At 34.6% G+C, this 62,668-nt stretch overlaps 9 protein-coding genes across 10 annotated transcripts; 3 read left to right on the top strand and 6 right to left on the bottom strand.

Moving 5' to 3' along the window:
- Positions 1–5,134: 5,134 nt before the first annotated feature.
- Positions 5,135–9,130, top strand: LOC110606586 (alcohol dehydrogenase-like 7). Of its 2 annotated transcripts, XM_043953657.1 has the most exons (10): positions 5,139–5,395; positions 5,477–5,613; positions 5,703–5,749; positions 6,350–6,675; positions 7,188–7,270; positions 7,374–7,449; positions 7,579–7,643; positions 8,217–8,312; positions 8,443–8,607; positions 8,834–9,130. In XM_043953657.1, the coding sequence occupies exons 1-10, from the start codon at positions 5,347–5,349 to the stop codon at positions 8,948–8,950; spliced, it is 1,161 nt and encodes a 386-aa protein (XP_043809592.1). In that variant the 5' UTR covers positions 5,139–5,346; the 3' UTR covers positions 8,951–9,130. The 2 variants fall into 2 exon arrangements, with proteins under 2 accessions (XP_043809593.1, XP_043809592.1); XM_043953658.1 differs by lacking the exons at positions 8,217–8,312; positions 8,443–8,607; positions 8,834–9,130 and adding an exon at positions 7,781–8,210 and having other exon boundaries at positions 5,135–5,395.
- A 1,643-nt stretch (positions 9,131–10,773) lies between these two features.
- On the top strand, positions 10,774–13,279 carry LOC110606587. Its single transcript, XM_043953660.1, has 2 exons — positions 10,774–11,271; positions 12,637–13,279. The coding sequence occupies exons 1-2, from the start codon at positions 11,159–11,161 to the stop codon at positions 12,842–12,844; spliced, it is 321 nt and encodes a 106-aa protein (XP_043809595.1). The 5' UTR covers positions 10,774–11,158; the 3' UTR covers positions 12,845–13,279.
- A 163-nt stretch (positions 13,280–13,442) lies between these two features.
- Positions 13,443–16,411, bottom strand: LOC110606585 (lysine histidine transporter-like 8). The gene is made up of 5 exons (XM_043953659.1): positions 15,794–16,411; positions 15,545–15,678; positions 14,577–15,004; positions 14,352–14,483; positions 13,443–14,217 (listed from the first exon to the last, which is right to left on the bottom strand). The coding sequence occupies exons 1-5, from the start codon at positions 16,159–16,161 to the stop codon at positions 13,729–13,731; spliced, it is 1,551 nt and encodes a 516-aa protein (XP_043809594.1). The 5' UTR covers positions 16,162–16,411; the 3' UTR covers positions 13,443–13,728.
- Positions 16,412–19,378: 2,967 nt separating this feature from the next.
- LOC110606786 (auxin-responsive protein SAUR66) lies at positions 19,379–20,397 on the bottom strand. Its single transcript, XM_021745775.1, has 2 exons — positions 20,335–20,397; positions 19,379–19,738 (listed from the first exon to the last, which is right to left on the bottom strand). The coding sequence occupies exons 1-2, from the start codon at positions 20,395–20,397 to the stop codon at positions 19,379–19,381; spliced, it is 423 nt and encodes a 140-aa protein (XP_021601467.1).
- Positions 20,398–21,425: 1,028 nt separating this feature from the next.
- On the bottom strand, positions 21,426–22,646 carry LOC110605788 (auxin-responsive protein SAUR62). The gene has a single exon (XM_021744424.2). The coding sequence runs from the start codon at positions 21,931–21,933 to the stop codon at positions 21,553–21,555; it is 381 nt and encodes a 126-aa protein (XP_021600116.1). The 5' UTR covers positions 21,934–22,646; the 3' UTR covers positions 21,426–21,552.
- A 3,270-nt stretch (positions 22,647–25,916) lies between these two features.
- On the bottom strand, positions 25,917–29,563 carry LOC110606568 (probable CoA ligase CCL5). Its single transcript, XM_021745433.2, has 5 exons — positions 28,218–29,563; positions 26,911–27,056; positions 26,640–26,707; positions 26,399–26,501; positions 25,917–26,303 (listed from the first exon to the last, which is right to left on the bottom strand). The coding sequence occupies exons 1-5, from the start codon at positions 29,437–29,439 to the stop codon at positions 26,190–26,192; spliced, it is 1,653 nt and encodes a 550-aa protein (XP_021601125.2). The 5' UTR covers positions 29,440–29,563; the 3' UTR covers positions 25,917–26,189.
- Positions 29,564–36,762: 7,199 nt separating this feature from the next.
- Positions 36,763–37,512, bottom strand: LOC110606785. The gene has a single exon (XM_021745774.1). It carries the CDS (start codon positions 37,510–37,512, stop codon positions 36,763–36,765), a length of 750 nt encoding a protein of 249 aa, XP_021601466.1.
- A 2,203-nt stretch (positions 37,513–39,715) lies between these two features.
- LOC110605774 lies at positions 39,716–40,986 on the bottom strand. Its single transcript, XM_021744406.2, has one exon. The coding sequence runs from the start codon at positions 40,666–40,668 to the stop codon at positions 39,826–39,828; it is 843 nt and encodes a 280-aa protein (XP_021600098.1). The 5' UTR covers positions 40,669–40,986; the 3' UTR covers positions 39,716–39,825.
- A 10,414-nt stretch (positions 40,987–51,400) lies between these two features.
- On the top strand, positions 51,401–54,763 carry LOC110606523 (ATP-dependent zinc metalloprotease FTSH, chloroplastic). The gene is made up of 5 exons (XM_021745372.2): positions 51,401–52,883; positions 53,388–53,634; positions 53,729–53,912; positions 54,073–54,244; positions 54,374–54,763. Exons 1-5 carry the CDS (start codon positions 51,561–51,563, stop codon positions 54,593–54,595), a joined length of 2,148 nt encoding a protein of 715 aa, XP_021601064.1. The 5' UTR covers positions 51,401–51,560; the 3' UTR covers positions 54,596–54,763.
- The last annotated feature ends 7,905 nt before the right edge of the window (positions 54,764–62,668 follow it).

The raw sequence follows: 62,668 nt of genomic DNA, 5'->3' as shown, positions 1-62,668 counted from the left end.
CCATTTCTATAGTAATTTCGTGAATCTGGAGCTTCTGAACAAATTCAACATAAATATTTAATTTAAAATTTATTAAATTAATCTTTAAATAAATTCAACTTATGCTAATTAAATATTTAAAGGAAAAAAAAAAAAAAGAACAGTTGGAAAAAAGAGAAATGGAGTGTCGGTGGTGGGGGTCCGCATAATATATAAGCTTAAAACTAGAACTGTGTTTTATGTGCGTGTGTGATTGTCTCCCACATGGGACAGTGGTTTTGTTTTGACGCATCGCTATAAGGTGTGGATGTGATGGGGATTAACGTGCAGGACCCTTCGTCCTCTCTTATTTATATTATAGCCTCACAATTATTTTCCATTGTCATTTGGATCCATTGCTTTTTAAGTAGTTTCTAACATCGGGTCTTAAATAGGCTGATTTGAGGTAGTGCTGCGCAATTTTCTTTTCTTTTTCTTTGGGCCTAAATGATATTTCTTTTTGCAAATATAAGAGATTGAAGCTATTCCAATTTAACAAGTACTACAAATTTAGCAGTTAAAATATACACGACTTTATTTTTTTCCTGGCCAGAGCAGTCTTCATGTAATTAATGTAGCATAAATTTGATTTTAAATATATTAGTGAAATGCACATTAATAGTTTTCTTTGGCTTCTGGGTTATGACGCTGACACATATCGTAATCCAATACGAAAAAAAGCAAAGTCTACACGTTTATTATATTCAATGTCACAATTTCAACCTACTTGAAAGCAAGTGGATGAAGGTGTCGCCTGTGGGAACTCATTCTTTTTTCATAATTAAAACAAAAATAAATTTATAAACCATATAAAAATTTTATATATAAACTCACAAATTTAAATTTAACTTAGTACTAAGTATATCTTAATAAATCTGTAAGGTTTTAAATTTTACTTCTCAATTTTTATTTTAAAAATATTTTTTGAAATATTTTATATATGATAATATATTATTATTACTAACTTTAGTTAGTAACATTTAATCCACCTGTGAAACTCAATTTGAATCTATACTCTCAATTTTACGCTTACTAATGAAGGATTTCACCCGATATAAAATCATTCACACAAATTATTTATCTTTCTCTTTAAGTAAAAAAATATTGTATATTAACTCAATTTTCACCATATTGGGTTTGAGGAACTTCAATAAGCCAGTGATTGAGTCAATTTTAATTTCATATTAACCTTAATCTAGTGTGTGCTGGAGTGATATTTTTTTAAATGGGTTGAGATTTTATTTTTTTAATAAATATATTATATATATTTACTATAATATAATTAAATTTATTAAAATAATATAATTAAATTTAAAATTATTTTAATAAATATATACATAAAAATATTATGTAAAGATTCACATTTAATATTAAGATAGAATTTCTTTAAAAATGAATGAACTAATTGAAACATACAAGGAATGAATATAACAACTTGATATATCATAATAGAAAAGTTGAAAATCCTTTTAAGAGTTCATATCAACAATCATGTTATTAATAAAAATTATAAACTTTTTAAATATTTTGTACAGAGCACAACAAGATCTTTTCATATATCGATATTTTCATTTATAAATCAGCGTGTAATTTTTTTAAATTAAGGGGAGAAAATATGACTTGAAGAGAATGGCAGAGTAAAAACAAACATTCACAAGACAAAGTTGTTTTTATTTTATTTCTAAAAATCCTACTTTTAAAGTTCTGACTATGAGAGACCCTACTTTTAGAGACCCTACTTTTAGAGTTCCTACTTTAGAGGTGTGGCTATAGGAGATTTTACATTGATGGTTCTTACTTTGGAAAGTCTGTCATTGGTGAACTTCCTTTTAAAACATCTAATTTGGTGGTCTTCCTTTTAGAAGGTATGACTTTGGTGATCTACCCTTCCGGTTTTGCCATTTCAATCTGACCTTAATGGTCTGCCCTTCCAGATCTTGCCATTTTGGCCTTATCCTTCCGACCTGTCCTTAGTAGCTTGCTCTTCCGAATCTTGTCCTTCCGAACTGACCTTAAAAATCTGTCATTCCAAGTCTTGCCTTTTCGACCTTACCCTTCCGACATGACTTCAGTTGTCTAATCTTTCGGGTCTTCCCTTTTCGACCCTTCCAGCTCTTACCTTAGCGAGACCTTCCTTTTTGAAGTCTTCCTTTTGTGAAGTCTTCCTTTTTGAAGGTCTAATATTTGTTTTCTTCTTTTAGAATATCTAACTTTAGTGTTCTTATTTTGAAATATCTGATATTGGTGGTTTGCTCTTTTTGAAGGTCGAATTTTAGTGGCTTCTTTTAAAAGGGTCTAATCTTGATGATATATTTTTTTTGAAATGTCTAACATTGATGGTCTACCCTTCTGATATTGCCTTTGCACCTTAGTGGTCTGTCATTCCAGACTTATCTTAGTCTTTTTTTTTTTAGAGAGATATTTCATTTTAGGATTTTTCTTCTTGAAGGAGGAACCAACGGCAGGCAATACGGTACCATAACATCTCATAAGGAGACGACGTCGTTTTGTGAGGATAGAAATGCGCTGACAAGTACAATGCATAGAAAACTAATAATTGTAAGTATTAAAAATACTAAAAAACTATGCAAGCGAGACAGTAGAATGAAATCATATAGAAAAATATAGACGCAATTTTATAAATTGCACAAAAAAATAATAAATACATAAAAAAGTCAGTGGGAAAATATATATTTAAGAAAAGGAGAAGACAAAAATAAACGTTTGCAATTCGTATGCTTGTATAAATTGTAATTGAGTTTTTTTTTTTTTTTTTCACAGAACCAATAGTTCCAACGCTCGGACTTTAACTAATCTATTAGCAACTTGAAGAATATGGAGCTGTTTTGAAAAAAGAGATAAAATGGGATCCACTGGTACGGTGGTGCCCACCCCAGGCCCATTCCCTTAGCAATTTCGGCTGCAATGAACTGGAAGCAACCCATAACACGTCATAATCCCCTTACAAATGAATTGATACTATCATTATCCGTTAACCCTACGCCAAACGGCAAAACGACATCATTGGCTCAGTCTTTTCATAAAAGAAAAATCATTTCAACCCTCACATTACAATCCAATATGAATTATATATATAAATAAAACTATTTCCACCGTTAAGTTGATTTTAAAATCAAAACCAACTAAATTCAAACACATTACGATAAAGAGATTGAGGTTAAGAGTAATTGACACCTTATTTAAAAAAAAAGGAAAAATTTTTGACACCTTAATTTAATTTAGATACCGAAGTTATTATAAATTAGAACCGCAAACATTTAGCTAAACCTACCAACGACCAAATGCTTTGGAAGTTTGGCTAAAAGCTATATTCACATGCTTCAACAACACAAAGATGAGAAGCTAGAAAAAAAAATCCACATTAACAAATAATTAATACAAACCAAAATATCACATTCACATGCCATGATCTCCATCCACATTACATGATTAATTTGCTCCTAATCTTAATTTACCAAACGCAGAAGTCAACATATAGCAACTCCACTAGTTCCCACACTTACAAAGTATTATTTTTCTTTACGCGTTTTAGCATCATACTTAAAAATGCAGCTAAGAAATTTAACTCCAGATATCTTGCTTTGGAACAAATTTAACTACAATAGCAGACAAGTTATGCCGAAACTATGGACAAAGGATAAGTGCAGCAGTCATTAAAGGCCAGTTACCAGCAATTGAATAAGCGACACTTGTCAGTTAACAGTAACGTCAAGGAAAACCTAACCCTTTTTTTTTTTTCTAATTTTTAGTGGTTCCGTTTTAATTTTGGTTAGTATTTTTACTTTCTATTTTAATGTTGCGAGAGTGTAGATTTGTGAAACCTACATGTGTTGATCAGATATTTTTGTAGATTAATTGAATTCTTAGTTTTATATTATACGAGTAAGTTGCATATTTGGGTTATTTGAATTCTTTGTGTAAGTTGCAAATTTGGATATTGAATTCTTAGTTTTGAATTTTTTTTATATGGATTAATTATGAATTTAGGCCAAATTCTTTTGGATTTAGAGGTAATTTTTGGCTCCATAATAATGAATTGAAGTATATATCTCAAAACTGATTGAATCGAACTACAAAAATATACATTCCGGTTGTGCGGTTTCCGTGCCGATTACCCGCTCCTAAGGATGTTATTATTCTACAGGCCTTTGGCCATGTTGATGATATACGATTACTCATCTTCTTCAGAATTTCACGAATACAGTCACCATTATAATTTAATTATTAAAATCAAATAATGATATATGACTCGTTTTTTCCACGCAATGATAAAAGACAATTATCATTATAAATTTATAATAATTGCATCTAAATAATATGATTTTGACATTTTAATCTAATAATTATTAAAAGCATTATGATATAAAGTCAAATATGTATTAAATACATCAAATATTTAACTTTATTAAAACAATATAAAAAAGAGTAATTAAAAAAAATACAGTTATTCAACAAATAAAAAAAGAATACACAATATTATTGTGTGATAAATTATTAGATATATTTAGTTTTTAGATAATACAGTCAATACAAATCAATAATTTTATTTAAAAAATAAAAATCTAACATTATCTTAAATTGTGTAAGCCGTGGCTTGAATTGATTTTAAGTTGTATGATTTGTTATGATAGTAGTGTTTGAGCGTAACACCTCAACAATGAATGTGTCTAATAATTTCGGCTGTTCCATTTAATTTCTCATTTAATTAATATTGTATATAAATATTTTATTTATAATATTCACGATTTTAATTTGATAATAAATAAAATTACTCTCTAATTTTTATCTCCATTAAACAAAAAAAACTTATAAAATCTTCCATCTCCGTTCTCAGAAAAAAAATAAAAAACTTTATTTATAAGGTACATGCGTATGAAGTACAGAAACATTTTGTTGTCAACCCGTTGCCTACCCCAGTAATCGTGCATGTTTAAAGATATATCGACAAGCAACCTGTGGTTGAATAAATTTAAATGATTCTTAAATGATTTTTTTTATAAAATAATATAAATAAAATATTTAATTATTTATCCACATATTACTCACAAATTTAACCTCCTAATAAATATATTTACGTAGTTCTCATATTCTAATATCCGATTACATCTCACAAAAAAAATTATTTATCCACAAGTTGCATTTTGCCGCACAGAAAAATTAGACAGTCGTTGGGCACTCCGCACTCCTGCATTTCGAGGAAGCAAAGAATTTGGAAAGAGGGGTAGTGTGATAATCCCACCCTACCAACCTCGCCAAAGGGTCAACGGAGATACTATCCAGCGAACAGCTTCCATCTCCTTCGCATCAATGGCCAGCCAGAAACTACCTACTGCCGGAAATCCGATTCGATGCAAAGGTACACATCAATTCAAGTTGTAGATGGATCTGGTTCCAAGAACATGTATATAAATACACGTTTATCCTTATAAAATTACAGCGGCGGTTTCTCGTAAGCCGGGAGAGCCACTGGTCTTGGAGGAGATATTGGTTGCTCCGCCATGTTGTCATGAAGTTCGAATTCGGATTATTTGCACGTCTCTCTGTCAAAGCGATGTTACATTCTGGAAACTGAAGGTTTCTCATCTCCTTTATTTATTTATATTCTGATAAATATATTATAACGCTTCTCTCTCTCTCTCTCTCTTTTCCCGTTGTCGTTGAAGGATTTTCCTGGTGTTTTCCCGAGAATTCTGGGCCACGAGGCTATAGGGTAAGCGATAATACTTCGTATCTCAATAATCTTTCTGCATGGTACCAAGTCAACGCTTTGTATTTGATACTGAAAAGGACATACGACTCATGCTACAACGTCGTATGACTCATTTACTCTTCTTCCTCTTCTGTACTATCGTAATTCGTAAGGCTGATATGTGCAGAATCTAAAAAAGAGTCATGTGATTCTTTTGAGTGCAGACCCTATCCATTATATGTTGCGCCTAAAGTGTTTTGATGACCAGCGTTAAATTTCTAATTTCTAATTCTAAGCTCAAAGCACGTAGATTGGGATAATAATGGATCTTGTAATTTTTGGGAATGATATACCCTTTTCTCAGTCGATCACAATTACTCAAGGATATTCTTTCTTCTATCCCCTCTGTTTTTTTATTCTGTTCTGATATGAAATGTTTAAACAAAAAAGTTGCTTTTAACAGCGAGCATTGGTTGAGTATCTGAGCGTAATCCAGATATAAGTGGTAGGGATAGGGTCTGATTGGTGAATTGCTGGTGCTCTGTCAACTCCACCAGATGTGGATGCTAAATTTATTACTTTGATGGTCATGCCCTTATGCATTTTGTCGTCATGTTATAGGGTTGTGGAGAGTGTAGGAGAGGATGTAGATGAGGTCAAGGAGGGCGATATGGTCATTCCCATATTCATGTCAGATTGTGGAGATTGTGCAGATTGCAGATCAAAGAAGAGCAACCTTTGTTCAAAACTGCCCTTCAAGGTTTCTCCTTGGATGCCAAGACATGAGACTAGTAGATTCACAGACCTAAATGGAGAGGTTATATACCATTTCCTCTCTGTGTCTAGCTTTAGTCAGTATACTGTGGTAGACATTGCTCATCTTACAAAGATCGATCCTTCAATCCCACCAAACAGAGCATGCCTCCTGAGCTGCGGAGTATCAACTGGTAATAGCCATTGATTTCTCAGATTTGAACATTCCATATTGATAGTTTATAGTTGACATTTTACTCAATAGCTTCCCTTGGCTGGCTGCCATACTCAACCAATTCACATTACAGTATTATAACTTTTTCCCCTTAAATTGCTGGTAGGCTTTCTGAATTTGAACTTGCTCTAGTCCTTCGACTATGGTGAATTGAGTTGAATTTTTTGTACCTTCCTATTTTTCTTGTTAACTTTTATAAAATGGATGCATGGAGAAACAAATTTAAATATTAAGCTACGCATGGTGAGTCGCTCTGGAAAATGATTTATTGCAACCATGCTATGTAACGGTTTCACATGCTCTTGCATGTTTGTGCCTTGCATTTTATATATCTCCAAGGTATATTAGTTGGTATGTCATCTGTGTGAGTGATTCTTGCAAATTTTACAAACTTGATTGAAATATTGCATTGGAATTATTTATATGTTTGTTTGTTGGAGTGTGAGAATTGACATGATTTTGATATTTTAGGTGTTGGTGCTGCATGGAGAACTGCTAATGTGGAGGCAGGATCAACTGTTGCCATATTTGGGCTGGGATCAATTGGTTTAGCCGTATGAGCTTAAAGAGCTTTATACATTTTCTTTCCACTTCTTTTTCCCATCATTATATGTGAAGGCAGAAGAAATACATTCATGGCTACTGGTTGTTCTGTAGGTTGCAGAGGGTGCAAGATTATGCGGTGCTACTAGAATTATAGGTGTTGATATGAACCCCAACAAGTTTGAAATTGGTAAGCATAAGCATCACAAGGGACCATTTGTATCTTCCTAGAACTTGGTATCTCTGGTATCATACTGTATTGTGTTCTAAGCCATGCTTAGTACTCTCTATCTGGGTGTGCTTTGTCTGTTCCACACAGGGAAAACATTTGGAGTCACAGACTTCGTCAGAGCTGGAGATCCTGGCAGCAAATCTGTGAGCCAGGTCTTTCTATTATACTCTTTCATAACCTTCACCTTTGAACTTTTTTAAAATGCCATAATTTGGCAAAAACCTCCCTTTAATACAGCTAGAATTTTTTGTGTTTTTGGTGGCTCTCTGTACCTTCATTGAATTTACAGAAACAGATGATAATTCAAGGTTATTGTTTAAGGAAAACTAAGAAGTGGGTATTTGGTGCGTAACATGATGCGTGTATCATGTTCTAGAATTAAGATTTATGAATATGATGAGCATATTTGCAAAAGCTATGATTGACCAGGGCCTTTCTTTTGAAGAATGGGAACAATATATAATAGAAAGCTTCAAGATGGGACACTTCTGAACCATGAAATGTATTTTGTCATGTTTGTTTCACCAGTTCAGTTGGTGAGGCGGCCCAATTGCTATACAGTACTTTGGAGTTTGGAATAACAGAGAGATCCTCTATATTCTTTTATTTTAAGTGGGTTTTCAGGGTGTAGTCAACAAGTTTCCGGAGAAATGTTTTTCTAAGGTTTTCCTTCATTTATTGGGTGGTTGTTCATGCTTCCCCTCCCCTGATCTCCTCCTAAACAGGTGATAAATGAGATGACTGGTGGAGGGGCGGACTACTGCTTCGAATGTGTTGGCTTGGCATCCTTGGTTCGGGAGGCATATTCTTGCTGCCGAAAGGTCACTTTCTGCTAAAACCTCATGTGCTGTAGTAATAGAATATGTTCTGGTTATATTGTTTTCTATGTGGTGGGTATCTTACTATACGTAAAACTCATCTCTGTCATTATTATTATTATTTACGATTCAGGGTTGGGGAAAGACAATCGTCCTAGGGGTGGACAAGCCAGGGGCAGAGTTGAGTCTCAGCTCTTTTGACGTCCTTCATAGCGGGAAAATCCTCACAGGGTGCTTGTTTGGAGGTCTCAAAGCTAAATCTGATATTCCAGTTCTACTAAAACGCTATATGGACAAGGTGAAGTTAGCAGTATAGTTTGTTTTCCTCCACTTTGGTTTTTCTTGCCAGCATTGCTTGATTATAAATGTGATCCATATAATAACCCATTACCAAATTCACATTTACCTTTTTCATGATTAGGTTGATATGCATTTAAACAGCAATTGATTAGCTGGTTTAATGTTTTTGAATATTGAATCATGAGTAGCTCTGAAGGATTTTACATGCATGTGCTTTTCTTCAGGAATTGCAGTTGGATGAGTTTGTCACACATGAGATAAAGTTCGAAGACATCAACAAAGCTTTTGATTTGCTCGCTGAAGGAAAGTGTCTCCGATGCGTGATTTGGATGGACAAATGAAATGAGTATATCTTGTATCTTTACTGCAAAAAATTTCATTTGAGGATCTGCAATATTGCTTCATAATTCATACTGGACCTGCTGTTCAAATAAATGAAGGCAGCCTCTTTTCTTGCATGTATGAAACCGCAAAGAATTATATCATTCTTAAATTGGATGCTGATTGCTTCTCACTTTTAAGACACTGTAAACACAACTAGATGCTCCATCCTCGGTTTTCTTAAATGAGCCTACTTGCATTAGCCGATAAACCTCCGTTTTTGTCAGAGCTAGCTTCCATTGTACCTCTGGTTCAATTGCTACGCTTTCAAGAATATGTCATTAAATTTCCACTTGAAATACAAGCTGAAATCAACTGGAACCCATTGTCCTCCCTGAAGCATCTCTACCGCCGCAAATGTGACATCTTGTTGCACATCACCAAGGCTGATGCCCTTGGGATGTGAGTCTATTCAAGAGGCAAGTAAGAGTCTGAGTTGAGAGGAAAGATCAGGTGGTGACAAGTGTCTGTTTCAGACGGTGTTCTCCCACTGCTAATGCTTGCGCTTGTTCAGACGGTGTCTGGCAACATAACGAGGACCATGGAGAGTTGGAGCTCCCAGCAAGTTTCATTGTATTAGGTAGATTACATAGCTTCATGATGATTTATTCCCTAAAGTTTAGTGAAATATAATCTTTCGTCTTTCTGTTTTAAAAAATCGTCAATTTAGTCACTTACTCTGATTTTTAAAAACAATATTATTGGTCATTCCCGTTATATTTTCAGTTAAGCCACCATTAATTTTAGTTAAAAGGCTAAAATATCCATATCAACTTATTCTCTAATAAGTTCGATGACTTTATATATTTTCTTTCTTTTTTCCTTTCTTTCTCTCTCTTTCTGGTCCTGAACCCCAATTCCTCCATAATACTTCTTCCCACAACCCTGCCCTGCAAATTAAACGAGTATCGTACTCATACTTCATTGAAAAACTCCAAAAATCCACATGCTATCTCAAATAAAAAAAAATCGAAGAATCAAAAGAATGAAGAATATAAACACATAAAAAGAACTTAGTCGATCTCAAATTCAATTAAATCTAATAATATTAGCCCAAATATGGATTTTGAATAGGAAAACTATTTAGTTAAGAAATGTATCTTTTGTTAAGGAGAGAGAGGCATTTGGAGGTTTGGCTATGAAAGAAAAAAAAAGCTTTTTTTTTTATGGGAAGAGAGAGAGAAAGAGAAGGAAAAAGAAAGAAAATATATAAAATCATAGTATTAGAGAAAAGCTATTATGGATATTTTAGTCTTTTAACTAAGATTAACGGTGATTTAACTGAAAATTTAACGGAAGAAACTAATAGCATAATTTTTAAAAATTACAGTAACTAAATTAAAGATTTTTTAAAATAGAGGGATAAAATGTTATATTTCACTAAATTAGAGATATCACTAAATTAGAGAAATTAAATTATAATTTATCCTTTATTTTATTCATTGAATTTTAATTAAAACTCCAATTCGGATCCAGACAACTGCCATGCCGGTTGCGTAATATTTATCGATTTCAATTTTACTTTTGAAGCACACACCATAGATCTAGTTTTATTTTTTACTAATAATCAAAGTAAGACTTCGCCTTAGTATTTATAATAAAAGAATTTAATCATTTTACTTTAAAAAATCTGTTTTAAATCAGAAAAATATGTATAATTGTGTATAGCTTCAATTAAATTAATTTCACTGATTAATATTTTTATGTACAAATATATTACATATTTTTACATAAATTTCATTTATGTATTGGTCTATATAAATCCGTCCTGTCCTGTGTCAAATAGGGCCCACAGAAAGCAGATACAGGTAATAGGTCCATTTAACCTAACGGGGTTTACCAGCGGGTCCAATTTGCTTATTGCGAGTGGTTTTCTCCGGTCAAACCCGCCGTCGACCTCTCAACATTGTTTTTATTTACATTTATATTTATACGTATATATTTAAGTTCGGCAGGAAGTGCCGGAAGCAGAAAGGCGAGGAAAGAGAATGATAGTAGGCCGGGGGCCAGGCCACGCAACGGACGAACACCAGCTGTAGCAAATCGAACTTTCATCAATTATCCTCCCTCTTTTCCTCTGCCTCTGCAATTCTCCTTAGTTTATGTAATATTGGGCTCCTCATACTGCTAGGAGATAAAGAGGGAGAGAAACTCAAATTGAGTTAGAGATGATAACGCGATCGAATCTGGCAGAGCAGTTGAGAGAGTATCAGATTCGATCCAAGCATGACTGGGCCTCTGTTTCCTTCTTCTCTTCTACTTCTAATCTAACTTCATCAAGGTACGGTTATTTAGTTTTATTGTGCCTTTCCCTTTTTTTTTTTAATCCTTTTCCAATTCTAACGTTTTTTCTTTTGATTGAATTTCAATTCTTTTATTTGTTATTGTCATTCTTGGGAATCCCTACGTTCCAATGATATGTTTGAACTAACATAGTTTGACATTTAGTAGATCAGCTATGGTTTTCCGATTCGTTTGTTCGTGTTTAGGATTCTAGAATGGAATTTTTAAGCTAAAAGATGGTAATTAGAGCTTTATAGGATTGGTTGTCAGTCAAATTAGCGTTAGGTTATTGATTCTGTTTGGTTAAGAAAATCATTTGCCTTCTTTTTTTGCTTTTAGGTTCTCATATTTTGGTTCCTTGTCTGTGTTATGGTTTGACTTTGAGATTTCCCTTCTGCTCATAATGGTTTGAAACGTTATTTAATTCAATTACCGGACGAAAGTGCAATAGAATTGAAACTTCAATTTACATTGAAACGTGAAATAAAGTTATGTCCTCGGGAAGCTTGGTTTGCATGATGGTGTATGATGTTTCATCATGAAGGATGCATTTGGATTTTAAGAATATGATGATATATCATGCCAATTTCGTTAGAACTTAGAAGGGTTTGTTTTTAAGGGCTTCCTATGATTTTGCCGTTTGTTTATTAGTATCACGGTCTATCATTCAACTTTGGGTTCTAGTATCACTAGTTAGAGATTCTTTTACTTTGTTACCTGATATTAAGGTGTAAATCAGATGCAACCCAATTAGCCCTCAAACCAAATGGAGCTCTACATTAAATCATAATGTTTATTTGTATGGATATTTATTTGAATGGAAATTGGAGAATTTGAAAGACATTTATATTGAAGTTGAATATTAGAAATCATAGATAGACACTCCCAGCCTCCAAGGAAAAGGAAAATAGGAATTTAGTTTCCTACATGAAGTTTTAAAGTGGAAAAATCTGGCTGATCCAGGCTATCTTGGATCTAGTTTCTTTGGGTTAGTGAGAATGACTCTGGATGATAATTGTTGGGACAGTCATTTATGGTACACAGAGATGTATTTGGTCCCCTTTTACTGCTCTATGGAGTTTTTGAGTGACTGTAGAAGGGAACTAGATTAGGAAGTAATGGTAGGTAAAAGCCTTTCAAGAATTTTGTTGCTATCATCTTTTTAACCTTGTGTAAGAATGATTCTGATTGCCATTTGAAAATCTTTTGCTTATAGCAGCTGATGTGGTTGTTTATTCAAAAGGCTTATATACAATATATCTGGAACATCATATTTGAGGTTTATTTGTCCATGAGTCATTCTCTTTCTATATTGTGAAATTGATACCTTTCTAATGCCCTCTCTCCCTTTTATTGCTTGCAGGATGGATGTTCTGGTATTTATGATATGGGAACTCATTATTCTAGCTTTCCTTGTTTTTTCAGCAGTTTCTCTATATTTTAGGCGTATGCGACTTGCTTTTATCTTAGTCTGTGTTACAATGCTGTTGCTCTTATGCATGAAAATCACAAAACAAGTAAGATTGGCGAGGAAAAAGAAACGAAGGATGCTTCTACCGTTATCCATGTAAATCATGTTCTGAAAGTGACACAACATTGTTGTGGAAATTGTGAGAATTCTTGACCATTGCGTGGGGCCATTCTCTCTTGTTTGTTGGAATATGTAAGTACACTTGCATCCGGTTGATTAAGGGAGAAAAGTATTATTTGAGGTGATCACTTTGCTAAATGCTTAATGAAGTGGAGAATTCCAAATATTCAAGGGGAGAAAACTGAGATTTCTTCATTCAATGGGTGTAATGCTTATTGCACTGGGGTTTAGTAGGTCCAGGCGTTTAAGATATAGTTTCTATGTAACAGGACATTGGCTTCAATGAGCCATGTCCAAAGTACTATTTGAAGAGAAAATGATGAGGTGATTGTTTTTTTCCGGATGATGTAGCATGTAACAGTTTTCAGTTTGGTTGACGTGCATTGCTGAGGTAAAGAAAAGGGAACTTGACTGATTTTTTGAATGCCATAGCAGCTTTGAATGCAAAAGAGGCAAATGGTTACGCATAACTTTAAAATTTTATTCTGCGGGAAAATATGGCTGGCTACCTGCCTACCTACATGCAATGTATTTGGAAGAGCAAAACAACTTTAGTGTTTTTTTTTTTAAAAAAAAAAAAACTTTTTGTTTCATGGAAATAAAGCCATTTTCTGCTTGAGCATTCTAAATAACAAATTTGGTTGGAAGAAAATTCAGGAACTTGTCAAATGCCTGTGGTCATCTCTTTTCCGGGGTTAAGAGAGAATATGTGGGAGACAGATGATTTAAATAATAAAGTGAGGGGAGGCTACCATTAAGGATGAGAGCCCAGCCTAATTTGCTTTTGTTCCAGAAAAGGGTATTTTAAGAGTCAGTTTTAACACCGTCACCAAGTCAACTGCTGTCTAATCGTACGACTACTGGTTACTGCGGCTTGAAGAAGTGAATCTCTATTCCCATAGTCACAATGGTCCATATTGCTCCAGTGACCACCAGAAGGCTGAGTATCATTCCCAATACCCCTAGTATGGAATTCAGGCACCATATTGCACCATATTTCTGAGGTTTCTTAATTATTGTCCACATGAAACATGGATATGCTAATGTAACAGGTAGTGCCATTCCTCCAATCAATCCTGCCAAGCTAGGCAAGAATGGAAATGCCACAGCTATAAAGAACGCCAAGCATCCAAACAACACCCTAAGCCCAGAACGTAGCCACCTTGGGCAGGGCCTATTCATTTTGCTAGTGTATCTAATCTCCAAATTATCAAAAACTGGCATTGCATATATCTGAAATGAGCTGAGGCAGTTAAGTACAACGAGTAAGCTTGTTGTTCCTAGTAGCGAATTGGGTGTGCCATGTTCATGGTATTTGTATAAAGCAGTTAAGATCCCTCCATTTCCTGGTATCTGTCATTAAAGCATCTTATTAGTACTGGAGTTGGATTGGGAGAATTATCACTACATCATTTTAGCCAAACATCTGAAAATTTTTAGATAGAAAGAATTTAAATTCTGAACTCCTGCAGCTACTCCATGCTTACCAAGTTTCCATAAGCCCAATAGCCACATATTGAAAGGGGAAACAAACACATTGCGATAATTAAATATGCGAATTTTACTCCTCTCCACATAGGTAGACGAGATGGTTGCTTTGAATCTGAAGGCATAGTTCCCTTCAATAACATAAAATTACTCCATCAGATCAGGAATGAATTACCTAATTTCAAACTTAATTATCTTAATTAAGGATGAAATCATAGAGGTACCTGAATTTCAAGCACGAGATTGTGACCTCTGAAAGCAAAGGCGATTATCCCAAGTGCATTGAGGATAGTACCAAAACTAGCCAGATCAGATTTTGACTGTGGAGTATCATAGGAGACGTTAACAGGCCTACCTTGAACAAGGGATACCACCCATATAAGGGTACAGTAGCTAACAGCTGTGATTGCGCCGATTAGCGAAACTCCAGCTATGGAATTCAAGTTGGGAAGCTGAGCTAGGATGATGGCCGAGCAAGTAAATAACAAGTACCACTCAATTGTTGTCAATGGCTTCACGTTACATGTGTCTCCACAGAAGATTTGGAAAATTATTTTCATTGTTCCACCTCCGATCATAATCAAGGTCACACACGTTCCTCCTGATAGATACATAATTGGAAAGAGGGCCAGCAGTTTCCCTACCTTCTCACCTGAAAATACCATTAAACATTAGAAATTTCGAGTTTATAACCAACCATGTCCAGTCTATGTAAAGATATGAATTGAGAACTGGATTTTATGGTAATTTATAAATCCACACCAACTTTTGACGTGTTTTGTGCTTAAGGGAATCATAACAGTATCCAAAAGCAAAGCATTTTAGGAGCACAAAACATGTTTCATGGATCCTTAATAAATTTCTGTGAAGTCTATTCCTAGAATGTTTCATGGATGTTGCTGAAATTTTATAACAGAAAGGTGATGTATCATTATCAATGTTAGAATTTGGCAAAGAATGATCCAAGGCAATAAAGCAACAGCAATTTTTTTTTTTTTTTTTTTTTTTTCTGGGAAGCTTAGAAATTTGCAGTAGGAAGCGCTTGTGACGGCCTTATCTCACAGGACTTGGCTAATAATCATATGTTATCAGGACCATATATAATTCCTGAAACTTTGATGTATTCGATTTCCTCAATTACATCAAATCTAGTAGGAAAATTGCATATGACACACACAGACACGATGCTCACCAAAAGCTGCCATTGATAGTCTTAGGTATCTGCTATAGCGCATCCCAGATTCGCATTCATGTAGCTGAATCAGCAGCCATAAAGTGTATAGCTGCCACATAAAAATTAGAGATAAACATGCAAGTCCCCAAGTCCTACAGACCAAGAAAGAACCAAAATTGTTATAACTAAGGAGGACGCGAATTGTACATCAATTAACACATTTGATTGGAGAATTTAAGAAGATTCTAGTAGTGCTTAGTTATTTACCAGCCGAGGGCGGTGAAAGCTAGCGGAAGAACAAGGGCTTGCACTCCGATTCCTGAGCTCAAAGTGTGAAATGCTGAGTAGTAAGCGTTACCGCTTCTAGACTCGGTAATAGGAAGCCACGCTTCTTGTGGATCAAGCCTGGTGAAATGACCAACTTCTTCCAAGTAACATTGCACGCTAGTAATTGCCTTCTTCATAGGGCTGGCTATTGGTGTCATTAGACGTGAACTAATTAATGGGCTTTTGGGAGCTATATCTAATAGCGATGACCTTGTGATTGAAAGGCAATGGAGTTGAGATGGAGGAGCAGAGATTGCTGGAAACTCTTCCTTGGGCAAGTTAACTGCCACTGTCAGTTCCTCTCCCATATCACTGAAAGTGTTGTATACTTATTTCCAAAGAATATGCCTATCGTTAGTGTGAAATTGTATAAAATTGGGTGGTGGATTCTTGAAAGGCTTGCAGAGAGCGTATATATATATATAAGGTGTTGTGTGGGAAATAAGTGGGGATTGGTAGTGATATTGATGTGCGTGGTGAGATTGGAAAAGCTTGCATGCATGGCCCAATAGTAGCTGGGGAAAAAAAAATACTAGTATTAAAATGGAAGCATTGACTGGCCCCAGTGTTTGTGGCTGCTAAAATTTAAGTGTCCAACCAATTAATTCAGCGGCCACCATGGAGAGATTAGCCTCACTTTCATCGGCATTTCCATTTTCTACTTTAGCTATGTGCTGTTAAACTTCATATGTGTAACAAAAATTCTACTGGTTTATGTTTAAAAGTCACCTGCTACAGATATATGGATTTTAAGTGGAAGCTCTACTTTTTTTTTTTAAAAAAAAAAAGAGTTAATTAATATTCAGATTTAATAAAATAGTGTTATTATATATAAATAAATATGCATTATTATTTAATCAATTTGCTATACTCAATTTTGAATTTTTTTTTTCATAAATTAAATAGGTTATTATATAATGACTGTTTATAGGTGGATGGAGTAATGAAATTTAAAAAAAAACTATTTATATATTAATAATGTTATAAATTGAAGGGTTGATGATGGAAGATGAGATGACGATAGAAAGTAAATGGAGGCTTAGGTCAGCTTTGAACAACCTGAGACCAAAGTTTGCTTAGTTTACATGGTTTTCTTATGTGGATTATATGTTGTTGAAATTGTTTCAATAATGTGTTCCATTCTGTCACCTATTCAAAAGTTGAGTGCATGCTTTGCTTACTAAGTCATTTCCTACTTTAATTACTTTTTATAATGACCTCCCTCCCATCACAAGACGCTTTTGTATTTCCTTTTGCTTTCATTAAATTTATGTTTCTTTTGAATTTTTTTATGAAACTTTGATAAATTCAGACTGAATCCCTTTGTGAAAGGAATAAAAGGTTGTTGAACTGTATAATTGGAGTTTATTTTGTCTTTTATTCATGACTTTGTTTGAAAGTGAAAATTTAGATATAATAAAATCATAAAAGAAAATCAAATGAAAGCATATAACAAAGGCAGAAAGCTCTTTGTTTTCTAGTGGTTTCCTTTGATAAAGTAGCTTTGGTGTGTTTTTCCTTTTCCCCTTTAGAGAAAGATAAATATTCTTCAGCTACTAATGATTTGCTGAAGGACATGCCTCTGTTCTGCTATATCTGCAGGGGGTTGCTCATGATTTTATTTGCATTTGTGGTTTTCACTTGTTTTTGGTTTCTTTGGTTTTCATCTCATCCAAATACAGATCATCCTTTCTTGGTTGCTATTGTGTTTGTGTAGTTTGCTACTTGTTTCTAAGAACTCCTTGTTTTGCTAATTAATTAGCAACTAAAATCGCCTCACATGGAACATATTAAAAGCAAATTTCACAATTTCTTAAGACACCTCTAACAACAGTTGATCAAGTTTCTTTTTAACAGGCCCATCTAGTTCATTATATATTAGACATGTATATTGAGCCGGCGAAAAAGAGCCCAAGTGACTAAGCCAATCTCTAGGCAAAGTCTATTATGATTAATTAACCGGATCATGGTTTCAACTTTTGGAGAAGCAAAACCTCTAGGCAAACCAGCCAATTAAACTGAGTTAGCCATTGATTGGAGACAATAACTCAGTCAAATCGATTTTTACTTGTAGCTTTTTGCCAAGTAAATTTGCACCCAGTAGATTGATGACAACCATAAAGATAGTCAATTAAGAGTTTTAAGAAAACTTAAAAAAGCAGACACTCGAAGTTGAGTACCATCCACTTTGTCTTCTAAACTACAAAACACCTCATTAAAGCTGCCAATTAAGAGAATAGAATCAAATTTTCCATCAAGTTCACGATACACTTCATTCCACAAAAAGAGTTGCTCCTGATCATTGCATGGGCACCTGATCAAATTTTGATCTTTGCCTGATCAAGTTCATGCATTTATATCTTTATTTGTGGATTCTTTTATATTTTTTATGGGAATTTTTTTCATAGAGATTTGAAAATATATGGAAATTCAAATATAAATTTAATATATAAGTAATATTCTATCAGTCACGCACTAAATTAGGTTAGACTTTTTTGTATTTCTTTTAATGTGGTTTTATCGTATCAATAAATTTTTGATAATTCAAAATACAATATTAATTTTTGATTTTTTTCATTAATAGAGCATAAGGGGCCGTTTAATCCATTGCCACTTGATAAGAAACTGTTTTGTGAGCCATAAAAATAATAAGTTTCTAAAGCTATATTATTGCAAAAACTTATTTTTTATCTCTTTAGAACAAAAATTAATGAATATACGTTTTTTTTTTTTATTTTGAAATGAGAATCGGAGAATAGAAAGTGAAATCTGACACCTCTTAGATTTATTAAAATACACTTATCATCATATTCAACTTATAAGTATGAATTAATAAATATACTCTAATTTTAACAGACATTTTAATTTTAATTATAAATTAATAAATATTTATTTTTTTTAAAAAAATTATTATTAAACACTTAAAAATATTTTTAAATATTTAAAATTTTTTAAAAATTAATTTTAAATATAATTTTAAAATCATAAATTTAATTAAATTATATTTAAAAGTAATATTTTTTAAAATTTAAATACTTATTAAATCATAATTAAAATTGAAGTGTTTAATAAATAAAAATGTTAAAATATAGTTACATTTATTCATTAATTAATTATTATCTAAAATATTATATTTTTTATTTACTTAATATATTATTTTTCTATATCAAAGAAAAATATATATTTTTTATTATTTATGAATCAACCATATAGAAAAACTAAATATTATTGAATAGTTCAACTGAATTAATGTTTGCGATTCTTTATTTAATTAATTTATAAACAAAAATAAAAAATAAAAAATCTTATCTGTGCTTATTCAAATTCAAAAGTCATATAAAAAAAAATGTTAGACAGGAATATATATATCGTCAATTTCGTAGGAATATAAATAAGTATAATAAAGAAAATGAACTCAAATCAGTTAATAAACTTATATACACGACATGCTACATTAAAAAATTAAAATAAATCGATACTATAAATCTGTTTAATTTTTTTTTTTTCCAATGCTAACTCATAGTATTAAGAAAAAAGAGGTCTAGCAGAAGTGCGATTAGCAGAGGAGGCCAAGGACATAAGCAATTGCTCCTCGACCATCTGGAGGTTATATTTAGAAAGAGCAATGCTTCTTTTTAAAGACAGAACGTACTCCATGAAAGCCCCATCACAAGGCAAAGTGATCGGACCATCCTTTGGTAACCCAAACACTTCTTCTGACAATCTGAATAACTCTCTGAAAATTTTGCTTCGTAAATATGTCAAAGGAACCACGAAACGTTTCCTATCTATGGAGTACACAACGAAACGACCCTTACTAAGCCTCAGTGAAAGGATGGATTTTCTCCCAACGGAAACCAGTTTCTTCAAGTTGATCATGGCTACCTACAGAGTCTAATTTACGATTGTACAGGAATAAGTTTAGATTTAATTTATAGTGAGAGAAAGAAGCTAGCTAGCTGTTGATTCCAAATTGATTTGATCAACCAAAAACCACGTGCTGATAAATAGGAGTGGAGTGATAGTATAGGAAGTGGATTTATTTTGGAATTTTATGTGGCTCTAATTAATACGGACAATTTTGGCAACAAATTAATGAAAAATTAAAAAGATTATTGACCGTTGATTTGTTTCTAACTTACGCCGCTGAGCTCCTTACATCATAAGGGAAGTGTGTCTTTCTTGGCTTTACTACCTGATCTGAACAATTAAATAGATAGAATATTATTTTCTACCATCAATCTCATCTTTGATCTTTCTCTTTATTATTATTATTATTAGTTTTTTTTTTTAAAAAAAAATTCTTATGCAAATCTATTTGCCTACTAAATTAAAAATTAAAATAAAGCAATGTCTGGGATTTATGGTAATGGGCGATGAATTCTTCCATTTTTGACCCATTATGTCATTTGTATTCGTAACCAGATTTTGTTTGTAGTCAATTTCATGCCTGGAAATTGGAATTTTCCATTTCCAGTTACCGCCAAAACTGCATCCTCGGTTGCCGCAAATTCCTGCGATTCCATTTCGAATCTATCTTTCATTTCGACTGTAATCTTGATTATACATATACTATTGTCTTTTAGCTAAAAGGACCAAATATAGATTAAATTAAAAAATTTTTTCCACGCAATTTAAACAGATAAATTAGAGTTAGACTATTTTTTTAATTTGATTTTTGTGAATTATCTATCTAAGAAAAATAATAAATAAAAAATCTAGAACAAAATTATTTGCACGTGAACTTTACAAACAGTTTGTACTTGATAACGAATGAGGAAGATGTTAAATTAGCTTATGTTTTCAGTTATATATCTTTCTCTCTTTTTGTTTTTACCTAATACATAATTAACACTTTAAATTTTTAAATATAAAAGTTGACTAGCTTTATCTTCTTTTTTTTTTTTTTAAATCATACAATAAAATTTATATGTCAAAATTTAAAAATTTATTAAAAATTTTTATTTTTTCTCCGAAATATATGATAATTATATATATATATATATAACTTTTCTCTAAGCATATGATAATTATATGTATATATACATTTTCAAAAATATATATATAACTAGCAGCTTAATAATAATACTAAATGGACAATAAAGGTTTCAAAATTGATGAAGACGCTAATATGATAATTATATAAAATAGAAAAAACATTAAAACGATATGGATGAATTTTGTTGTCTAAGTGTTTTATGATTATTAGGTGTAACGTATAAAATTATTTATACAATACAATAAATTAATAAAATTAAATAAATATTTAAATATAACTTACAAAAAGAATGAGTGAATTTTTTAAAAATAGTAATTAATTATTATTTTTATAAAAAACTACTCCTATATAAATTATTATACTACACTTACATACTTAATTTGATAATAAATGTATTTAAATAAATTTAAAAATTTTCATATTTTATTCATTACATTCCCTATTTTTATTTTAAAAAAATTATATAAATTATTATACCATATAAATAATATACGTAAGTATAAGATAATATTTAATAATATCATAATAGAGAAATTAGTAATATTATTAAATAATTTAGATGATGAGGTTTTGTACATTATTAAATAATTACTGATATTTTTATTAATAGCATGTCATATATAATAATTACTGAACAAGCCCAATGTGTACCCCAAATTGAACAGCCCGAGTCACGAAACCTAACAGTGACAGATTGATTTCAGAAGCTAAGAAGAGCAATCAGTTGGCTGCTGAGATCCAGTGGATCGAAAGAACGGCGACGATAAGCAATCATGGTGATAAATGAATCCTCTGAAGCATGTTGTTTCACCAAAGAAATAAGATATTCTACAAAAACGGCATCGTATGGGAATGTAATTGGACCTTTACCTGGCAATCCAAATTCCTCCTCTGACATTTTGAAGAGTTCTTTGAAGATGCGATGGTTAAGATAATCCAACGGCACCACAAAACGCTTCTTATCATTGCTGTATACGACAAAATGACCCTTCTGCGCTACTTGAACTTTGATCTTCCTCATCGAAGAAGCCACATTTTGCCATTTAGCTGCAATTTTAATCACCTCTTTAGGGCTTCTCATGTTTTTTCTCTTTTTATTTCTTTGTGTCTCTGGGCAGCTGGGGCGTCAAATTAGTGTTCTTTTGCATGCGAGGTAAGCTCATATATATATATCGTTTTGAATTACCAAGCAATTCTTTTGTATGGCCATTTTTTGTGAAGCAAACCATGTGATATTTGTACGGGGAGGAGGTTCTTAGACATGGGCGTGTGGGCTATTGTCATGCGGTCGTAGGCGACACGGCCATGCAGTCGTAGGCCACACGGCCCACTCCTTAATTAATTGCTCAGCATAACCTGTAACTTTTGCTCTTTATGCTTCCACTCACTTCCCAAGTCACCAGCAGCACATCAAATATCTTGCTAGCACTAACCCATGAGCTTTAATTTAGTAGTCATAGAGTCTCTTTCAAAATTATGGGTCATCCACGTATAATTAGAACTAATTTTATTAAATATATATATATAAATAAGTAAATTGCTAATATCATTATGTAAACTACATTGTTTTGAACCTTCAGAAGATGCTGTGTTTAATTTTTGACGGCTTATCTACAGAGCTAGGGTCCCAAAGCCTCACTGGCAAAGCCCCAGATCCGGAGGCATGAAATGATTTTTCTCTGCGCTTTGCAGAAAGAAAAGAAACTGAAAACGCCAGCATGCATGTGTGCAAGACAGCGAGACCAAATACAGATGTGCCTCGTGGTTAGCACATCCTCTTACAGTAAACTTACAGGAACTACAGTAGCAAAGAAAAGTATAAATAGTTTAGGACTACATGATATATTTATATATACGTGTGCGTGTGCGTGTGCGTGTGCGTGTGGACCTTTTCTCTATTTTATACACGGACTATGAGGACCAGCCATTTATTTGAGTGGTACATTAGATAACAGAGGACAGATATTTTTGTCTGCTGAATTTGTATGTTTTCAAACACAGAAATTTGGAGAAATTAAAAATACCAAACCACAGCACATATGTTTTCTAAATATTTTATTTTACTGGGTTGTTCACCAGAAAAAAAAAAGGTAAGTTTTGATTATAACGAATCCATGAGGGGCATTATTGCAAACACAAGCATATAATTATAAGAGCAATTTTTCTTCATCTAATTGAGATATCACCTTGCACACAACTCCGTTTCGTTTTCCTAATTACATTTTTTTTTCTGCCATCAGCAAAGATACCTTTCTCTGCAGTGTGTTTGGTTGGTTAGATGACGGGACACATCGTTTCCTCCTCTGATGGAGAAATTGGTATTTTGTAGGCGTGCGTGGATACAAACCCACGTGATGGCCAAATTATAAACAAACTATATTAATTGCATAGTTTCTGAGCCTAAATCGATATTTACTAATTAAAATTAAACTATTTAAATTTATATTAATCGTATTTAAATTTATTTTAAATATAATTATTGTTATTCGAATAAAATTTAAATTTAATTTTATATATTTTAATAAATAATTTATATAAAAAATATTTTTTATTAATAATTTTTATTTAAAATTTTAATATTTTTGAAAGGCAGTTAAATTTTTATATTAAATTAAATATTTATATAAATAAATTTAAATAATAAATATTTTATAAATAAAATTTAAATTCATCACAAATATTATTTTTTTAAATTTAAATTTATTTCAGATTCAATTATAAATAACTAAACTCGTTATATTAAAATTTAATTAAATTAAATATTTAAAAATATTCTTACCGTTACCATCTATCTGTAACAGTTTATATTGGTATTCTTTTAGCAATTTGCTTTGCTTCTATCATCTTTCGACTTGGTTTTTTATTGAAAATCTCAAACTGTTGCATAACATGTTTAACTTGGTCATAAAATGAAAAAATATATATAAAAAAAAAACTTCAAACATTTTGTTAAAAAATACAAAATTCAGGGGGTTTATTTGGCTATTCATCGGTTTTGGGTTAACACAAGTCGATTTTTTTGGGCTCTGTCACTCAGGTATCTAAGGCTTCACACAGATCGTTAAATGCCGAATACAAAAAGCTAGTCCAATTGGATAAAGTATTAGATAACTTGCAGTAATTTTTTTATTCACAAAAATAAAAAATTTACATCTAATATGAAAGAATCCATCCATTCATGCATCTTCGCCAACCTCTTCAGTCTGAATATGTGAAAATATTTGTCCTTTTTTTAATCTCGTAGTTAAAATTTTTCATAACGTCTTCTATCTCTCCAAATAAAAATGGATATTCTCTTAGACCACTAATAAATTAAACCCCTTAAATATAAATATAGATTTCATTGTGGTTATTGATGTAAATCGTTGCTTTAAGAAAGATTATTTAAGAGATAAATAGTTTTTTTTTTGCCAACAAAAGATATATATATAGTTACGTGTAACTTCGTTATGCCATATTTCTTATTTAGGATCTAAGACCGGATTTTTGAAGGAGTTGGGTTTGAAGCTGCATTTTGGTGCTAAGGGTTGCAAATCTACGACAAAAAACGAGCTACGGTGGTTTGAGGGCGTTTGGAACCTTGCTATATTGACATTAAAATTACCACCTGTAAGGCACAAGCAAGTCGCCTGAGCTCTTCCACCCCCTCCATCTTCCACTATTTGGTTGATTGGCAAATCCTTTCTCTGGCCAGTGATTATGCTTGTCTATAAAGGTGTAGGGTGAGCTGCTTCTACGTGCTTCAATGGTCAAATCAATATCTTCTACTTTAGTGGCTGGCTTTCCTTGGAGACTAACTAGTAAGGGTGACGCTCATTTTCCTGATCTGTTAGGGTTGTGGTTCATCCAATTAAGTGACTCACTTCCTAGCTATTAGGGTTTATTGTTTTTGGGCTTACGCTCTAGTTGTTTAATAGGTTAGGGTGTGGCTAAACATTGTTCTTATGGTCTGTATTGATTCTAAAATTCAAATCCTTCCCTAACCAATACGACCTTAATACTCTTTTTTCTTTTGAAAAATTTCATAATATTGATTAATGATTAGGCATCATCATCTTCTACTTTGATTCCTCACTATAATACGTTTTATCACTAACCTTGTTAAAAGATACGAAATTATTACCATCCGAATTGAAAGCTCCACCTCCTACAAGCCTCCTTCCGATTCCTTTAATATTTATTATAAACATGGCTTTTTCCTGCCCTAGCATTATCAAGGTCACAGGAAACCCATTCTCTCCTTACATTACCGATCTGTGGCTTTTTTATAAGCCCCTCCAATTGTCTGCTTTAAATATATTCCTGTGCAAGAACCCAACAATCTTTTCCTCTAACCTACTGAAAACTCTGCAAGAAACAATACCCTTTTCTTTCGGCCATGAAGAGTTCTTTGACGGTACTAAGCGATGTTGTAAGGAAATGGACCAGGGGAAAGAGAGGCCATTTTGTTGTCTATACCAAGGAGGGCAAGAGATTCGTTGTGCCTATATACTATTTGACTCACCCCATTTTCAAAGTTCTGCTGGAAATGGCTGAGGAGGAGTTCGGAACCACGGCTCATGGACCACTCCAAGTGCCTTGCGAGGAAGAATTCATGGAATACATTTTCACCCTTCTAAGGAAGAATCCTTCCGCGGAAGTGAAAACTGCTCTCATCGCCATGAATAGCTGTGAGGGGATTTCAAAATCTTCTCTTTTATCTCCTCCCTCATCATAGTCGAGTTACTGACGGTTCCTGTAGCCTTGTAAATTGTTTAATAGTTGTGGGACTTAAAGTTTTCGCTTTTAATTCAGAGTTCTTTTTCTCTTTTAAGATTTTAATCATCTAACAATTTTTTACTCCAAGAAGACAACAGGTTGCAGAAAGACGATCCTCTAATTTATCGGAATTTTGAATGTGGTTTTGACAGCAAGTGTATTGAGACCCGACTCTTCTCCAAGACCTGAACCATTTTTCCTCCTTTTCATTCATCTCAAATTCAGAGAACTCTGAATCACTAAACTAAAACTCATCTGTATTAGTACCAAACTCTTTTATCTTTCCCACAAATCACCAGGACAGTATAGCAAAGAAAAAGTACATTTAGATTTAAATCATTGTTTGGGATAGCAATGATTATACATCCATTCTCAAGTAGCCTGCTTCTGGAACTCACAGAAATATACATCCCAAGTGCAATTTTCATTTCTGTCTGATGAAATTAACTTTAAGCAGGATCCTATATACGTTGATGAACAAGACTAAGACGCTTAACTATAGCCAAAACTGGTAATAGACATGGATATTCTAGCAGTCTATCCTTTTCAGGACATTTTTTATTCCAAAACCCAAACCATTCATAGTTTAGAGGTCGCAAGCTTTATCAGATCCTTCCTGAGAATCTTTCCCGATGGGTTCTTGGGTATGGCTGCAATAAAGGCAACTCTTCGGATTCTCTTGTATGGAGCCACCTGCATTTATGTGTAACAACAATAAAGATTTGAATTGTGCTACATCATTTTATTGGGACTCGTACAATTTTTAATACTTAGTACTTCAGACAAACCTGTCTTGCCACAAAGTCCATGACAGCTTTCTCAGATAAATTGCCTCCATCTTTTCTTACAACATATGCCATGGGAACCTGCCCAGCCTCCTTGTCAGGATACCTGAAATAACATCACAATAAGGGTCATATATTTCTGAAGGAAAACCAGAACAAATTGAAGTAAAATTGCAATTCAAAGCATCTGATTTTGCAGGGCTTCCAGTAATCACAGGACAACTGTGGATAAAGGATGCCTTACGGTATTACAGCAGCATCAGTAATGTCTGAATGAGTAAGCAACAAGGCCTCTAGTTCTGCAGGAGGGACCTAGTGAATAAAGAGACAATAGCATCAGATCACGTCCATTAAACCATAATTTCATGCCACAATAGGTAGGTGGAATGTAGCAATAGATGCATTTGCAAGCAAGAATGATTGGACTACAACATTATTTACAGGACTAAAACAAAGTAATAAATTCCCCAAATAAGGCCAAATTGAAACAACTGAGAAATCTATGCACTGTGCACCTGATATCCCTTGTATTTGATCAATTCCTTCAAACGATCAACAACAAAAATAAACCCGTCATCATCAATATAGCATAGATCTCCAGTTCTTAACCATCCCTCTGAATCAAGAGTTGTTGATGTCGCTTCAGGATTGAAGAAGTAACCTGAAAATACAGCCTTCATAGATTATGGCATGATATATTAACCGTATCTGATGGCAATTATATCATAGAAGATGCAACTTGTCATCAATCACAGAAGAAATTGTCAAAATTAGTTGTTTGAGAAGGAATCCACCTCGTAATCACATAGTCCATGAAACTTTTCTAGTTGGCCATGCATCAACTATTGTTTAAGATGTGAATAAATAAGTAGGACGCAAATCGCGACGGAAGCACAAAAACAAATAAGTGCAATACAGAGCCAAAGTTAATAATTTCAAGCATCATGCTGTTTTTTTGTGCCTTGCAACTTAACAGACAAAATGTTATTTTTCATTAAATAAATAACATATAATTTCTCCATGACTTTGTTCCTTTCTTTCTAACTACTGTTGCTAATTATCCATAATTGTAATTATTCAATGAAAAATAAATTTATCCCTTAAATAATTGCTTTTACAGCAAAAAGTGTTTCCTATAGTTCATTAATGGATTTCTCTTTTTAATTTGAAACACAATTGTACATGATTTAACACCTAAACCTTTAGTTTGGAGATAAACCAGTGCATATTATGATGACTGGATATCACAACAGTAAACTTCTATCATGAGTTAAATAGATAGATTGTATGCTAGAATCATTGGTGCTAGTATATGCATGACTAGATCATATGGAAATAGAATACCTAAAGCACTTCATGTGTATCTAAGCTCTAATAATCCTTTGAAGCAATAACTTTCTTTTCCAAGATAGAATTAATACAACTATTTTTGCACCCAATTGCTGATGACTAACAAAGAAAGGATTTGAAATCGAGGTGACCAAATGAAAGACGAAACACATTTAGCTAAGTCATTCCTTTTTTTTTATTTTCATCTGAATCTAAAAGGTATATATGACTTCACGACATTCAGCAAAGAGACTTCTAAACAAGTCCGTCTCGGAAAAGATTAAAAAATTGGTTCTCTTAAGTAAGTGTTAATATTCTATAACAGACAACGAATCCTAGCGTAGATCTTCCCTTTAGTTTAATTTTATATTGCAGCTACGGAGCAACATTGACAATTATATTCTTTCTACTACGCAGCAAAAACGACAGCCATTTATATTTATTCTTGCACTACAAAAACCGAAAGAAACGTGTCCACGTCATGTGCATTTACCTTTCATAATAGAGGGACCTCTAAGCCAAAGCTCACCCGTCTGGTTCACCGCCAAAGCTTTTCCGTTCTCTGGGTCCACAATTTTTGCCTCCATGCTAGGCGACAGCAGCCCCGCTGTACCGTATCTCCGACTCTCCTCTAGCGTATCTGTTGAAGCACCCACCCCTGTTGATTCAGTCAACCCATAACCCTGAAGAATTCTCACCGTTGGATATTTCTCCACGAACCCCTCTATCACCTCCTTGCTTAGTGGTGCTCCTCCTGATAAGACTGTTTGTAGCGAACTTAAATCATACTTGGACCTTATCTGACCGGCGCCGTTGATCAGTGCTACTAGTATAGGTGGCACCAAAGGCAGATCCGTGGCACGGTACCTCTCGATCGTGGATAGCATCTCGTGAATTTCGAACTTCGAGAGCACTATGATCGTTGATCCTGACGCGAGTAATCCCATCGCGAACGCTGCCAGACCGTAGATGTGAAACATAGGGACGGTGCAAATAAACTTGTGCTCTCTGTCTTCGTTGAAACGTCGAACGATGGTCTGAACCATCGCGATTAGGTTTCGATGCGATGAAACCACGCCCTTGCTTGCTCCCGTTGTACCCGACGAGTAGAGAAGAGTAGCTGTGTCGTCCATGTTGACTCGCTCCCTGACTCGGCTCTCACTAGGCTCCTTCCTCATCATCTCGCTTAAAGTTGCCACGATTTTGGCTTGAATTTTGGTGGAATTCTGATCGTCTATGAGGATGATGGGGACATTCGAGTTCGACTCAACAAGTTTGGGGACGAGTTCGGGAATAGTGAAGGCGAATAGGGGTTTGGAGTCGGCGATTTGCTTGGCGATTTCACGGGGAGTGTTGAGAGGATTGGTGGTGGTAATAATAGCACCAAGGGACATAACAGAAAGGCAAACAACAGGAAAGAAGATGGAGTTTGGGGAAAGAAGAAGGATGACGTGGCCTTTGCGGACACCCATCTGAGATAGAGAGGCGGCAACAGAATCGACAGCTTTCCATAGGTCGACGAAAGTCAGGTGGCGACCAGTGGTGGCGTCGATGAAGGCAGTCTTGCCACGGTGAGCTTGGGAAGAAATAAAGGTGGTGATATCAATTGAGTGATTGGGTGGAAGAGGAATTGGGTTGCGTTTGCTGTAGAAAATAGAATTGGATCTGCAAAAGCCGCTTCTTGGGTCGATCTCGAAGCTGCTATTGTGTTCCATTATCTTCTCTCTGTAGCTGCTGCTGCTTCTTCTTTCTGAGGGATCTGTGACCTGTTGGAAATTCACTTATAGGAAATACACCTGTTGTTATGCAATGGTCTGGCCTGGTAAGATTTGTTATGCGAAACGACTGCCATTAGATAGCCCTTGAAAGAAAATCGTGTGGATGTGATCTGCCCAAGTATTCTATTTGTCTGAAATAAGATTTTTTTTTTCTTTTGATGTTATTGAAGAGTCAAGAGTGGAACTGTGACGTGTTATATCGAAGCAGCGTCAATTTTGGAATATTATTTGACTGTCGGAAGCGTTTTTGTACTCTATCCAATGCTAATTGAGCACATTTAAAAAACGCTTGTTACAAATGGGAAATATTTAATTTCTTGACTAAATTATAGCGGTTGGTAGGCTTTGAAATCAATTTCTTTCTTTTTATTTACTATTTTTATTAATTAACTTCCAAAATTCTAAAAATTAAATTGATGATACTCGAAAAACGCTTTTTACAATTCTCATGTATGGTCAATATTTTTCTTTTTTAGTTTTGAAATACTTGAAAAATTAAAATTATAATAAATTTTTTATTTTTTTAAAAGAAAATCTACTGTATTAATAAAATTATATCAAACAAAAAAAAATTATCCCAATCAGGTATATCATCCCATCAAAATTATAATAAAAATTTTAATATATATATAATTTGCAGTTTTACCTAATCATAAAAAACATCTTATAATTGATTTAAAAAAAAAAAAAGCTTACACTTTGTATGAAAAAAAAAAACATTTACATAAGGCTAACTCAACGTGTGATGGCCAGGTTCGGATCAGCGATACAGAGATGCCCCAAGATATTGAGGCCACAGGCCCAGTTAAAGTGGCCCAGGAATTTTTTTTTTTTTTTTGGGGGGGGACTAGTGGTGCTTGGCCCAGATACAGAGCAAGAACGAGAGAGAAATTACTCCGTCAAAAACAAGAGCTGACCTCATACGCCGATCCAGCATTTCTGAATCGGGGCTTCGCGCAGAGAGAGATGGCAGGAGGACATGGAGAGAGCTACACTTACAAGGGCTTGACTTTGCATCAGCCAAAGCGATGGCATACTGTTACAGGAAAGGGTTTATGTGCTGTCATGTGGTGAGTTCTTACCCATCATATCTTTCTTCCTCTCCCTTTCCGATCCCTAAATGTTCATCAGTCTGTATTATCTATCATTTGGGTGCTACATGTTGGATCCCGATCTGCTTGCTTTAACTCGTTGAGTTTAGTATGGAGCTATTTTGTTGAATCAATTGTCTTTATCGCTACACTTTGAATCAGGTTCACAAAGATGAAATATACCTTTTGAACATCTAAGCAATGCAATAATTAATGTCTACATCTCTAAATAGAAATCTACGTTAGTGCCAAGGTTAATCTTCTATTTATTGCTGTTGGAGAATGTGGGCTTTTTCCCTCGTTATGGAAGGAAATGTAGAGTTTGAAAGGTCTTGTTCTGGAGCGAAAGTTATTGCTACAGCTTCATGTTTCACTGGGTAAACTAGGGCCTTTTTGGGTAAATTGGGGGTTTCTTTGAAGTTTCTTATGATCAGTTGGAATGGGAAATTCAACTAAACCAGAGATTATAGCTCTATTAGATCCGAGGACAGAAAAAATGAAATCCAAGCAACATAGCCAGCAGGTGCGTGGTGCTAAATGAAATTGTTAAAATTGACATTGAGTACCAGAGGGCCTGGCGGCATATCATCTCCATCCTTATAATTAGACATTTGTATTCTTCATTTAACTTACAACATATTTTTAATGTTCTCAGCAAGTTAATATGTATAATTTCTTACATTGCTAATAGACTTAAGGAACTTTGTCTTAAATATTTTGTTTCAGGTTTTGGATCTTATATAGGGCTAAGCAAGATGGCCCTGTTGTATTGGTGAGAAATGGTTATGTAATTGAGCCTTTTAATAATTGATTCGCTTTCTACACTGAAATTCACATGTGTGGCGTGTGCTCTGTTTTATAGGGCTGGAGGCATCCTTGGGAAGGCCACGATGACCATGGCCATGGACACTAGGTAGGTTATCTTGCTAGATAAATGACATCGTGCATTACTGTAGTGATAAGCGGTTGTCGAAGCCGTCAAAAATAAACCTATTAAACAATCAACAATAAACTTGTAGATAGTGGCAATAGGGTCGAACCACAGGGAATTGACACTAAAGATCTTCCTAATAATAACCAAGATAAGTAAATAACAAATAATTAAAAGAGGGGGGTTTTGAGTTGATGGATTAACACTAAATAACAAAAGAAAGCAATAATTTAAAGATGAGTAAATCAATAAGAGAGAAACTTCTAGTTGAAGTATGGATCTATTTCAGATTGTTTAGAATTGATCATTGATTCTTTAACTCTCCTATTTATTCCAATAAATTAGTTTTGGATGTGGAAGACGCTTCTCACAATCCAAATTCCTCCTTAGTTCTAGTTTGATTAGGAAACGTTCGCTAATCAAACACTAATCAACAAGTTGCCAAGGAACGTCCTTGGGGCATTGTAGCATCGAACAACTGTTGACTGCATTAAGACTTAGAGAAACCCAATTCTATCCTTGCCAACCGCGTGGTCAAGTTTAGATTATGCAATTTGATTAAATGTGTATTTGAACAACCTAAGCAATTACGGACCTAAATCATTCAAACAATATTACTTAAGCAATTTAAAAGCAATGGGCCCTTATTGATTCTAAAAGCAAAGTAATATTTGTGGAAAGCTCAAATTGCATAAATATTGAAATTAAATAGAAGTTTAACAATGGAGATTTAAATCTCCCAATTCATCACAAAATCTGAAATTCACCCACTTCAACTAGAAAAGAAGGAGTTTAGCCACTCATGGTGGACTAAATACACAAAAAGATGAAAAGAAAAGAAAAAGGAAGATGCTGGAGAGTTTCTGGCGAGTTCAATCCCTCAGCAGAAGATACCTTTGCTGGTTTGGAGGCTGCCCTTTTATAGTTGAAGAGTTTCATCCTTCTAGGGTTTTGAAATCCCTCTTTAATTTGGCTTGTGATTCCTCTTTTGATGTTGAATTTAATTGCAACTGGAATTCCTTAGGTGAGAAACTCTTTCGTGGCTCTTGGAATTGTTTTGGTAGTGATTGAGTTGGATTTGGACTTCTGAAAACTTGAAATTCGGTTTCCTGAACAATTTCCCGCTCTGCTGTATTTTCTGCTGTCGAAGTGATTTGCCCGGTGATTTGACCAGTTTCTTCAAGTGATTGGGCAAATCACTGACCAGATCGCTTCTCTGTGAGTCAGTCCTCTATGTCTCTGCGAGTGATTTGGCCAGTGATCTTCGAGTTTCTTGGGCAAATCACTGCCCATATCACTGCTGTCTGTTGCCTCCGGGTTTTTGCTTTAGCTTGATCTGGGCAGTGATTGGAGCAGTTTAGCTGGTGATCTTGGGCAAATCACTGGGCAAATCATCCTTCTGTACTTTTTCTGCACTTTTTCTCCCATTTTCTAATTTCTTCCTTTTCTGTAAAAACAAGATAAAAATCATAAATTAAACTAAAAAATGTGTAAATAAGCAACAATAATTATGATAAAAATGTGGCTAAATTATGCTTGATCATGTAGCCTCCTCTTTTGTAGAGGTGAGTGTGGTGTAGGTCAAAGAATGATGTTGAACTTGGATGAGCTAGTTAGGTCTTTTTGAACACTTTTTTGAGTTATTTAAGTTTAGGATATACATATTAATTATGATATAGATAAACTTCTAATGTACATAAAACTCAAATTATTTTTATATGTTAATTGTTTTTATTTGGGTTTGTTCCCATTTTTGAAGATTGTCTTCCAAGCTCATTGGCAAATCGAAGATTCGGTATTAATGGGATTAATTTAGTGAGAGGGTTCTTTAAGCCTCCTTAAATATGTTTTTAGATAACGGGGTTAGGGGTTTTTTTTTTTTTTTTTATTATATATATATTGATTAGAGAAAAAAGCATTCTCAAGACTTGTTTAAATATTGTCAGCATTATGTCGTATTCTGTTAAAGCCTCAGCTGTTTATTGATATGAAGGGCTTAATGGAACAAAAGAAAGAGAGCTGCAACCTGCATCAGTGAGGAAAAGAAAAAGAAAAAGAAAACAATGAACACACGTTATCATTGCTTGCACTGTAAAGACTTGGAAGTCTGATTTAGTTTGTCAGGCAATAATTGTGCTTCTTGGTGGCCTTATCTTGTAGGTGTAATACAATGAACAGCTGAGTTTTGTTCATTAATGATCCTCCATCATCAAATAACAGTTTCGTTTCAGCAATTTGTTTTTACTATCATTTGAATGTAAAATGAAATGGAGTTGTTGGCTTTTACTTTTGTAGTGGCAGACATTGCGTGGAGAGCCAAAGATGCAAGCGTAAATGTTTGTGCTGGTTGGTCAAAGGCTAATGTTATTTGAACAGGTTTGGTTAGTTCTTCTTTTCAATAAAGTTTTTGTCAGGGAGACATTGCCATGGATGTAATGTGATGAATACAACTGCATTTATATGTTTTATGTTGTCAAAATGGGTTTTTCAGTGTACTTAACTCCACGCTTGCAGTCGGTGTCATATGATTTTGTGTGAAAATCATTTCGGATTTTTTTTTTGGAAGATAAAAAAATCCATTAATAAGAACAGTGCCAGGCCCATCCAAGATGAAAAATCATTTTGGAATTGAAGGCGGGGTCCTTCTGTTCTTGTATTTCCAACTCCATCATTTTGCGGGTTCTATCAGTTAGGCCATCTCCAACGCTGCGCCAAAATCCAACTGGATTTTGGCACTTGCTATAGTGTCATTTGCTGTGTCACGCCATATTTGGCGTGACACTGTAGCAAGCGCTAAAATCCCGTTGGATTTCGGCGTAGCGTTTAGCGTGACACTGTAGCAGCGCTATTTTCTTTTTTTTTTTTTTAATTTATAATATAATTTAAAAAATTTTTTTTTCTATTTTTTTAAATTATAATATAATTCAAAATTTATATATATTTTCAATTAAGTTTTTTTTTTTTTTACTTTTATAATTTATTATATTTTTAATTTATTTTATATTTTTATAATTATTGAAAATTAATTTAAATTAATATATTCATAATTATAAATAATATTTATAATAAATTAATTAATGTTTAAGTAATATTTTTATAATTAATATGTTTATAATTAATGTTTAAGTAATATTTTTTTATAATTATTATTTAATTAATATATTTTTATAATTAATATGTTTTTTTTGTTTATTTATAAAATAATTAAATATTTGAATATTGGATGGAAATATAAATATATAAATATTTAGGGTGAATATATAAAATTATATGAATTTTTTGAGTGAAATATATAAATAAAATTAAAATAAAATAAATAATATAATATTAAAGAGAGAAGAATATAAATAGAATATTTTTTTTGTATTAAAATTGGTACAGAAGATTGGAGATAATATTGCACTATTTTGGTGCAAAGCACAAAAATAGTGCAAAAAATGGTGTACTAGCCGCCGAAATAACTAAAATCTTAAATTTTTATGGACTGAACCAAAACTGTAATATTAAAGGAACTGAATTTGGTTTGTTTAGGCGTATTTGGGCTTGAATATTCAACAATGAATTATCCAAGCAGCAGATGGGTGCCATCTCAAAATCGCAAATTGCTCAAGACAATTTAAAATTAAATAGAACTTAAATGACAACTTAAAATATAAAAGAATTAGACATCAAAATTTCAATCGAAAAAAGCTATAGTAATTAATTGAGCAATAAATTCGGAGCAAAATCTTGCATCTCGAAAATCATAAATCCTTAAATACTAACACGAAGTAGAACTAATAGTGGATTTATGCTGTCGAGCAAGGAGGAGGCTGCTATGTGCATGAATTTTCATTGTCGAGCGAGGAATAGATTATTGGTCCGTGGATTAGCAGCGTCAAGTAAGAAAAGGGTTGCTATGTCAGGTCTGATGCATCGTGCAAATATGAAGTTGTGGTCAGTGTTTTTTTGCATTGTCAAGCAAATTTGAAAACTAGCAAACAATTTTTTTTTTTCTAGATCTATAATTATAGCAATTTTTAGGAATGTTACCTTGGTTATACTTAAAAGTAACGGAACCGTTTGTTTTATAAAAAAAAAATCTTTTTAAGAAAAATATTTTTAATTTTTTTTTTAATATTTAAGACATTTAAAATTTTAATTAATAAAAAATATTTTTTTAATTAAAAAAGTAAACGATTTTAAAAAGAAAAATTCATTTTCCACAGTTTAATATTTTTATCAAGATATATATATATATATTAATAAATTTTATATTTAAAAATATTTTTTATAAAAAATATTTTTTATAAAAAATATTTTTAAATATAAATTATTTTTCATAAGCAAAGAGAAAAAAAATCGTGCCGTGCCGCATAACGTTCCATTCTGCTTTTAGTGCTTAATGGCAATCGTGAATTAGCGCGATCCCAAGAATAGGCACCCAGCACCGGCTTTGGGCCTTAGCCACACCAAGGCTGTTAAAATCGTTCGAGCTTGGTTTGGTTATCATTCTGAAAATTTTAAAGAATATTAATTAATTTTTTTTCTAATTTACTCCTAATTCTATCAAATATAATTATTATTTTTAGGATTTTTAAAATTAATTTTATCATTTCTCCTTCTCTTTTATTATTTATATTTATATTAATATATTTATGTAGAGAAAATTATTAAGATTGGAGTCATTAAAAAGATAAAATAATTTAATCCAATTAAACAGTATTTTATTGAAGTTTGGGTTAGTTGCTTTATTAATGGCAAATAAAAATAATGGAGTATTTGTTTAAAACTAATGATTGATTCATGCCGTGTGTATTTGTTCAACGGATACAGAAATCAAACAAAAAACAAATCTATTGTAGTCTAAAATGATGAGAGGTTGGCATGTCTCTGTTAACCTGAATTTTGCTTTGTAATCTAAACTAGCTGTTTTTAATTGAGCTTAAAGTTGGGTTATAGCATTAGGGTTTCTTATGGTTGTCGGGAATCTAATTAGCACAACTGGCTGGTCGGATTAGGGTCTTTCATACTTCCTCGTGTGGAGAATTAAATTTTAGTAAACACCGGTACAAGATTTTTTTCATTCTTGAGAGGCATATACCTCTGAGAAATTTTATTACAAGACTTGATCACCAATCTTCTTTCTCCAATTCAACCTGAAAAACCATTCCAATAGAAACGGAAAGAAAAGCCTTGGAGTTATATTAGAAATAACAAATATAATAGATTGGGTTAAAACAGTGGCTTTTTTAATTCCTAATTGTTAAGTAAATTAAGCAGGGAAGACCTAGTCTGGATCAAACGTCTAAAGATGCAATCTAATTCAGCTTCAAGATCCTCAATCGCAATCTCCACTGCCTCTAGTCTCTTGTTTGCACTTTGAAGTGCGGTTTCGTCACAAATTTCATACAGTCTCTGTTTCTGGCTACCTGATCTAAAGAGTTTTGACCTGAAAGACCCTTTACTCGATTTCTGATCCAGCCACGGTATCGAAATGAGAGACAATAAGGACTCAACAATGGAGATGGTGATCACTCGTACTTCTCTGAGTACTTCCACAACAACTATAAGTTTGTGATCTATGGTTGAGGTATCTGAAGTTACAACTGATGATTTGTTCTTCATTCCCTTCACTCTCCGGAGACATTTCAATGTCGCTTTCTTCAGCTTCTTCCTGTAGTGATTATAGGCAGCAATCTTGGCATTAATATTTGGCTGGTGGCTAAAACTTTTCCTTCGCAAAGTGAATTGTAGGTCTAGAAGATGTTCTTTGACGAGCAAAAGGACATCTTTAGAGATGCTGCAGACGTCCAACATTGTTAGAGATGCCTCGGAGACTTGATGAACCCACTTTTCTTGTTTTTGTTGGACAAGCACTTGTTGAATTTCTGGCGAGTGGAGGAGGTCGTTGGCAGAGTTGTGCAAGTCTCTGAGAGCGTTGAAATTAGGGAATGACATTATTCTCTTTTGGGTTGAAGGATTCTGAAGAATTAGGGTCTCAGCCATGAGGGTACGTAATAGGCAACTAGTAAGTAGAATTTATAGAAAATTATTGCACAGCTTATCCTGATTTTGATCTCAGATCTAAGTGGGGAAAAAAAAAAAGAAACTCATGGTTCATGAAATATCCTTTTGCTGTACGGATATGGGCAATTGTAGACTTGTAGAGTAGAGCTATGGGAATGCATGGGACCAAAGAAGGAAGCTTCCATTTGAGGAAGAGAGAGATAGACAATGAAGTTGTTAGCAAGATAAAGATAATGTTGTTGACGATAGAGACTGATATTGTAAGGAATGCATGCATGCATGCACGGGCGGTGGAGGTGCCAGCCAGCTGCCTGTGTGTTTAATTAATTAATAGTTAAATACCCGACAATTGTGAAGTAGAAGCTTATGTATATTTGTTTATATATTAAAAAGAAGCAATTTTTCTACAAGGTACGTAGGATGGGCGACAACTGGAGATGCTTCTGTTTTCTTTGGACACAATGAGGGGTTTCAGACTAATTAACATCTCTATTCCTAGTGAGGAACTTCCAAGAAATTCGTATGAAGGTTCATGGATATTAGTATCATCGAGTATGCTTAATTGCTAGTTCTGATATGCTAATAGAGAAATCTTGGAGTTGTGGCTACTATTTTTCTAAGATGCATGCAGTTAATTAAGAGAAAACAAAAAAATCATTCTCCCAAACTGCAGTTACATACACATATAGAGTAGAATTCAGAAGCTTCATTAACAACTGGGTTTTTAACGAAAGAATATATATTCCCAAAGTTAAACAGTTATTACGAAAATTACTTCCTTTAACTAAAGAATATTAAAAATTAATTTGACATATTCTAATTAGTAAAATTATACAACTCATAAAAAAATGGGTCAAACAGTTTTTTTTGTTCAATATTTAAAATGGTAATTTTCAAAAGTGATGTTTGAGCTCTCCAACCTCAATCCAGAATGATAATCGATTAACAGTGTAAATGTATTGTATCTTTTCAAATAAGTCTCTTGTAGTCAAAATTGTGTTTAACATTCTGGCTCTCAACAGTGTAATATTAGTCGTTATATTTGAATTGATTAATGAAGAATTTTATTTCTTTTTTCTTGTTTAAGATCACAAACTTCAACATAGCTCAGTTGGACAAAAAAAAAAAAGAAAAAGGAAATCAACCCACAGATAGCTCCTTGTGTTTTAATTTCTCGGTGTCAAAGAAATAAAGACAAAAAGACAAAACATACGAGAAAAGGTCTTGCGACCAGTAAAGAGATGGAGAAAGATAAAACATATAAAATGGTTTCCTACTACAAACATGCAGACATAGACACCGTCAAGTTTTATTTATTTATTTATTTTTTAGCTACTATTCTGAAAATATTTGGTAAACTTAATAAACGATGTTCAACTGATGCATCTCTTAATTAATGTATTTTAAAAAGTTATGAAATTAAAGCAGTTTGCAATAAAGTCTGTATATTTGAGTTTTTTTTTAAGGAATATATATGAATTAAATGGTTGTTTATCTTCATATTTATTAGTTAAATTTAACATCTATATTAATTTCACTACATTTTTCTACGGAAACATGTGAAATTTATAAAATCTATATTAATTTATATTGCAGTCGAGGAATCAATCCGAACGGACTTTATCCGCGAGCCCTTTCGAAAAAAGTCCAGTCTGATAATGTGACCAAAGAAAAGAGAGCAAGCCCGGTCATTTCGCAGCCCTGCCCGTATGCGCGTCGGAAAAAATTAAATGGCCGTATAGCGTGGAGAGGGACTCTAACACATCCACACGTATGGATCTGAGTGACAGAGACAAGTGGCACTGTAGCAAAAGTGCGGTTAGACGTCACTGGCAGATAAAAGGAAAAGAGATAAGGGGAGAAATGTCTTCTTTTTCGTCTAAACTCACACAATCATGGTAAACCTTTCTTTCGGTTATCATTATATATTTTTAACTGTTTAATGGATCATAATTCAAATCAATAAAAAAATATATTTAAAATACAAATTGAAATAGGAATCTTGAAAATCCTCTGAATTAATTTACTAGTGATAGTAGTGCCACTAAGGAAAATAATTATGTAGATTAAATCTATAAATTTATAAAATTTCATATGGATCTATCATAATTGTTTACACTATAAATTTATGTAGATTTGGTCTAAATAAGTATGGGAGAGAGAATTTGAGGTCAAAGTTTTTGTTTTGATATATTCATATCGATTTGATACAACTGATAATGTGTATGTATATCTACATGTATTTACAATCACAGGAAAATTGTGATGGACCAAAGAGGAGAGATTCAATGGTCAGGCATGCATGTTGAGGAGAGAAACTCTGCTTTTCAATAATCGCCTATAAATGCACTCCAATTCCTCCTCCGTTTGCTCAATGCTACACTCTAATGCTTCCAGTCCCTCCAATACACTTTTCATTTCTACAAGGCTTGTGGATGTCTTGCCAATCAGATTAAGCAATTCTACATCCATCTTCTCAACTCCATTGGCATAAGCTTGAACTTGGCTTGTAATTTGCCTGGATGGTAGTAATTTTGACACTAAAGACCATCCAGCTGGTCTTGATCTTGCCTTAGACAGAGAAACAGAGGATAGAAGGGATTGAAACACCATGAGGCTGATTTCTTCAACCTCCTTTAGCATGCCATCTACGACAACTGAGTCCTTATCCACGTGCAATTCTGTGCACTTCTTTTCCATTCTTTTTAAATTTCCACAATACTTAGAAATCACTTTACTCATTCTCTTCCTGGAGTTCATATATGCTTGAACTTCATTTTCAACGTTGGATTCTGCACCCCTTTTCCTCCTGAAGGAGGATTCAAGCTCCTGTACGCATTCCTTCATTTGAGAGAAAACATCCCTGGTGGTAGCACACGCATCCAAGAGCCGAAGAGATCCATCAAACATTTCTTCTAAACATTTATCTTGATGTTCACTGGAGAGAGCCTGTTGGGTGTGGGGTAATTTAAACAAATCACCAACCCTATCATGCAAATCCTTGAGGCCACCTAATTTGTGGATTACTGACGCTGATGATGCTCTCAACGTGGTCAACTGCTCCTCAACACTTGAAGCTAGAGGATGACTTTTGGAGGGTAAACTGCTGGAACGAACATGGCAAGCGGCAGCCATTTTCTATTTTAGCAAAAATAGATCAGTTCTGAGATGATCAAGTTGTTATTGGATGAAGTTGTTCTGCTTAAACTCAATTAGACCTTGTATATGTATAGAAGAAAAGAATGGAGACAGATTTCCACCATCCTCTATAACTTGCAATTGTTTTATCATTTCATGAGTTGGCAGCTCTTACACTGTTCCAATTTGGTCGCATCTCAAGAGTAGATACACCATTAAAAAAATCCCAAAGGAAATAATATGAACATCCACGAGCGGAAGGAAGGCCACCCAGAGCCAGAGGGATATAAATTGGTAATGCAGATAAGTAAGTGGAATCTTGACAGCCTAGCTTTTAATTTAAAACTCACATTGGCAATGCGATTAGATCTTTGATTTTTTTTATTAAAAAAAAACAAAAACAAGGGTTATTAACCCCAACACCATTTGTATTACCCTTATCTATTTGGTATGCATTTCTCCTTAAAAAAGGATTGAATCTATTAATAGAATTCAATTAATTTCTATTAATGAAAGAATTTATTTGTTTGGAATATAATTGAATTGAATTCTTTTATATTAGATAAATTAATAATAAATTTAAATTAATTTAATTTATTCATTTATTCTTAATATTTTTAAATTAAACGTAAATATTCATTTTTATAAATAACAATTATTTTTATTATATTCATTTAAAAATTATTATTAATATTTTTATAAAATTTAAAATCTTAATTTTATATAATTATTTAACATTAAAATATAAAAATATTTTTTTAATTAACAAAACAATATAATAAATTTATTAATACTAATTATAAATATATTAAGTATTAATAGTTAAAATTAAATTAAAATAATTTTTTTAAAGAGTTTATTAATTAAAATAAAAAATAAATTAAAAATTAAAAAAATTTAAAAATAAAAAAAAATTAAAAACTAATTAAATAATTTTGACTTAAATAAATTTAAGTGAAATCACTTCTTATAAAATTATAGTAACGTTAGTAAAATTTATCTTTAATTTAAAATTAATTCTTTTAAAAATGTAACAAAACTAAATTCTTATACTATTAATCTTATCAAATACAAAAATTTAAATATTTTTTTTTAGACATTCCAAATAAGCACACTAAAGATTTGTTAGCACACAATTTCGTATTTCTTTGGGTGCTGCCCATAGGAGTTTTTTTTTTTTTTTTTTTTTTTCTTTGGGTCGAAGCTGCCCATAGGAGTTGAACCACTATTTCATGTTTAGTTGGGTGAACAAATGCTCTGGCATAAGAGTGCGTTATCCTTGACGTTCTTGCAGTCAAAGCCAGCTAAGCATTATAACTGCCATCTAATTTAAGTCATGCGATTTGTCAAACTACGTGCCCACTTGATTGATCATCTGGAAATCAACTTTCAACCTTTTATTCTAATTTGGTCTGAACCCGAAGTTTCGATTTAAGATTTAGAGGACTCTTAATTCTAGTCTTGATCCGGTTCTAATTTTAATAAAATCTGATGATTGATTTTTGAAAAGAAGAAAATTCAGTTTGGCTTGACACTGAACCGTCATTTCTGCTCTGATTCAATATCATTGACCGAATTCAGTTTATTTCAATTTTTATCCTTCACCTACTTACAGCTAATCACCTACTTACCGTAGTCGTAGAATCGAGCGGACCTTTTTTTTATTTTTTATAAAGAGGAAATTTTATTAAAAGCCAAGAAATCTGGGGCTGAGACAACATCAAAATTATAATCCCTAAAACAGGCCAAAAAAACCAGCAACAGTTAACAAAGCAAAACGAAGACAACCGGGAGAAGAAAAAACAGAACTGATCAACCAGCCACCTCAATTAGTTTTTAGGATACGACGATATCCAGTAAATGGTAGGATTAGAATATGGTTGCATGTGAAATCCCTCTCATTGGCTCCTTCCCCTCCTCTTTATCCCTTATCTTTTTGTATTCTTGCAGCGCATAACCGTCGTTTTATACTCATACACCCTCATACATCGTATTATTTTCACTCAGTACGTATGTACGAACATATTGCATCGGGCCATTTAATATCCTTCAGCATCATACAGATAGGACTCTGGATGTTCAAGGTTTGTTGTCCCATGAATTCGTTACCTCAAATGAGCTGTACCTCTTTCACGTGGACCCCATCCCTATTTAGTTCGACCTACCCGAACAAAATTTGAACTGCACACTAATGATTCGACCTGCATATAGGACTTGGATGGATTATGACTTGACTCCTCAATGTGAGCTCGATCGTGACTCCAGATATAAGGGTCCAGCAGTTATCGAGAGACATGGTCAGTTGAACACAATTTTCATGCACTCCGGTCCAGTAAAGGCATTGCAAGGAAGTTAGAATAGCTACAAGATGTATATTAAAGCATCATTTATGTAACCAAAAAGAAAAACTTGTTATATCAGCTGTTATCTCAAGCAGTAAATGGAGGCAATCAAAGTAGCGATTAGTGCAAGAAAAAAATATTTTAATTTTTGGAGTCAAGAGAGAGAATTATGCAATGAAGATAAATTCACACGGAATATAAATCAACTGCAAAATTGTACTTGAACACACATCATGAAGAGATCAACATGTAGTGATTGACCATGTTGAGAGTATATAGTAGCAATTGTTTTCCTTTTTCTTCGAGAATGCTCGATTCTAGTGTCTCTAAACCTTTCTTCATTTTGCACTTGTACAACGTCCATGTCTTTGCTTGACTTCAATGCAAGCAATTCAGCATATTCTCATTGTCATCAACTTCTATTTCTCCAGATACACACATTTAGCTTGTAATAACTTTGAAACAACTGACCAGCCACTAGCCCTTGCATTCTCCAAGCAATTCTTATTGATATGCCATCGGTTGGAAGCAAACAAAATCTAGACAGCGTTTAATATACTAGTTTGTCTAGCTTTTAAAAATAAAAGAGAAGTAGTTTCAACATTTTGTTTCCATGTGAAGCTCGTAATAAATGCAACCAAATATTAGATAATCAATTGACGTAAGTGATAATTAAATGTCTGTTAATCGTGATCGAAGCAAGATCTCCACCAGTAAGGCTGAAGATGAAGGTGCATTAACATGCATGGCATCACGGGTCCAAATTTTGGCACTGGTTTGGAACCGTGTGGCATTTGGTTTGAACTCTTTTCAAGACAAATCGGCCATAATAATTACGCATTTACCTGCACAAGAGAACGTCTAGGTTAAGACCTCTTGATCCATTTTCATAAAAATGGGGAAGACAACAAATATTTTGCAAGAATATCATCAGACAATTATAACAATACAAGTACACCAACATGGCAATTAAATATAGAGATTTAATGAATGTGCTACTTATCTTATTTCATAGGCAAAACAGTCATTTCACAATTACAACAATAACGCCCTCACAACTTGCAGACATGGGAGAAAGCCTGCAAGGAGTGAAAACACAATCTAGAGACTCAACTAGTCTACGGTGGCCAACTGAGTACAGCCCTCAATGGTGGTCAATTAGCCACTCCCTCTGAAGAGCCTTAGAAACAAATAGAACTGTGATAGGAGGAGATATTAATATGTCTGAGATGAAACCCCTAATAATTAAATAAAAAAAATTACAAAGAACTAACACGGCCCTTTACTTGCTACTAATTTATACTAATTTTTTTCAACATTACTTTCAAAAAATGATAATATTGAAAAAATTACATTTTAGTACCCTAAAACGATAGGCTCTTGACACTCCCCCACTTAAACGGTTGACGCCCTCATCGACTGAACTGTTGATAAAATCTTCAATCTTCTATGCATAAGCTTGTAGACTTGACTCTTTCTCCTAACTTGTTTCTTCAACACTGAGGTCGTTCCACTTGACAAGGTAGTCTTTATGTTGCGGACGCTTGATGATCTTGACAACTCGTATGGCTAAGATCTCTCTGACTCCTTGGTTGATTGGTAGTGCGCGGGTGAATGTTGGTTGCAATGGTTTGCATCGGCTAGCATCTGACTCATCAACATAATCTAGTTTCAACTTGTTGATATGGAACACTAGGTGGACTGTCATTCACTTCGGAGGTTCAACTCTATAGGCTGTTTGTCTAATCTTCGCGACAACAAGTATTGGCCTTTCGTACTTGCGCATTAGTCTCTTGTCACGGTTGCGGAGAAATCTCAACTGCTCTAGCAACAATTTCACCATCACCAAATCTCCAACGGTAAACTCCTGTGGGCGGCGGTTCTCATCTGCCCATTTCTTCATGTGATCTGATCCTTTTTCCAATTGAGCTCGAGCAAGTTCCACATTTTCTCTCCACTCCTTAGTGAACTGATATGCTCTCAAGATTTGACCCGAGTACGACCCATCTATGATATGAGGGGCCAACAGCTATTGACATGTTACAATCTCAAAAGGGCTTTTGTTAGTAGCAGAACTCTGTAAATAATTAAAATAAAATTGAGCAACATCAAGAAGTGAAACCCAATTTTTCTAGCTGGCACTAACAAAGTGCCTCAGGTACTCCTTTAACATCCCATTAACTCACTCCATTTGGCCATCTATTTGAGGATAGAAACTTATCGACATATCCAAGTTGGTGCCCAATAGCTTGAATAACTCTAATAAAAATAATCCAATGAATCTTGCATCTCGGTCACTGACTATACTCTTTGAGATCCCCCAATACTTCATAATATTCTTGAAGAATGCTTTAGCAGTCTCTTCTGTTGAACAATACTTTGACATCGGCACAAACGTAGCATATTTAGAAAACCTGTCTATCACTACCAAGATGTGATCAAACTCTCCCACTCTTGGAAGTCCTGCAATAAAATTAAGAGAAACATTCTCCACGGCCTACTAGGCACTGTTAAGGGATGTAATAACCATGCTGGTCTTTGTCTATTAGGTTTATCCTATTGATATACCAAATAGGTCTTTGTATACTCTTTCGCATCATTCTTCATTCGAGGCCAAAAGTAACCATGTTTCAAAAGAGCTAAAGTACATTGCCATCCTGGATGGCCAACCCACACAGTGTCATGACACTCCTTTAACAACAAACTCCTAAGGGCCCCTGCTCTTGGGACGTATATTCTATTACCTCTTGTAATGATCAAATCCCCTTCTACCTAAAATTGCCTAGTTTTCCTATCGATAATCAGTTTCTTTAAGGCTATAGCTTAGGGATCCTTTAGCAACTCTTCTAGAATCCTTCCTTTCAATATTGTCTCTACTACACTCCTAGATAATTGAGCTATGTGTATCAAAGTTGCTATCTCCAGTTTCCTACTTAAAGCATCAGTCACTCTATTGGAAATTCCCGAGTTGTACAAAAACTGGAAATCAAACTCGAATAGACATTTGTGCCACCTGGCCTGCTTGGGCATTAATCTCGGTTGAGAAAAGAAATGGCCAACATCTGTATTTTCTGTCTTGACCACAAACTTCGACCCCAACAAGTAATGTCTCCATGTTCCCAAATAGTGGACTACTGCTAACAACACCTTCTCTTGGGCGGTATACCGAATCTCTGCATCTTTTAACTTTCGGCTCTCAAATGTAACAGGATAGCCCTACTACATCAATACTCCCCCTAATGCTAGGTTTAACACATCGGTCTGTACTTCAAAAGGTTTACTCCATTTGGCCATCTATTTGAGGATAGAAACTTATCGACATATCCAAGTTGGTGCCCAATAGCTTGAATAACTCTAATAAAAATAATCCAATGAATCTTGCATCTCGGTCACTGACTATACTCTTTGAGATCCCCCAATACTTCATAATATTCTTGAAGAATGCTTTAGCAGTCTCTTCTGTTGAACAATACTTTGACATCGGCACAAACGTAGCATATTTAGAAAACCTGTCTATCACTACCAAGATGTGATCAAACTCTCCCACTCTTGGAAGTCCTGCAATAAAATTAAGAGAAACATTCTCCACGGCCTACTAGGCACTGTTAAGGGATGTAATAACCATGCTGGTCTTTGTCTATTAGGTTTATCCTATTGATATACCAAATAGGTCTTTGTATACTCTTTCGCATCATTCTTCATTCGAGGTCAAAAGTAACCATGTTTCAAAAGAGCTAAAGTACATTGCCATCCTGGATGGCCAACCCACACAGTGTCATGACACTCCTTTAACAACAAACTCCTAAGGGCCCCTGCTCTTGGGACGTATATTCTATTACCTCTTGTAATGATCAAATCCCCTTCTACCTAAAATTGCCTAGTTTTCCTATCGATAATCAGTTTCTTTAAGGCTATAGCTTAGGGATCCTTTAGCAACTCTTCTAGAATCCTTCCTTTCAATATTGTCTCTACTACACTCCTAGATAATTGAGCTATGTGTATCAAAGTTGCTATCTCCAGTTTCCTACTTAAAGCATCAGTCACTCTATTGGAAATTCCCGAGTTGTACAAAAACTGGAAATCAAACTCGAATAGACATTTGTGCCACCTGGCCTGCTTGGGCATTAATCTCGGTTGAGAAAAGAAATGGCCAACATCTGTATTTTCTGTCTTGACCACAAACTTCGACCCCAACAAGTAATGTCTCCATGTTCCCAAATAGTGGACTACTGCTAACAACACCTTCTCTTGGGCGGTATACCGAATCTCTGCATCTTTTAACTTTCGGCTCTCAAATGTAACAGGATAGCCCTACTACATCAATACTCCCCCTAATGCTAGGTTTAACACATCGGTCTGTACTTCAAAAGGTTTACTCATATCAAGAAGAGCTAACACTGGTTCAGCTATCATCGCCTTTTGCACACCATCAAAAGTGGCTTGACTCTTCTGTCTACTGCCATTTGTTCCCTTTCTTTAGGAGCTCTGTGAGGGGACATATTTTTTGGGAGTATGCCCTCACAAATCCTCTGTAATAGTTTGCCAACCCCAAAAAGGATCTCAACTCTGTCACACTCTTGGGTACACTCCACTCTTGAATAGCTTTGACTTTACTCTAATCTAGGCCTATCTTTCCTTGCTCGATCACATGGCCTAAGAACTTGATTCGGGTTTGAGCAAAAGAACATTTCTCTTTCTTCACGAAGAGATATACGCCACAATATCATCAAGGTAGACTACCACAAACTTATTCAGATACTCATGAAAAACTTGGTTCATTAAGGTGAAAAAAGTAGCAGGAGCATTTGTTAGTCCAAAAGGCATAACTAGGAACTCAAAAGCACCGTACCGTATTACACATGTTGTTTTAGGCTTGTCTCCCTCTTTAACTCGAACTTGGTGATACCCTGATCGTAAATCCAACTTGGTAAAGAATTTTGCCTGATCCAGTTGATCGAACAAATCTGCGATTAGAGGTATGGGATATTTATTATGCACTGTCACCTTATTCAAAGCTCGATAGTCAACACACAAACTTAAACTTCCATCTTGTTTCTTTTGGAATAGCATAGGAGCATCAAATGGGGCTTTCGCTGGTTATATAAACCCAACTTCTAATAATTCATCCAACTACTTTCTCAATTCTACCAATTTAGGCAGTGCCATTTGGTAAGGAGCCTTCACTAGGGCCTTTATACCTAATAACAACTCTATCTCATGGTTGATACTTCGATAAGGTGGCAGAACAAAAGGTAACTTTTCTGGCATGATATCCTTATACTTCACCACCACATCCTTGATCTCGGGAGGATATTGTAGCACCTCCCCCTCTTCTTTCATTATCAAAATCACCACATACGTCAACTCCTTACACTTGACTCTCTTCTTGAATTGCAAAGCCAACATCAACTTCTTTTCATAAATAGGGTTAAAAGTGGTAGGTACCACACAAGGTCTATCTCCTATAAGCATAAGACAATCCACAGAGGGAATCGGCACTACTCGAGCCTTCTTGAGAACTTCTATTCCTATTATTACATCGAAGTCATTTAAAGGTGTTATTGTGAAGTTCAAATCTCCCTTCCAAGGTCCCATCTCACATGCTACTACTTGAGCTACCCCACTGTATTTAGGGCCTTGGAATTAACTGCTTTAATTTTACCTTTGCCTGCTTGGATATTCAATCTAAAATGAGAGGCCATCGAATAAGCTATAAAATTATTTGTAGCTCCAGTGTCAACAAATGCTCTTACTGACTTTCCATTGATAGTTAGGTCCACATACATCAGTCCTCCTCCAGAGGACATTTTGGCTTTATACGTCTCCATCACTCCCAAGAAATATAGAGCCCCTACCATTGATTGATTGTTATCAACAATCCTCTGTTCTTCCTCTCCATTTCCCTTTTCCTCATCTTGAATAGCTCTTAGAGTATTTAGTTCCCCTTTATGAGGGCATTCTATCATTCGATGTAGTCCAAGACACAAGAAGTACTTTAGCTTAAGCTTTAGTACTGTAAACAAATTCGATCCCTAGGGCCGACTACTTTATGATGCTATGGAACTTTGCTCTCTTCTTTGGAAGTTAGGTTTGGAGTTCACACTCTCACCCCAGTTCTTCCTTTCCACCCCTCCGGCATTGTAGCTAAACCGATTCACTTCCCCATTTTGGGTCTTACCCCATTTACTAGGGACCTTGTCTTGCCCAGCAAGAGAATTAAATTTCCTCTTCAAAGACAGGTTGAAATAATCCTCTAAACTCTCAGCTGCAGCTATAGCTGCATCGACATCTGTCACCTATTGTCTTATCAATTCATTTTTAGCCTATGGTTTCAACCCTTTCCTAAAGTTATAGAATCAGTCCTCCTCCTACATATTCATTATATTCAGCATAAGATGTGAAAAATCCCTTACGTAATCCCAAATGGAACCTGTTTGTTGTAGCTCTCCCAGCTTGCAATGTGCATCATATGCAACATTCTTAGGATAGAATTGGGCTTTCAGTTCCTTTTTAAAAATCTCCCAATATATAACTTGGTTTGGACTCGGCACCGCTCTCACTACTTTGGTGCACCACCACAATTTCGCATCATCAGCCAAATACAATGGTATAATCATCAGCTTGTCCTCGTTTGAATTACGCTTAGTAACACTAAAGAACAACTCCATGTCAAACAGAAAATTATCTACTTCCTTCGCATCCTTTACTCCCCTAAAGGCTTTCGGCTCTGGGATCTTGGTCCTCTCTACCTCACAAGTATACATACTATCACTCCTCGTAGCCTTCATAAGTGAAATCACATTTGAATTGAGCTCTTCCAATCTATCTTGGAATGTGTCCATAGTCTCATTGACGTTATCATTGACAGCGTCTATAGACACTTTAGTGCCATCCCTGATATCTTTAACGACCCCTACCAAAGAGGTATGAGCATTAGTAACCGATTTGAGACTTTCTATTACACTTTCCAACTGAGAGGCCACTACCTCCCATTCTGCCATCTTAGTCTCAAAATCACCCCATCAGGTGTTCTTGGCACTTGAGGATTTTGGGTGGCCTCAATCTCTATTAGCTCACCCTCATCTCCAGTTAGTTTGGCTTTCATAACCAGCAATTGTTCATTTTTCTTCTCGAGTGCCTCAATACGCTTGTAAGCAGAATCAAATTCTAATGTCATCCCCTCTTAGGTGGCATACTCATTCAACAAGGTAATAACATTCTCAACCCTTCTTCCTAGGGCATCAATGCATATGGCGGACTTCATCATACTTTCACACTATTCACCAATCGTCTCTGTTCTAATTCCAAATGTTATGGACCCAAATTTTGGCACTGATTTGGAATCGTACGACACTTGGTTTGAACTCCAAGTCAAGTCAGCTGAAATAATTACGCGTTCACCTGCACAAGGGAACGTTTAGGTTAAGACCTCTTGCTCCATTCTCGTAAAAATGGGAAAGGCAACATATATCATGCAAAAATATCATCATCAGACAATTATGCCAATACAAGCACACCAACATGGCAATTAAGCACATAGATTTAATAAATATGCTACTTATTTTATTCTAGAGATAAAATAGTCATTTCACAATTATAAAGAACCGACGCGACCCTTTATTTGCTATTAATTTTTTTCAACATTGCTTTTAGAAAATAATAATGTTGGAAAAATGATATTTTAGTATCCAAAATACTAAATTCTTGACACATGGCGTGAAAAAGAAAAGTCCGCACATATAATTATAATCTAATTAAATTAATAACGGTGTTTTGTTTCTGTTGGGTTCGTGTTTGCCAATTTTTAATGAATCACCAAAACAACCTAGACTAACTGTACATGCATCAACATCGGCAATGGCAGGATCTGAATCCTAAGAAATATGAAATCTCAGGCTTTCAGCTCGCAAGTCGTACAAACTGTGGAAAATACACAATGCCACAATGGCTTCAAATTGCGATCACCAGGCCACACAAAGCCTATTTGATTTTGGGCCACCCTCTTCAGGCTTCACCTTGTCTTCACATCCCAAGTTATGGTAGTTCATGGCCTTAAAAATACTGGTCTGACCTGACAGTGTCAGTTTGGGCTAATCTCTGTCGGCTGTGGAAAAATGGATGCCTTTGAGCCTTAGGCTTACCTATTTTCCAAGAGGTTTCAAATATAGCTACAGCACTAGAAACTTCCCCAGCTACATAATATCCAATTTCCACGGGGAAAATTGTTTTCTTTGGTCAGTTTTATATGGTCGATTTGTAGCACAAATAATCAATTGAGATTTTAAACGAATGGAGGCTGCATCGTACACGTCCAAGCAACCCAAGCAACATCAAGTTTATGGAGTGTATGAAAACGAACTTATCTCTCAAATCAAAGTTCATGGTTACTGTTCCAACATGGGCACTTGAAGGCCAGAGCTGCTTTGGCCCAACAAAAAAAAAAAGAGAAAAATAAAAAAAAACAGAGCTGCTGCAACCCAAAATTTCAAGATAATATATTATACGAAGGAGAGGAGGAACCACTGAACAAAAGAAAGCCAATCAACCATGGCTTCAATCAGCAACCCCCTGCTGTCTTCAAACTTCTTTGGTTCTAAAATCCAACTTTATTCCCCAACTCCTAAAACCACCAAATCATTACTTCCTTTCCCCTTCTTTGCTACTAGGAAGTCTCAAATTGCTCAAGCTATCCTCAATAGAAAACAGCCCATTTCAGAATCTTTGAAATCAATCCCTTCACAAGCCACTTTGGCTGCTTTGCTCTTCTCTTCGCTAACCCCACAAGCCTTAGCCTTGGACAACGCCACTCCACCTACGCCACCACTTGTAATTGAAGCTCAACCCACCAAACCCTCCCCTTCAAGTACCTCTCCTTTCACCCAAAACCTTCTTCTCACTGCCCCAAAACCTCAATCCCAGTCCACCTCTGATCTCCCTGAAGGCAGCCAATGGCGATACAGCGAGTTCCTCAACGCGGTCAAGAAGGGAAAAGTCGAGAGAGTTCGTTTCAGCAAAGATGGTTCTGCCCTCCAGCTCACCGCCGTAGATGGCCGCCGAGCTACTGTTATTGTTCCTAATGACCCTGATCTTATCGACATTCTAGCTATGAATGGTGTGGATATCTCCGTCTCCGAGGGAGATTCCGGCAATGGGCTCTTCAATTTTATTGGAAATCTTTTATTCCCATTCCTTGCTTTCGCAGGATTGTTCCTTCTCTTCCGCCGGGCACAGGGAGGTCCTGGAGGACCCGGAGGATTAGGCGGGCCCATGGATTTCGGAAGATCGAAATCGAAATTCCAAGAAGTGCCGGAGACTGGTGTAACATTTGCGGATGTTGCAGGAGCAGACCAAGCAAAATTGGAACTTCAAGAGGTTGTAGATTTCTTGAAGAACCCAGATAAGTACACCGCTTTAGGAGCTAAAATTCCCAAAGGATGTTTATTAGTTGGGCCACCGGGAACAGGGAAAACCCTTTTGGCTAGAGCAGTTGCTGGAGAGGCAGGAGTGCCATTTTTCTCTTGCGCGGCATCGGAGTTTGTAGAATTGTTCGTGGGAGTTGGGGCATCGAGGGTTAGAGATTTGTTTGAGAAAGCCAAGGCGAAGGCTCCGTGCATTGTATTTATTGATGAGATTGACGCCGTGGGAAGGCAGAGAGGAGCAGGGCTTGGAGGAGGAAACGATGAGAGAGAGCAGACTATTAATCAATTATTGACTGAAATGGACGGATTTTCGGGCAATTCGGGTGTTATAGTGTTGGCCGCCACCAATAGACCTGATGTTCTTGATTCGGCTTTGTTAAGACCTGGGAGGTTTGATAGACAGGTTACTGTGGACAGGCCTGATGTTGCTGGTAGAGTGAAGATACTTCAGGTTTGCACCTCTGCAAAGCACTTCTATTTTCTTTCATGTTCTTTTATTTGTTTCTGTTCGACAAAAGTATCAAGTTGGATTAATTGACACTCCTAAGTTATCCAATGCCATATAGAAGGTGATGACTAATGAATCTGCTGCCTAAGAAATGGAAAAAGAGAAGAGTTAGACGAAGAATTGTATTTTTAAGTTAATATTTACGTTTGAATGTGTTCTTACACCTAATCATGATGCCGTGGTCACAGTTTGTAAGGTTTAGAGTCTACAGTAGATAGATTCTCATATTTCTAAAACCCTTGCATGTCAATGTTCATTATGGTTGATCTCTTTTTTGTGATTGGACCTGATTGTTCGCAGTTAACATTCTGCATTTTGAAAACACATGATTGGGATCACGTTAAATTATCCAATTGTATCTTTTAGTTCACATCACAGTTTGCACGTTATAGAAATCTTGCTTTTGTTTAACCTCTTTTGTCCGCTTGTAACTTTTGCAAATTACAGGTTCATTCTAGAGGAAAGGCTCTCGCAAAAGATGTGGACTTTGAAAAGATTGCCCGGAGAACCCCAGGATTCACTGGAGCTGATTTGCAGAATCTAATGAATGAAGCTGCCATACTTGCAGCTAGGCGTGACCTTAAAGAAATAAGCAAAGATGAGATATCTGATGCTCTGGAGAGGATCATTGCTGGGCCGGAGAAGAAAAATGCAGTTGTCTCAGATGAGAAGAAAAAATTAGTTGCCTATCATGGTATACAAATATGAATGTTTTGTTTTGCTTTAGTTGCTTGCTTTTTTCTAGATTTTCAAGAAGAAATTTGTGTTTGTTGCTCTCCATTCTGCAGAAGCTGGGCATGCTTTGGTTGGTGCGCTGATGCCTGAATATGATCCCGTAGCCAAGATATCCATCATTCCTCGTGGTCAAGCTGGTGGGCTTACATTTTTTGCTCCAAGTGAGGAGAGGCTGGAGTCTGGATTGTACAGCAGAAGCTACTTGGAGAATCAGATGGCTGTTGCATTAGGTGGAAGGTTGGTTACAAAAGCTATCTTGGCTAATACCTAGGAAAACATTCAACAACTTGCAATTATATTTACTGCTACCCAAGTTGAAGTTTCTTTTGAAGAGTTAATAAAACCTTACCAATTCTCTTTTTGTATTGGCTGATAAATTAATGGGTTTAACATGCAGGGTTGCTGAGGAGGTGATCTTTGGTCAAGAAAATGTGACAACAGGAGCTTCAAATGACTTCATGCAAGTTTCACGGGTGGCAAGGCAAATGGTTGAGAGATTTGGTTTCAGCAAAAAGATTGGACAAGTTGCCATTGGTGGACCTGGCGGAAATCCATTCTTGGGTCAACAGGTAGAGATTTTGTTAGGATCTTGGTAGTTCCTTTTACAATTCACAAGCTGCCTTATCTCATCTTATGTCTTCAGTTCTACGTGATCATTGAAGTAACTGAGACCTAATTTGTATGCATTTCAATATCAGATGTCATCCCAAAAGGACTACTCTATGGCCACTGCAGATGTGGTGGATGCAGAGGTAAGGGAGCTGGTGGAGAAGGCATATTCAAGAGCCAAGCTTATCATTACAACTCACATCGACATTCTCCACAAGCTTGCTCAGCTTCTTATAGAGAAAGAAACTGTTGATGGAGAAGAGTTCATGAGTCTCTTCATTGATGGACAGGCAGAATTATTTGTTGCCTAATTTCACTTTTGGGTCCTTTGACACCAACAAACACATCATAACCCGCTAGTGACTTTGTTGATCCCAGAAATGCTGGGGCTCAAGGAGTTGTAATGTATAGGCAATATTCTAGTACAAAAAATTCTGAATTTTTGCTGCTCTTATTAATACCAAAAGCAAGTTGCCGGAGATCAAATGTAATAAGGAGAAAATGCGAAAAAAAGGCATAGCCTATATTTATTTATTTATTTATTTTTTAAAAAACGTCATTTAATTAAAATTGAAATTTTATAAAATACTGTATTTTGATTAATACATTGATATAAAGTGATGTAATAATTTCATAATCATCTTAAATTACAAAAAAATATGATTATAATTTGTTAGAAAATAAAATAATAATTACTATTTAAGATAATATAGCTTCTCTTATAAGATGAGTTAAATTATTAGGATAGATTTCTTTTTGTGTTTGATATAACTTTTTTAATTTAAGTTTTACATTTTGATTTTGTTAAATTGAAGTAGTTCTATTGATATTTAAAAACCGTATGGATTTTAGTTTTAAAAAAATTGAGAGATTCAAGTTACATATTTTAATAATATTAGTATATATTTTAATAATATTAGTATATATTTTAATAATATTAGTATTTGATGACAGTCGGATTTTACGCGTTAAGCTAGGTCCGTGAAGGTTGCCTCGGCCCAAAATTTAGAAAGCTTTTTTGTCGGGCCGGTCTAACTTTTTTGATTTAGATATAGTTTGAAAAATCAGACCAATTACTCACAAGTTAAGATACACCAACTACGAGCTCAACCCAATGACGTGACATAAGAAAGGACAACAGGCCCAGTCATCTTGCAGCCCTGCCTGCATGTCCGCTAGAGAGAAGCAAATGGCCGCCTAGTGTGGAGAGAACGTCTGACGCCATTCGTCCGTACGAATTTGTTCAACAGAGACAAGTGACACTGTAACAAAAAAACCGTTAGGCATCGTTAGTAAATAAAAGAAAGAAGGGGTAGAATACCTTACTCTCCATTCAAACTTACATGACCATCGTAAACAATATTCTTTGGATTTGAATTTCAGAACATCAGTATTAATGAATGCATATCTATTTTAACTTATTAATAATATAATTATTATTTGTGTATATTATTTTAAAAAAATTTAATATATTTAAGATATTATATAATTATTTTTAATGTTATTTTTATTTTATGGATTTTGAAATTATATATTAATTTATCGTATTTAATAAAATATTGTTTTATTAAATTAATTTGTTAAGAGTAATATTTATATATACACATAAATTAATTTAAATAATCAATTTAATAAAGTAGAGTAATGAATTTAAATTTTAAAATTAATTTAAATAATTAATGTGAAAAATAATTTAAATTTAATAATAAAAAATAGAGATTTTTATATAATAATTAAAGCAAATTTGATCTTTATATAAAAGTCACATAAATAAAATTATTTATTCTTTTTCAATTTTCATTATTTTCTTTAATTTTTATCTACTTTATCATTTTCATCCTAAATAACTATAGATAGTATGTTTTTGATTTTTTTCTTTAATCTTGAACTTTTTCATCATCTTCCTTTTAAATAATTATGGATGGTATATTTTTCTTTTTTTTAAAAATTATTTTCATACTTGTCTTTAATATTTTTGATAGTTTCTCAACTTTTAAATATCTGATACTACTATCTTTTTCTGTCAAAATCTTTATTTTTATTTTTTTTTGATAAAAAAGTTTTTTTTTCTTGGCATAAAATCATTCTTTTATAAATAAATTCTTTTGTTTGTAAACCTACATAATAAAAAAAATATATAAAGTATTTATTTAATTTAAATTTAAAATTATAAATTTAGAAATTATATATATATATATATATACCTTTTCTTCTTTAATAATATTTACTAACCGAAATATGAAGAAAAAAGAGTTTGTAGCAATACTTTTCAATAAATTCAGCATTTAAAAAGTTATGATAGTAGTATCTTGCTATATTATCAACATTATCATAAAATTTATAAATTTTCTGGTAAGATTTATACCAAGCATTATTTTTATTTAAAATAGTTGATACCTTATAAAATTTTTATAAATAATTGAACAATTTATTAAATTTATAATTAAATATTATATATTAAATATTTTATAAAATACTTATTTAAAATGTCATATCAACTATTTCTTTTAATTAAACTTTTGGTAAAATTTTTTAATATTGTCCTGCGATTGTGAATACCATTCTCTTCCATAATCAAATTTAGTTACCCTCTTTCCCATCTTTTTGTGTCCATCTCATGCTAATGGATTGCTTAATACATGGATTTTAAATGATTTTGACAACATTTCACTCTCTTTATGCATCTTCGTACTTGCACATTTCCAATTCCTGGAGCTTAGAATATGAGAGATGTCTAGTTTTTTGCTTTATTCCTTCCACTTCAATTCATTAATAATTTATTTCTTCTTGTGATTGATTTGGTTTAACTACTATACCTAATTGTATGTTTGATTTGCATTCTTTCCCTGTCTAATCTATTGTGTAAAACTCTTCCCCACAATTGCGCACACGAACAAATTTCTCCTATCTAATCTATTGTTAGGGACTGAAAGTTGAAATAATATAAAAATTGGTGAATTATTTTACGGTGCCTATCCTGGTAATTCTTGCATTCTCTATATTCTAATTTCTTTTCTTTTCTAATTTTCCTCGTCGAGGACATGAAAGCTTCCTGGATATGAGAGCCAGAATTAACTATGAAACACAAAATTACTTCTTTTACTTTTGATTCATTTATCTATACTTCTTTTACTTTTAATTCATTTATCTATTTCAGATATCATCAAATTCTATTTAGAATCTTCTTTTTGTTTTAATAAGAAACTTAGATTGATTTTTTTTTCTTTTCTATTTTATGGATGTCAAATTTCCGTGTTGATTTTTAAGTAATGAATTTCTATATAAAAATTTTAAGAATTTTAAATGGAATAGAATTAATTAGACTCCATAAAAAATTTTAATTAATAACATTTAATTAAAATAAAATTTAAAAATAAAAAATTAAATACTAAATACTCTTATTAAATTTTAAAAAATTAAAAAGTGCATAGTAAAAAAATAATTATTTATAATAAAAAAAATTCTAATATAAAAATTATGAAAAAATTTAAAAAAGTAATAAAAATGTAAATTTTACTTTTTAAATGATATAATTTCTGCTTCAAACTTTGTGACAGTTTTATAGTTCTAGTTACATGTTTTAAAGTCGTATATCTCGAAATTTTTCTTTTTTGAAAAGCTATCATGGGTGATGACCGCTAGGTCTCTGCCACCGGAACCGCAATCGAGCCCACGTAGAAAAGCTAGGCCGTAACTCCATCAGAGCCCAATACGCAAGCCTGTTCTCTAATACGCAGCTCAGGTCACGCTTGGACAGGCCGGGCAGAATAGGGCTTGGACTTAACAGAGAATGATCCAGCTCACCTGACTTGATAGATCAGTAGGGGAACAAACCCCTCCACATCCATGACCATATCAGCACGGGCGCCGAAGGAAATTAAATAATTGTCTGACAATGAAGAAAGGGGTAGTACATCCATACGTACGGCTCTGCATCATAATGACATGTAACACTGTAGTAGGGTGGCGATTATATGTCACTAGAGGACAAAAGAAAAAATGAATAAAGGAAGAGGGCAAAAACCATTCAGACTAAGCTTACACACACTTCTGGATCTCAGATCATCAGTGGGCCTTCAACGGACATCGGCAGCAGAAGTTAGGCCCGGTCCAAGTCTACCATAAAATGTAAGGCTAATTGCTCCGCATCATTCCTTTCACTCGTAAAGAACTCGACCTCGAGTTGTCATCAACAAGATAATACTGAAATAGATCCGCCATGTTAAACGTATTGGAAATTTTTATATAATCTGGGAGGTTAAGAACATCGGCATTGTCATTAATTTTTTGCATAATCCGGAATGGACCAATCTTTTTTTGGTCAAACTTTTTCTATCCTTCACATGTTCCTTGCACAAATACACCATAACTTGATTACCAATATTGAAGGACTTAAAACGCTTATATTTATCAGCTACAACTTTATACTTGTCATTGGCTTCCGTAAAACATTATTGTACCTATTTAAAAACGTCCAAATGCTGATTTGCTAAGTTGTTTCCTGCAATACTGTTATGAAAACCTGTAGGAAGAGCAATAAGATCAACTGTATGTGTAAGAATTTTCCTGTATACAACTGCAAAAGGTGACATCTTTGTAGAGTTATGAGTAGAACTATTGTAAGCAAATTCTGTTTAGGCAAAAGTAAGATCCCAAACAATTTTTTTATCATTGCAGATGCAACGCAGAAGATTGACAAGAGTGCGGTTCACTACTTCAGTTTGACCATCAGTTTGGGGATGGGCAGCACTACTGTATCGAAATTTAGTCTCAAAACGCTTCCATAAAGTCACCTAAAAGTGAGATAGAAACTTCACATCTCTGTTCGAAGTAATGGTCTTAGGAATGTCATGTAAACGAACAACCTCCTACCAAAAAAATTTTGCAATATGAAAAGCATCATTAATTTTTTTGTAAGGAATGAAATGCGCTATTTTGGAGAAGCTATAACAACAATAGAAATGGAATCAGATTCACGTTAAGTACGTGGAAGGCCAAAAATAAAATCCATAGACAAGTCCTCCCAAGAATGTTCTGGAATAGCCAATGGAGTGTATAAGCCCGTATTCTGCGAATGATCCTTCTGAGTTTGTCAAACTGGACACTTCTGAACCATCTGACCTATATTATTTTTTAATTGTGGCCAATAAAAACGCTCCTCTAAACCAGTAATAGTCTTATCACGCCCCAAATGACCACTCAAGCCTCCTCCATAAGTCTCTCGAATCAATTTTTCTCGCAGAGAAGAGCGAGAAATGCATAACCTGTTATTTTTAAAAAGAAAGTCATCATGTACCAAGAACCCAATAGCAGGCTGGCGAGCCTGGACCTTCGCCCATATATCAGCAAAATCATCATCTGCAGCATATAAATCCTTTAGGAATTCAAAACCCACAATCTCCTGACTAACTGTAATCAACAGAGCAGTCCTCCTACTTAAAATGTATGCTACCTTATTACTATGGTCAGCCTTATATTTTATGACATAATGAAAAACTCCAAAATAAGCTACCCATCGAGCATGCATTTTATTCATATATTTTGAGTTTTAAAGTGAATAAAAGATTGATGATATGTGTGAATAATAAACTCCCGCCCCATCAGATACTGTTCCAAAGTTTTAAAGGCCCGGAATACTGCATCTAATTCCTACTTATAAGTAGACCACTTCTTTCTAGCATCATTCAATTTCTCACTAAAGAATGTAATAGGCCCATTAGACTGCGATAACACTCCGTTAATCTCAACTCCACAAGTATCACATTCAACCTCAAACAGTTTATCAAAATCGGGTAGAGTAAGAATAGGGGCAAAAGTAAGCTTATCTTTAATTTCTTTAAAACTCTTATTGGCAGTGTCAGTTCAAGTAAATTTCTACACTTATCTCTTTCTTCAAACAATCTGTGATAGGGGGAACGATACTGCTGAAATTTCTGATAAACAGCCAATAGAAAGTAGTAAGTCTATGAAAGTTGCGAACTTCTGAAATAGTTTTGGGAATAGACCAGTTCCGTATTGTTTCTACCTTCTTCTCATCAACATGTATCCTTTCTGTACTAATAATAAATCCAAAAAATAGAATATGCTCCATCATATATATGCATTTTTTTAAATGAATAACTAGCTCACTTTCTTGCAAGACTGTCATGACTTGATGGATGTGCTATAAATATTCTTCTTCGTTGCGATTAAAAATTAAGATGTCATTAAAATAAATAACCACGAATTTGCGTAAGAAAGGACGCAAAACCTGGTTTATAAGTTGTAACGACCCGAAAATCGGACCGCTACCGGCGCTAGGATCCGGGTCGACTTAAGGCCGCCGGGACCCGTAGCAAGCCTGACATGCATCCTGAAAACCTGCTTAATCCCATACATGATCAACAACATACATAAAAATTAAACTTTTCTTTCCATTCATATGCCAACTCAACCTGTGCATGCACTATAACATAATCATAACATTGATCCCTCAGTGGGATCTCATCAGTGCCCCCAAATGGGTGACATAACATATGTCGAGTTGGTTTACATAAATATCATAAAATCTCTAAGATCATGTATTAAAAGGGATAACAACATTCTATGGTCAAGCACACCTCTAGCATCCATATACATCATCTCATTACATAACTATACTGATTAAGACATTACATTACAATTCGATCATGTCCATTGCTAGCTATTACATAAACATGACTTCTTTACTCTATCCGGACTCCTGCTCTATACTGTACCTGCAAGCCTGGGGGTAAAGGGAGAGGGGTGAGCTAAAAGCCCAGTGAGTAGAACTATAAAACATATTAATACTATGCTCCAATGAAATGCATCATAACACAGACAATTCATATAAGGGTTGGGTGAACTTGTCACCAATTAGTCCAAGCTAACATTGTGCCAGGCCGTAGCATGGGGTCCTGGTCTTCCTGTCATAACATACATTACTTACCATTTGCCCCAGGGCCTCCTCTGGGCTCCTGGTCTTCGAGTCCCATAACCGTGCCAGGCCGTAGAATGGGGTCCTGGTCTTTCCTTACATAGTGCCAGGCCGTAGAATGGGGTCCTGGTCTTCCTGTCATGGACTAATTGGGTCATCCAATATTCACCCACATCAACAACAATTGATGCAATGCGGCATATTCGTGGAAACTAATGCAATCATCCTATTGCATAATCATGATGCATGAAACATGATAAAACATTTAATTTAAAAGATTAAGTTTAGTTCCACTCACCTCTGGCTGACTCTGACAACACCGAAGCAGCTGAACTCACTGCTGGGGTCCTCGGTTCCTCGGGTCCGAACCTACACAGGTGGACTCAAATGAGGGACCAAACATACTAGAACATATCTCTAAACTACTCCCCAAAAACCCTCTAAAATATCATGAAACAACCATAGAAAAACATGCAAAGGAGGCCTGGACAGGGCACTTTCGGCGGCAGGTTCGGCGGCCGAAAGTCCCTCCAGAGCCGAAAGTCAGGCAGGTTCGGCGGCACCTTCGGCGGCCGAAACTCCCAGATAGAGACGAAACTCATGCATGTTCGGCGGCACTTTCTGCGGCCGAAACTGCCAGACAGAGACGAAAGTCTCCCTTTCGGGGGCAAGCTTTGGCAGCCGAAAGGCTGCCTCCCCAGCCATGTTCGGCGGCCGAAAGTCCTTCGGCTGCCGAACCTGGTTTCTGCCAAAGGGCAGAAACTTGGCTCCCTTTGCACATTTCGCCTCCAAACCTTTCCAACATGCATCAAACCTATTCTACAACACACAAACACAAGCATACATGTTCCTAGGGGCCTCAAACCATCATAAACCCCATCTACAACACATCAAGAAGTTCACATTGTTCATGAACATACATTTATACCCATAAACTCCAAAAGCATAACCATAACCTAAACATGCATTCTATCCCATAGATCTACTTAAAACTTACTTAAAACATGCAATGAGCTTAAGATCGGCTCTTACCTCTTGAAGATCGAGAGAGAGACGACCTAAACTCGAAGTTGGGAGAAATTGGGTTCTTGAACCTCCAAGCTCCAAAACTTTGCTCAAATCTTCAAAACAAGGTTAAAACAATGAAAATCTTGAAAGATCTAGAGGAAAGACGCCAAAGATGGGTGAGGGGCGGCGGAGACTCACCTTGGCCGAAAATGGGGAAAAAGGTCGCCCGTTTTCGGCTAAGGGACCCTTTTATAGGGGCTGGCCAGACCACGTTCGGGGGCCGAATGTGCCTCCGCATGCATGCCATGTTCGGCGGCCGAACCTGGACTTCCCTCACTTATGCTTTCGGGGGCCTAAAGCACACCCGCAACTCATGCATGTTCGGCGGCCGAACCTGAGTTTTCCTCCAATGCTATTTTCATGCAAAAACTCATTTTCT

This window comes from Manihot esculenta, chromosome 18, assembly GCF_001659605.2.
Source record: "Manihot esculenta cultivar AM560-2 chromosome 18, M.esculenta_v8, whole genome shotgun sequence".
Classification (NCBI taxonomy): Eukaryota; Viridiplantae; Streptophyta; class Magnoliopsida; order Malpighiales; family Euphorbiaceae; genus Manihot; species Manihot esculenta.
The sequence above is the reverse complement of the archived record's forward strand: the minus strand, read 5'-3'. Positions and strand labels throughout refer to the sequence as shown.

Bases quoted from the DNA above. Each gene is read 5' to 3' on its own strand.
- LOC110606586 (XM_043953657.1), top strand. From the start codon at position 5,347: ATGGCCAGCCAGAAACTACCTACTGCCGGAAATCCGATTCGATGCAAA. The intron at 7,450-7,578 runs GTAAGCATAAGC...TGTTCCACACAG, and splicing joins CCCCAACAAGTTTGAAATTG to GGAAAACATTTGGAGTCACA. The intron at 8,313-8,442 runs GTCACTTTCTGC...TTTACGATTCAG, and splicing joins CATATTCTTGCTGCCGAAAG to GGTTGGGGAAAGACAATCGT.
- LOC110606587 (XM_043953660.1), top strand. From the start codon at position 11,159: ATGATAACGCGATCGAATCTGGCAGAGCAGTTGAGAGAGTATCAGATT. The intron at 11,272-12,636 runs GTACGGTTATTT...TATTGCTTGCAG, and splicing joins TCTAATCTAACTTCATCAAG to GATGGATGTTCTGGTATTTA.
- LOC110606585 (XM_043953659.1), bottom strand. From the start codon at position 16,161: ATGGGAGAGGAACTGACAGTGGCAGTTAACTTGCCCAAGGAAGAGTTT. The intron at 15,679-15,793 runs GTAAATAACTAA...CTTGGTCTGTAG, and splicing joins GCTTTCACCGCCCTCGGCTG to GACTTGGGGACTTGCATGTT. The intron at 14,218-14,351 runs GTAAGCATGGAG...CTTTAATGACAG, and splicing joins ATTGGGCTTATGGAAACTTG to ATACCAGGAAATGGAGGGAT.
- LOC110606786 (XM_021745775.1), bottom strand. From the start codon at position 20,397: ATGAAAGATAGATTCGAAATGGAATCGCAGGAATTTGCGGCAACCGAG. The intron at 19,739-20,334 runs GTAACTGGAAAT...TAGACTCTGTAG, and splicing joins CCGAGGATGCAGTTTTGGCG to GTAGCCATGATCAACTTGAA.
- LOC110605788 (XM_021744424.2), bottom strand. From the start codon at position 21,933: ATGAGAAGCCCTAAAGAGGTGATTAAAATTGCAGCTAAATGGCAAAAT.
- LOC110606568 (XM_021745433.2), bottom strand. From the start codon at position 29,439: ATGGAACACAATAGCAGCTTCGAGATCGACCCAAGAAGCGGCTTTTGC. The intron at 27,057-28,217 runs GTAAATGCACAT...CTGTATTTTCAG, and splicing joins AGGTCCCTCTATTATGAAAG to GTTACTTCTTCAATCCTGAA. The intron at 26,304-26,398 runs GTTTGTCTGAAG...ACATAAATGCAG, and splicing joins TGGACTTTGTGGCAAGACAG to GTGGCTCCATACAAGAGAAT.
- LOC110606785 (XM_021745774.1), bottom strand. From the start codon at position 37,512: ATGGCTGAGACCCTAATTCTTCAGAATCCTTCAACCCAAAAGAGAATA.
- LOC110605774 (XM_021744406.2), bottom strand. From the start codon at position 40,668: ATGGCTGCCGCTTGCCATGTTCGTTCCAGCAGTTTACCCTCCAAAAGT.
- LOC110606523 (XM_021745372.2), top strand. From the start codon at position 51,561: ATGGCTTCAATCAGCAACCCCCTGCTGTCTTCAAACTTCTTTGGTTCT. The intron at 53,635-53,728 runs GTATACAAATAT...TCCATTCTGCAG, and splicing joins AAAATTAGTTGCCTATCATG to AAGCTGGGCATGCTTTGGTT. The intron at 53,913-54,072 runs GTTGGTTACAAA...TTTAACATGCAG, and splicing joins GCTGTTGCATTAGGTGGAAG to GGTTGCTGAGGAGGTGATCT.